This window comes from Hordeum vulgare, chromosome 7H (assembly GCF_904849725.1).
Source record: "Hordeum vulgare subsp. vulgare chromosome 7H, MorexV3_pseudomolecules_assembly, whole genome shotgun sequence".
NCBI lineage: Eukaryota > Viridiplantae > Streptophyta > Magnoliopsida > Poales > Poaceae > Hordeum > Hordeum vulgare.
This window is the reverse complement of record NC_058524.1, coordinates 443086173-443158261: the sequence shown is the minus strand read 5'-3', so window position 1 is coordinate 443158261 and position 72089 is coordinate 443086173. Positions and strand designations below refer to the sequence as shown.

The 72089-nt window shown below is 44.5% G+C and overlaps 2 protein-coding genes across 3 annotated transcripts; one reads left to right on the top strand and one right to left on the bottom strand.

The window, feature by feature from the left end:
- Positions 1–38786: 38786 nt before the first annotated feature.
- Positions 38787–42239, top strand: LOC123412510 (tubby-like F-box protein 12). Of its 2 annotated transcripts, none has more exons than XM_045105464.1 (5): positions 38787–39303; positions 40045–40494; positions 40846–40933; positions 41036–41168; positions 41251–42239. In XM_045105464.1, the coding sequence occupies exons 2-5, from the start codon at positions 40126–40128 to the stop codon at positions 42035–42037; spliced, it is 1377 nt and encodes a 458-aa protein (XP_044961399.1). In that variant the 5' UTR covers positions 38787–39303; positions 40045–40125; the 3' UTR covers positions 42038–42239. The 2 variants fall into 2 exon arrangements, with proteins under 2 accessions (XP_044961399.1, XP_044961400.1); XM_045105465.1 differs by lacking the exon at positions 38787–39303 and adding an exon at positions 39738–39919.
- Positions 42240–42520: 281 nt separating this feature from the next.
- LOC123412511 (protein S-acyltransferase 8-like) lies at positions 42521–46573 on the bottom strand. Its single transcript, XM_045105466.1, has 5 exons — positions 46187–46573; positions 45334–45519; positions 43922–44203; positions 43567–43797; positions 42521–43241 (listed from the first exon to the last, which is right to left on the bottom strand). Exons 1-5 carry the CDS (start codon positions 46229–46231, stop codon positions 42765–42767), a joined length of 1221 nt encoding a protein of 406 aa, XP_044961401.1. The 5' UTR covers positions 46232–46573; the 3' UTR covers positions 42521–42764.
- Between the last annotated feature and the right edge of the window lie 25516 nt (positions 46574–72089).

The window sequence follows — 72089 nt, the reverse complement described above, 5'->3', positions numbered from 1 at the left end:
CCATCTTGTCTCAATTTTCTACAAGCGCGTTTTGCGCTTGTCCTTTGTTTCCTTTCCATAGTCACTTTCATCAGGAGTGCAATATTCATCATAGATGTCTTCATGAATCTCAAAAGCAATATTCAGTTATGCCCTCTTTCCACCCTTCTGTTTCTTCTCATCAGCCATTTTCTTCACTTGAGAAATATGTAATTTTGAGGATTCTGATGAGGTATGCAAATTTTCTTTAAGAAACGCTGCAAATGAGTTAAGTTGATGAGAACCTAGAGATTCGTCAGCAGACATTTTGTACCTATGAACTAAGTATAAGCGAAGAATTTGAAGAGGTCATATGCGTTCTCACAAGATTTTCAAAAATGACTCAAATTGAGGAAAATGACCAATATTGTTTTTTGAGGAATTTTGCTAAGTGTACTTGACTTGGGTTCCAGAGTTGTGCAGATCCGAAAATTCACACATTTGAGGAATCTCTTGAGGAATTGAGTGACTTAGTGAAAAATTTCAAGTGTTCTTAGGCATGGACGTGTTCATTGATGAATTTGCAGAGGAATAGCACTTTTCAAAGATTTAATGGAAACATAAGGATCTATAGGGGCAGTAAAATTAGATTTTAATTACCCTGTATGAAGAACACGAAGAACATGACGAACTATAGATGGTGAAAAGAGAAGCTCGTCAGTTCAGATCTTCAGCGCCCTACCTCGGCAGCTGAAGACAACAACGGCAGCGGCGGGGGAAGAAGACCCGCGGCCGGCGTGAGTACGACGACGATGAGGTCGATGTAGTGAAGCTTTTCCTCACCGACGGCGATCATTTCCAGCGGCAGTGCTAAGTCTAGCTTCGAGCGGAAAGAAGTGGGAATGAGAGGAAGAAATGACCTTGGGGTGAGAGTGGGGTATTTATAGCCCAAGCGAGAAACGGTTCGGCCCGAAACTTTCGGACAAGAATGCACTTGGACCTTCCCCTCTACTCGACAGGTGGCACACATGTATTAAGTGGTGGAGTTAGCGGAGATTGTGCTTATCCAATCGTGGGTAGTGGGTGCAGTTTGAGCGGTAATGGCTGGAAATTTTTTGAAATAGATTTTTGAGGACTTTGATTGTAAATTCTTCAGCTGACAAAGATTCAGTGAAGACTTACAACGAGTTCCAAACAGAACGCATATGAAGAATTTGAGAACAAACTAGGTTGAGCTTAGCATAGAGGGGATCGGGTCCGATCACATTCACTTAGAAGAAAAACACTGCATGAAGATTTAGCTATAAGTGAATGTTGTTGAGGACTTTGAAAGCTCTTAACTTAGTATATAGTCAATGAAGAACACATTTGAGAAGTTTGAAGAATTTAAACTTTTGAGGAATTTGCAATCTTGAGGATTTTGAAAACCCAAAGACTTTGAAGGTTTGAAGAATTTGCAAAAATCTCAACTTTGAAGAATTTCAACCTGAATAATTTCAAATAGGGTTGGTGGCGTGACCCACAGTATAAGAATGATGATTTCACGCACTGCGTACAATTATCATGGGGTCCCAAGAAACAAATTCTTCATTAATTTCTTCACACTTAGAGTGATATTCTTCATTGATTGAAGAAGAACTTTAGTTTGTGTGTTGCACATCTGAGTCATCAATTTTGCATAAGGGTTAGGATCTGTGTCCTTTCGTAGAACATTCGAAGATTCTAAGATATTTAGCTCACAGCGCAACTTGCGAAATCTCTTTTCATCCAAGGGCTGAGTGAAAATATCCGCTAGGCGGCCTTCAGTCTTCACGTGGTAGATGACGATGTTTCCCTTGAGTACATGATCATGAAGAAAATGATGACGGATCTAGATGTGCTTGGTCTTTGACTGTTGGACTAGGTTATATGCAATCTTGATTGCACTCTCGTAGTCGCAGTAGAGTGGCACATTCTTCATGTTGATCTCGTAGTCCTTGAGGGTTTGCTTCATCCAAAGTAGTTGAGCACAACAAGAACCAGCAGCAATGTACTCAACTTCTGCAGTAGAAAGTTACACGCAATTCTGCTTCTTTGAGCACCAACAGACTAAGGATTGTCCGAGGAAATGGCAGGTCCCTGATGTTTACTTGCAATCCACATAGTCGCGAGCATAGTCAGAATCAGAATATCCAACGAGGTGAAGATTTGAGCCCTTGGGGTACCATAATCCAAGCGTTGGTGTGTGAGCTAGATATCGAAGAATACGTTTCACAACATTATGGTGTGATTCCTTCGATGTTACATGGAAACGGGCACACATGCAAACACTAAGCATAATGTCTGACCTAGATGCACATAGGTACAATAGAGAGCCAATCATAGAGTGATATACCTGTTGATCAAAATCTTTACCATTATCATCAGTGCAGAGGTGGCCGTTGGTAGGCATGGGAATTTTGACGCCTTTGCATCCATGCATGCCGGATTTCTTCAGGATATCCTTGAGGTATTTCTATTGAGAAATGAAGATGTCGTTACGTTGTTGACGAATTTGAAGCCTTAGGAATAATTCCAGCTCCCCCATCATGGACATTTGATATTCTTTGCCCATCATGTAGGCAAATTCGTCACTGTAATGTTTGTCAATACAACCAAAGATGATATCATCCACATATATTTGGCATACAAATAGTTCATTATCATAGGATTTTTTGAAAAGAGTAGGGTCGAGTGAACTGGGTTTGAAGCCTTTCTTCACTAGGAATTCCTTCAATGTATCATACCACGCCCGAGGAGCTTGCTTGAGGCCATAGAGTGCTTTGTTGAGTCTGAATACATTGTCAGGATGCTTCGGGTCTTCAAAACCTGGTGGCTGAGCTACATATACTTCTTCCTCAAGCTTACCATTGAGGAATGAACTTTTCACATCCAATTGATATAGTGTAATATTGTGATGATTAGCATAAGCAAGCAATATGTGAATAGCTTCAAGTCTAGCAACAAGTGCAAAAGTTTCATCAAAGTCAATTCCTTCAACCTGTGTGTAGCCTTGGGTTGCAAGTCGTGCATTTTCCCTCACTACCTGACCATCCTCATCTTGCTTGTTTTGGTAGAGCCACCTGGTACCAATGACATTGTGCTTGCGAGGATCATGTTGTTTGACGAGTTCCCACACGTTGTTAAGCTTGAATTGATGAAGTTCATCTTCCATAGCTTGAATGCACTCAGGTTCCATGAAGGCTTCATCAACTTTTGAGGGTTCTCTGATAGACACAAAGGAAGAATGCCCACAAAATTTAATAAAGTGTGAAGCTTTTGAGCGAGTGAGGGGACCTAGCGCATTGATGTCATCGAGGATTTTGTCAATTTCCACTTCATTTGCAATCCTTGGATGCGCTGGTTGAAGACTTTGGTTGGGTTGAGGAATTTGATCTGGATCAATTTCCTCAGGTGCACCAGCTTGAATTTCTTCATTGTTTGGGGCGACTTCTTCAACAGGAGGTTGTTCCTCAATAGGAATGATATCTTCAGTAACCTTGAGCTTAATAGCTTCCTTGGGAGGAAATTTGTCTGGCACAGGAGGCACGTGCTCTCTTTGTGAGCCATTAGTTTCATCGAACCGCACATCTACAGTTTCAACAATCTTGTTGTGGTAGTTGTTGAAAACTCTGTAGGTGTGCGATTCCTTTGTGTAACCAAGCATAAAACCCTCATGTGCTTTCGGTGCAAACTTTGAACTGTGGTGAGGATCTCTAATCCAACATCTTGCACCAAAGACTTTGAAATAACTTACATTGAGTTTCTTGTCAGTGAGGAGTTTATATGAAGTCTTCTTGAGGAATTTGTGAAGATATACCCTATCGATGATGTGGCGGGCAGTATTGGTTGCCTTAGGCGAGAAACGACAACGAGTCTGATATTCTTCAAGCATAGTTCGTGCCATCTCAACCAGAGTCCTCTTCTTGTGTTCGACAACGCCATTCTGTTGAGGAGTATGAGGACCATAAAATTCATGAATAATACCAAGTTCATTAATATAGTTATCAAGACAATTGTTCTTGAATTTTGTCCCATTGACTCTCCTGATGTGCTTGATCTTGACGCCGAAGTTCATCTAGGCTCGTGAGGAAAATCGTTTGAAGATTTCCTGCACTTCAGTTTTGTAAAGAATTATATGCACCCAAGTATAACGAGAATAGTCATCAACAATGACACAACCATATATAGATGTTGCATTAGTTAGAGTAGCATAATGAGTAGCTCCAATAAGATCCATGTGAAGCAATTCAAAAGGACAAGTAGTGGTCATGATAGTCTTCGAGGTGTGCTTGGATGTGGTCATCTTTCCAGACACACAAGCCCACAGAGATGATCCTTGAGGAATTTGACGCTTTCGATGCCAATGACATGCTTCTTCTTTGCCAGCATGTGCAAATTCCTCATGCCTGCATGACCAAGTCATCGATGCCATAGCCAGCCCTCTGAGGCTTTTGCTAGAAGACACGTGGCTGGCTGAGGACCTGTAGACAAATCAACAATGTACAAGTCTCCTCTCCTAAAGCCTTCAAAGACTTTGGATTTTTCAGATTCCATGATGAGTACGCGTCGATATTGTCCAAAGATGACAATCATATCAAGATCACAAAGCATTGACACTGACATGAGGTTAAACCCAAGGGATTCGACAAGCATGACTTTGTCCATGTGTCGGTCCTTGGAAATAGCCACCTCACCAAGTCCCAATACCTTGTTTTTACCTTTGTCTACGTAGGTGATATGCTTAGTGGTGATGGAGTCACTGGTATATTCATCACTAAACTCTTGTCACCACTCATGTGATTAGTACACCCACTGTCAAGTATCCACTCTCTGATTTTGGGTTTGTCATCCTGTAGATGAATTAGTACTGCTTACCATCTCATATGCTTCAGAGTGAAGAATATGATATCAAAATCATCAGACTTGAACTTCATCACATAAAGTGTATTTAAGACATAATTAGGACGTATGAAATGATAACCATTTCATCATGATTAGCTTGCGTCCTTTCAAGTAATTTCCTCATGCCTCCAGCAAATTCTTCAGATGATGACTTTCATCTGGAGACCTGACATGCATAAGTGATTAGTTCAATTTCTTCACCACCCACATCTGGAGGGGTGGCAAAGAGTTCATCATCCTGCGAGCACCATAAGAGAATTGAAGCACTGAGGCTAATCCACTTCATTTCACATGAGGGGGTTAGAGTAATCAAATGAATAGGTAGATAAAAAATTTGCGGATTTATAAATAGAGTTATTTCAGGAATAGTGCACATATTCATGTCCCTTGTAGTTTCCATGCATATCAGAAGCATTAGTGCGAGTACAACCATAGTTTTGAGCATATGAGGTATTTGTTACTTGTGAAGACTTTGGTCCACTTGAGGAATTTGATGTCGGGTTCCTGTTCTTCACTGGTGGTGTCACGAGGACATTCTCCTCAAGACTTTCCGAGCTACTTTTGGGAACCCAGATTTTCCTCAAGGGTGGTCCATTCATGCAGTTAGTTCCAGCATATCTGGCAAATATTTCACGAGCCCGATTTTTGAACAATTTATAGTTTGAGTCAAATGACTCATCAGAGGAATATGAAGTTTCACATGCAAAGCGTGTTAGAGTAGATGGAGCAACACGAAATCCTTTTGCAGCTACCCATGAGGTTCTGGGATACTGCTCAGGTTTCCAGTATGACACATCAACATTAAATTTCCTCTCAAATGCAATACCCTCTTTCCTAGGGTTTCCATTTAGAATCTGCTTTTTGAGCACATCACAAAGGGTTTGATGCCCTTCGAGACTTTTGTATATGCCTAGCACATACAATTCCTTCAACCCTGCATTTTTGTCAGTGACACTTGTTGTTGGGGATATTACCTATGGGTAACCCGCCCTTAATGGGCCGGGTCACCAAAGGGGCGACTCACCATTGGCTGCGCGTCCCGTGGCCCAAGAACTGAAGGGCGGTTCAGAAGATCGTGCGGATGATGGAATATCAAGGAAGCTCCTGATCCTGGAGAACACGGGACTTAGATATAAGGAAAGCTACGAAGACTAGAATGGCAGAACTTTGTATGCCCAAGGGCCTCGACCTGTATATAAAGGCGAGTCCCAGGGAGAGGTCAGGCGGGTTAGAGAGAACCGAGAGCTAGGTCAGGCGAGTTGCGCCCTCCTTGTAATCGAAACCACCATTAATCCACACAAAGCACGACGTAGGCTTTTACCTCCTCATGAGGGGCCGAACCTGGGTAAATCTGAGTCTCACTTTCGCTCACCCCCTTCGAGTCGCCACCAAGGTGCAATGGCTCCATCTCTAAGTCCTTTCACGAGGACATCTGCCGTGACAAAACCACGACAGGTGGCGCCCACCGTGGGGCTAGCACACGGTGGAGTTGAGTTCTCGAAGGGAACCCTACCAGGGTTAGAAAGCTATGCGGTCGGCATCATGACTAAGAGCCGCCGCGGGAAGTACTACATCGAGAACTTGCTATGGGAGCCGGAGGCTGATTCCGTCGAATCTGGCTACCGAGTCCCCTTCGGCAAGATCAACATCTTCATCGGCATGATCGGGACACCCGTGCCTGAACCGGACATCTCCACCGACATCGTCGAGCCGGCCAGGTACGTCCTCCCCGTTACACGGCGGGACAAGAGTCGCCATGTCTTCGTCAGTTTTACGCAGGGAGACGACGCGCAAGGTGAAGTGGCAGGTTAGGAGATCTCCCCTGTCAATTCTGATGGCGAGTCATCCATGGGCGAGACGGAATCGATCCACCCTCTTAAGGAAGGACAGCTCGGGGGGCTGTCGTTAGCGATGGATCCAGAGGTCTTCGAGAGGTCTCACCGGCAAATCGCCATCTACATGGCGGGGTCAGCACAGCCTCAGCAGAATCCGACTGGCAATAACGAGACCGAGGGAACATCCAAACCCCCCAGCACAAACCATGACGGAGCTGGCGGCAGAGATCGCTAGCCTCATGGCAACCACGATCACGTCTGAAAATCAAGAGTCTGTCAATGCAGAGCTAACTAAGCTGCGGGAGGCAATGGCCAAGGCCCAGCAGGACATGGAAGCAGAGACCACCAGGATTGAGACACAGCGAGCCGCAGTGGCAGTGGAGACGGAGCGATTGAATACTCAGGGCTGGCGGCTCGAGAGACAACAGCGCGCGTCCGAAGTCGTTCACCAAAGGAGACACAATGGGCGCATCCCGGCCGACTTACACCCAACTCGCCTTTTCGACACTGCGTGCACCCACGGGGCGGGTCCAGATCGGCCTTTACAAACCATCCCGAGGGGAGGAGCGGCTCCGCCGCCCAATCCACCGCCGCCTCAGCCAATGGATACCCATGCGACTCGATTCCAGACTCCGCGGGGTCACTTCTCAAATCCCGTTGACAATGTGCTGGCAGCGACCCGCCACCTAGAGTCTCTTTCGATCTACGGAAACACCCTGGCCGAGATAGAAGCCAGAAACGCCATCGAGATGCTAAAAATGGCCGTGGTTCAGCACACGCGGTATGCCCGTAGCCTTGATCGGCTCCACTCCACGCCTCAGGCAAGTCACACCAGAAGTCGCCATGAGGACTTCCCCGTAGTAACCAGCGGGCCGCGGCGACTCCCCCAACACGATCCGCTCGGGATGCCCGACACACGAGCCCGGGATATTGTGGATGCAGCACGAGCCGCACGGCACATGGAGCCAACGGCCGCGACGGGTCAGGCTTACCCGGCTTACATACCTTCACCGTCCGCGCCCCTGGACGGCGGGGCCAAACACATTGGGGTATCGTGCCTCGCGCCGGCTTTGTGCAACGAGTGCATGCCGAAGGACTTCAAAGGGCCCAGGAAGGTTCCCAACTACTCGCCGGATCTCGAACCCGGGTCATGGATCAAGAGCTATGAACTCACGATGGATATGCTTGACATAAGCGAGGCGGTCTGCGCTAAATACTTCACTATGATGCTTGAAGGGACGGCACACACGTGGCTGAAAAACCTGCCGCCCAACTCCATCAACACTTGGGCAGAGCTGAAGGAGCGCTTCATCAAGAACTTCAGAGGGACCTGCAAGTGCCCAATGACTATCGTCAACTTACAGCACTGCATCCAGCAGCCGGATGAGTCGGCCCACCATTGGACCCGGCGGGTTGCGGAAGTTCTTCACTCATCAGAAGGCATTTCAGCGGCTCAGGCGGTGTTGATCCTGGAGAATAATTGCCATTACGAGCCTCTAGTACTGAAGCTAGGGAGACTTAAACGAAAGGTACAGGACATGGGCGAGCTAATGGACGCCCTTACCAGGTACGCTGAATCGGACGACACCAAGGATCCTGGAGAGGGCAACGACAAAACTGGTGCCACCAGGAAGGGCGAGTTACATAAGGGCCAATCCTAGTTTCAGAACCGAGGCAATAACCACCACGGCGGGCACGGCAAGAAGCGGCAACAGGAGGGTCCTACGGAATTTGTTGCTAATACTAATACCGGCAACGCAAACCCACGTCGGAAGAAGCGGGGCTTTAGTGGGAAGAAACCACGTAACTACCACGAAATGCTTAAAGGCCCGTGCCCGCAGCACACCACGGTCGAAGGACCGGCGACTCACTCGTGGGAAGATTGCTACGTGATGCAAGAATTTCGGGTCGAGGCGCTCAAAAGAAGTCAAGGCGGCAAGCAGGGCCAGCGGCAAGAGCAACCCGGCGCATTCGGGTCACGCCAGGTCACGTTCGGAGGTTTCCCTAACCAAGGACCATAGGGCGGGTCGCAGCACAATGCTGGCCAATACCCAATTCATAACCAGCAGTACCACCCATCGGGAATGTTCCAACAACCCCCCCCCCTGCAAGGAGACCCCCAGCGGCAGGAGGATCGGGGCGGGTTCCAAAATAACCCCAAACAGTTGAACAGCGGACAGTACCACGTGTTCACCACCAACACCTGTAAACGGGATCATAAGGTGAAGCATAGAACTTTCGTAGCTGAACCGGCGCTCCCCCGATACCTCCACTAGTCAGAACAACCCATAACATGGAGCTGGGAAGACCATCCACCCCGAGTCAACAACCCAGGTGCCTTAGCCCTGGTCGTGGCTCCAAAGTCGGGGGATACACCCTCTCCAAGGTCCTCATGGACGGGGGCAGCAGCATCAACATCCTGTATTTCGACACTTTCCGGCGGATGAACCTCTTGGAGAAGGACCTGATGCCATCATCCACGGTCTTCCACGGCATTTTCCCCGGTAAGTCGGCGTACCCGATTGGGCGGGTTAAGCATAATGTGGCTTTTGGCACGGAGTCGAACTACAGGAGCGAGTCGCTCCTGTTCGAGGTGGTCAAAATCAAGAGCCCCTATCATGCATTGTTTGGACGGCCGGCGTACGCCAAGTTCATGGCCCGCCCATGCTATGTTTATCTCAAGCTCAAGATGCCTGGACCCAAGGGTCCCATTACCGTCCACGGCGACAGGAAGATAGCCCAAGAGTGTGAAGAAGGAGATGCGGCTTATGCCGAGTCGGCTTGCGCGGCCGAGGAGCTCAAATTTCACCAATCCCATGTTGACTCGATGGACATGAAGTCGCTCAAAAGGCGGACTATCAATTCTGAGCCGCCTCTCAAGTTTAAACCAACGGACGACACCAAGGTTATCGACTTTACGCCAGGCGACTCCACCAAGCAGTTCACTATTGGGGCGGGTCTCGACCCCAAATAGGAAAGCGCGCTCATCGAATTCATCCGTAAGAATCGGGACATCTTTGCATGGAAACCTTCCGACATGTTGGGTGTACCGAGAGAGTTCCCTGAGCACCATCTTAATACTGACCCTAAAGTTAAGCCAGTGCGGCAGTACCTTCGCAGGTTTAATGAAGAACGCCGTAAGGCGGTTGGAGAAGAAGTAGCCCGGCTCCTTGCCGCTGGGTTCATCATCGAGGTTTTTCACCCAGAATGGCTGGCTAACCCGGTCCTGGTGCTCAAGAAGAACGGCACTTTCCGCATGTGCATTGACTACACTGACCTTAACAGAGCCTGCGCGAAGGATCCGTTCGCCCTTCCCCGCATTAATCAAATTATTGATTCGACGGCGGGTTGTGAACGTCTGTGTTTTTTGGACGCTTATTCGGGATACCACCAGATAACGATGGCGGTGGCGGATCAGGAGAAGACATCCTTCATAACCCCATTTGGAGCTTTTTGTTACGTGTCCATGCCGTTTGGGCTCAAGAGTGCGGGGGCGACTTACCAGCGCTGCATCCAAAACTGCTTACACAGCCAGATAGGTCATAACATCTACGCTTATGTGGATGACATCGTGGTCAGATCTCACCGCAAGGAGTCGCTCTTGGAGGACCTCAAAGAAACCTTCGACAACCTGCGTGTTTACCAGATGAGGCTTAACCCCACCAAGTGTGTTTTTGGTGTCCCTGCTGGGAAGTTATTGGGTTTCTTGGTATCATAACGTGGCATCGAGGCCAACCCGGACAAGATTGAGGCAATTACTTCACTTGGGAAACCAGCCAACGTTAACCAGGTGCAGTGCATGGCGGGTCGAATCGCGGCATTGAGGCATTTCATAAGTCGTCTTGGGGAGAAGGCAATCCCTCTCTACCAGCTCCTCAAGAAAACCGATCATTTCGTATGGACAGACGAGGCCAACGAAGCCATCGAAGCCTTGAAGCGACAATTAGCTAACCCGCCAGTGTTGGCGGCTCCGGCAGACAAGGAACCTATGCTCCTATACATTGCAGCCAATTCCAAAGCAGTCAGCGTGGCAGTAGTTGTCGAGCGAAAGGAAGAAGGAAAGGAATACCCCGTCCAGCGACCGGTGTATTTCATCAGCGAGGTCCCCACCCTCTCCAAGCAACGCTACCCACATTGGAAAAAGTTGGTTTTTGGGGTGTTCATGGCGAGTCGAAAGCTGAAACATTACTTCCAGGAACACCCAATCACGATCGTTAGCTCCGCCCCCCTCGGCGCCATCATACAGAACCGAGAGGCTACTGGACAGATTGCCAAGTGGGCCATCGAGCTTGGGCCCCATCAGGTACGATATACGCCTTGGACAGCCATCAAATCTCAAGCGCTCGTGGACTTCATCAATGATTGGACCGAGTTACAAATCCCTGAGGAAAGACCAGATCTTACATATTGGACCATCTATTTCGATGGGTCCAGACAGTTGCAAGGCTCGGGGGCTGGTGTGGTGATAACTTCGCCTCAAGGTGACAAATTTTGCTATGTCCTTCGCCTCATGTTACCATGTACCAATAATGCAGCAGAATACGAAGCTTTGCTCCATGGCTTGCGACTCGCCAAGGAGATGAACCTCACGCGAGTGAGATGTTTGGGTGATTCAGATATGGTGGCGCAGCAGGTTTCTGGCACCTGGGATTCACGAGACCCTCTGATGGCGGCTTACGTACGAGTTGTGTCAGATGTGGCGGGTCACTTGAATGGCTATCAAGTGGATCACATCGACCGACGGCTTAACGAAGCAGCGGACGCTCTTTCCCTCCTTGGTTCACAGCGTAAGCTGGTTCCTCCCAATGTCTTTTTGGATATATTACATAACCCTTCAGTGAAACTGCCTTCGGAGGAAGATCTAGCGGTACTAGACCCCGAGTCTCAACTCGTGGCGGCTCTCCATGCTACTCCAGACTGGGCGATTCCCTACATGGCGTACCTCACCAGAGGCGAGTTACCAGCCGACGAGTTGTTAGCTCACCAAATCGTCCGTCGGTGCAAATCCATGGTCTACACAATGGCGAGTTACACAAACGAAGCACCTCAGGGGTATTTCAAAGATGTGTTTCTTTTGAGGAAGGATGAATGATTCTCAATGAGATTCATGCGGGCGACTGTGGTCATCATGCTGGGTCCCGATCCTTGGTCTCTAAAGCCTTCATACATGCATTTTATTGGTTGATGGCTCACGCAGACGCAGAGGAGATCATTCCCCGATGTGATGGCTGCCAAAAGTTTGGACGCCAGATGCATGTACCGGCTCAGGAATTGCGGATGATACCAATCACTTGGCCATTCGCAGTCTGGGGGCTTGATATGGTCGGTCCCTTCAAAATGTCTTCCACCAAAAAGACTCATCTATTGGTGGAGGTTGACAAATTTACCAAGTGGGTGGAGGCAAAACCTGTTAGCAGTTGTGATGCGGATACGGTCGTCAAATTCTTGAAGAAGCTGATTTTCACGTTCGGATATCCTCATAGTATCATTACTGACAATGGTACGAACCTATCCAAAGGCGCAATGCAAGAGTTCTGTTCACGAGAGCATATCCGACTTGATGTTTCCGCGGTTGCACATCCCCAGTCCAATGGACAAGCAGAGAGGGCGAATCAGGAAATATTGTGGGGGATTAAGCCTCGGCTCATGGTACCTTTGTAACGCACACCAGGATGTTGGGTTGAGGAGTTGCCATCAGTATTGTGGAGTATCAGGACGACTCCAAACCGCTCAACGGGTTTTACTCCTTTCTTTCTGGTCTACGGGGCAGAAGCGGTGTTACCAAGTGACATCAAACATGATTCCCCATGAGTTGTCGCCTACGTGGAGCAGGACAACGAGTTGGCGCGACAAGACTCGCTGGACGCCTTGGAGGAGAAACGTGACTTGGTCGCGTCACGGTCGGCGATTTACCAACAGGACTTGCGTCGTTACCATAGTCGTCGGGTCAAGAGCCGAGCTTTCCAAGAAGGCGACTTAGTGCTTCATTTGATTCAAGATCATACTGGTATGCACAAGCTATCACCTCCATGGGAGGGACCGTTTGTCGTCAGCAAGAATCTTCGGAACGGTTCATACTATTTGGTGGATCTTCGCCCGGATCGGCCAACTACAGAGGTTGAGACAACTCGCCCCTAGAACATAGCCCATTTGTGGCCTTACTACACTTAGAGCCGTGAGCTCCCTCTTTTTTCTTTATCAGTTTTCAGCAAATTGTAATCCATGAATTATGAAAGCAATAAAGCCGGCACCCACGAATTTCGAGGTCCTTTGCCGTTTCGGCTTTTGAAAGCATGAGTCTTTATTGTTATATAAGTCGCCCAAACATAGACGCTATCAAAGTCAAAGAGCGTAAGTCGCCATGCTGCACTTGCTTCAAAACTGGGCTTTGATAAACGCCAAAGAGGACCAACGTTGCCACGTCGCACGGTCCAAACATAGGCGCCTTATATGGTTTTGAGAATTAAGTCGGCTTACTTGGGGGCTACTAGTCCCCAAGTCGATTTGCAGTAAGAGCGTATACGCTTCTGTAATCGTATGCCTGGTTTCTTCCTAAACCATAGGTCACTTGGGGACTTCCACTCATTGAGTCCAGCCTAAATACCCTCTTGGCTAGCGAAAAATTACCGCATTACAAATGGTTATACTGGACTGTGTGTTGAACAAGTCGCCACATGGACCTATGTACTCAAGGCGAGTCAATCCGTTATCTGGACCCTGAACTCGCCTTGGTTAAAACATAAAAGGTACCGGCGAGAGTCACACATGAAAAATAGAGAAACCATTGGTTCATTGAACCTGCTTCACAGAAGCTTGACTCGCGCTTGATCAGCCGGTCTAAAACAACAAGGCTTTTTGACAAAAGCTTCCTAAGGGTAACACTAGAGTTTTGCAAACTCATCTTATCCTATCGAAACTCACTGAGTCGATAATTTTTTTACTTTAAGCCAGTTTTGATTATAACTCGCCCCGGCTCATATTTCTTGCCATGATCCAGGGGGCTGGTTTATTCCTGGACATGCACTTGCTGAATCGGCTGCTGTTTTTCCTAACATACGAGGAAAATTTTTGAGACATCCCTTGGTTTATCAAAAAAGTTGCAGGCGAGTCATGCATAAGATTCAAGGACTACAAGTGGTTCCATCCAAAAACAATACGACATGTTTGGTGTTACACACACACTAGCAAGACTATTACATGGCTCGCATGGCCAGAATGGGTGTCATCCCCCAGTAAAGGAAGGATCCATGGGCGAATCAGGCCGCCGCCGAGTTGCCTTGTCTTGAACTCTCCCCGCCATCAATTCGTAAGTCGCCCAGCTTCCAGTTACACTTGGACAAGGCAATGAACTCGTCTTCATCATCAAGGAAGAGAGATAGGTCCAAGTCAAGATCAAAAGGATTCTTGGGACGACTAGGAACCAGGCTAGCAGTTTCATATGCAGGAGGCGTCACCTTCTTTTTGTTCGTCATAGGCGGCTTGGTACTTGTTCAGTTCCAAACTGGCTGCCAGTTGAGTCGCGTGATACGTCTCAAACGTATCTATAATTTTTGATGGTTTCACGCTGTTATCTTGCCTTCTTGGTATGTTTTATGTACCTTTTTATATTTTTTGGCGACTAACTTATTAATTCAGTGCCAAGTGCCAGTTCGTGTTTTTTCCGTGTTTTTGACTCTTTTCAAATCTGATTTTGGAATGGAGTCCAAACGGAATAAAAACCCCGAAATGATTTTTTCCCGAACGAAAGAAGACCAGGGAGCCTTTGGGCCAAGCCAGGTGGGCCCGAGGGAGCCCACAAGCTCCCACCACGCCACCAGGGGAGGCGGTGGTGGGCAAGCTTGTGGCCACCCTGGCCGCCCCCTGACCTAGATCTTGCGCCTATATATTCCCAAATATTCCGCAAAAAATCAGGGGAGCCTCGAAAATACTTTTCCGCCGCCGCAAGCTTCCGTTTCTGCGAGATCTCATATGGAGACCCTTCCCGCCACCCTGCCAGAGGGGACTTTGGAGGTGGAGGGCTTCTTCATCATCATCATCGCCCCTCCAATGACTTGTGAGTAGTTCACTTCAGACTTACGGGTCTGTAGTTAGTAGCTAGATGGCTTCTTCTCTCTCTTGGATCTTCAATACAAAGTTCTCCATGATCTTCATGGAGATCTATCCGATGTAATCTTCTTTGGCGGTGTGTTTGTTGAGATCCGATGAATTGTGGACTTGTGATCAGATTATCTATGATATATATTTGAGTCTTTGCTGATTTCTTATATGCATGATTTGATATCCTTGTAAGTCTCTCCGAGTCTTGGGTTTTGTTTGGCCAACTAGATCTATGATTCTTGCAATGGGAGAAGTGCTTGGTTTTGGGTTCTGCCATGTGGTGACCTTTCCAGTGACAGTAGGGGCAGCAAGGCACACATCAAGCAGTTGCCATCAAGGGTAAAAAGATGGGGGTTTCATCATTGGTTTGAGATTATCCATCTACATCATGTCATCTTGCTTAAGGCGTTACTCTCTTCTTATGGACTTAATACATTAGATGCATGCTGGATAGCGGTCGACGTGTGGAGTAATAGTAGCAGATGCAGAAAGTATCGGTCTACTTGTTTTGGACGTGACGCCTCTAGAAATAATCATTGCATAGATATCGTCACGACTCTGCATAGTTCTATCAATTGCTCGACAGTAATTTGTTCACCCACCTTCTACTTGCTTTTATGAGAGAAGCCACTAGTAAACACTACGGCCCCCGGGTCTATTCACATCCATCGTTTACATCTCCGCTTTTACTTTGCTTTGTTACTTTGTTGCTTTCGGTTCTCACTTGGGAAACAATCTATAAGGGATTGACAACCCCTTCATAGCGTTGGGTGCAAGCTTTTGTGTTTGTGCAGGATCTTGAGATACTCTTCCGCCGGATTGATACCTTGGTTCTCAAACTGAGGGAAATACTTACCATCGCTGTGCTACATCACCCTTTCCGCTTCGAGGGAACACCAATGCAAGGCTCCAAGGCCACGGGGGAAATCCTTTGCATACTTGCCTAGGAAGCCCCTTAAGGCATAGCCGTAGCTGAAGGATTCCTGGTGCCATCGACACAACTACTTCCTGGCGCCGTTGCAAGGGATACACAGCAGAACAATCAGAAGTATTTCCGGCACTGTTGCCGGGGATCTTTGTGAGGTAGCAGAAGTATTTCTGGCGTCGTTGTCGGGGAGGAGGATCGCTTGCCGAGGAGATCAAGACAAGAGTAATCTCCCGTCAACGCGCCTATTTCTGGCGCCGTTGCTGGGGAGGAGAAATCAAGATCTATCCAAGTAGGTCTCACAAACTCTTCTCTTGCATTTACTTTTGTTGCTAGTTGCCTCTCGTTTTCCTCTCCCCCACTTCACATTTGTCGTTTTCATTCGCCTTTCTCCTTCGCCGTTTTCTTTTGCCCTTGCCGGTTTCTTGCTTGCTTGTGTGCTTGTTTGTTTGTTGAAGACATCATGTCTGAAAGCACCAAACTTTGCGACTTCTCGAGCACTAATAATAATGATTTCATTAGTACTCTGATTGCTCCTACCACTAGTGCGGAATCGTATGAAATCAACGCAGCTTTGCTGAATCTTGTTATGAAAGAGCAATTCTTTGGCCCTAGTGAAGATACCGCATCCCATCTCAATACCTTCATTGAGCTTTGCGATATGCAAAAGAAAATAGATGTGGATAATGACATGATTAAGTTGAAACTTTTTCCTTTCTCGTTGCGAGATCGTGCAAAAACTTGGTTTTCTTCTTTGCCTAAAAATAGTATCGATTCTTCGGATAGGTGCAAAGATGCTTACATATCCAAGTATTTTCCGCCGGCTAAGATCATCTCCTTACGTAACAATATCATGAATTTCAAGCAACTTGATCATGAACACGTTGCACAATCTTGGGAGAGGATGAAGCTTATGATTAGAAATTGTCCTGCTCATGGCTTGAGTTTGTGGATGATTATACAAATATTTTACGCTGGCTTGGATTTCGCTTCTCGCAATATATTGGACTCCGCCTCAGGTGGAACGTTCAAGGAAATCACGTTAGGAGACGCTACAAAACTCCTAGACAATATCATGACCAACTACTCTCAGTGGCACACTGAAAGGTCGCCTGCTAGCAAAAAGGTGCACGCTATAGAAGAGATTAACTCGCTTAGTGCTAAGATGGACGATTTGATGAATTTGGTTGCTAGTAGAAACGCTACCGTAGATCCAAATGACATGCCACTATCTTCTTTGATTGAGAGTAGCACCGCTAGTTTGGACATGAATTTTGTTGGTAGGAACAATTTTGGCAACAACAATGCTTTTAGAGAAAACTATGTTCCTAGGCCTTTTCCTAGTAACTCCTCTAACAATTGTGGCAATTCCTACGGCAACACTTATGGAAATCATAACAAATTACCCTCTGATCTAGAGAGTAATATCAAAGAGTTCATCAACTCTCAAAAGATTTTCAATGCGTCCATAGAGGAAAAACTACTCAAAATAGACGATTTGGCTAAGAGCGTTGATAGGATGTCTTGTGATATTGATGCTTTGAAAGTTAGATGCGCTCCTCCCAAGATCAACTTGGATGAAACTTTGAAAGCTATGCGTATCTCCATGAATGAGAGCAAAGAAAGAACCGCCCAAATTCGTGCTAGACATGAATGGTTTAAAATGGTGCGTTCTAGTGATGCAAATCACGAAGATCTTAAAGTGCTTGGTGTGTCTCCTCTTGAATCTTTGTTTTCGCGTGTCAAACCTACTTATGGAGGGGCTGGATATGAATCCACTTTGGTTGAAAAACGCCCCGATAATTCGGAGTCCACCTATCTTAATGATAATGGTGTGGAGAGTGGAGTAGAAGAAGTCAAAATTTTGGGTAGTAATGAAACTCTCACCTTGGATTTCAAGGAATTCAATTATGATAATTGCTCCTTGTTTGAATGCATTTCTTTGATGCAATCCATTGCAAACTCTCCACATGCTTATAGCCAAAGCAAAGCCTTTACCGCGCATATCGTAGATGCTATGATGAAATCTCTTGAAGAGAAGCTCGAACTAGAAGTCTCGATACCTAGAAAACTTCATGATGAGTGGGAACCTACTATCAAAATCAAGATCAAAAACTATGAGTGCAATGCTTTGTGTGATTTGGGTGCTAGTGTTTCCGCGATTCCAAAGTCTTTATGTGATATTCTTGGTTTTCATGAGATTGAAGAGTGTTCTCTTAATTTGCATCTTGCGGATTCTACTGTCAAGAAACCCATGGGGAGGATCGATGATGTTCTTATTGTTGCAAATAAGAACTATGTACCCGTGGATTTCATTGTACTTGACATAGATTGCAATCCTTCATGTCCCATTATTCTTGGTAGACCTTTCCTAAGGACTATTGGTGCGATCATCGATATGAAGGAAGGGAATATTAGATTTCAATTTCCCTTAAAGAAGGACATGGAGCACTTTCCTAGAAAGAAAATAATATTACCTTATGAATCTATGACGAGGGCTACCTATGGTTTGAGCACCAAAGATGACTATACGTGATTCCATCACTTTCGCCTAGCTAAGGGCGTTAAACAAAAGCACTTGTTGGGAGGCAACCCAACGAATCTATCCTTTCTATTTGTGTTTTGTGTTTTCCACACTTTCATAATTCTGTTATGATTGTGTTTTTGTGTTTCTTTTTGCGTTTGTGCCAAGCAAAACCGTTATGATTAGTCTTGAGGATGATCGTTTGGTCATGCTGGGAAAGACAAAAACTTTCTGCTCACGAAAAGAATTTTTATTTTTTTCTGTAAGAGCTTTTGAGTTGATTCTTTTTGCTGCTGACTTCTACGCAAATTCTTCAGACTGTCGTAAGTTTTCAGAAGTGAAGTACCAGAGGTATACGAAACATACAGATTGCTACAGACTGGTCTGCTGTTAACAGATTCTGTTTTTGTTGTCTTGGTTGCTTATTTTGATGAAACTATGGATAGTATCGGGGGGTATTAGCCATGGAAGATTGAAAGTACAGTAACCCAACATAAGCACAAGTAGAATTTGAGTTTTCTACAGTACCTAAGGAAATGGTGGTTTGCTTTCTTGTACTAATGTTATCACGAGTTTCTGTTTAAGTTTCGTGTTGTGAAGTTTTCAAGTTTTGGGTGAAGTTCTTATGGACAAAAATATAAAGAGTGGCAAGAGCTCAAGCTTGCGGATGCCCAAGGCACCCCAAGATTCAAGGATGTCGTAAAAGCCTAAGCTTGGGGATGCCCCGGGAAGGCATCCCCTCTCTCGTCTTCAATCCATCGGTAACGTTACTTGGGGCTATATGTTTATTCACCACATGTTATGTGTTTTTGCTTGGAGCGTCTTGTATCGTAGGAGTCTTTTATTTTTGTTGTGTCACAATCATCCTTGCTGCACACCTAGAGAGAGATACATGCACACACCGTGATTTTGTCGTGCTTCACTTATATCTTTTGAGCCAGATACTTTTGCTCTATGTGCTTCACTTATATCTTTTAGAGCGCAGCAGTGCGTGGCTTGGTAGTTGATCTATGCTTTGAAATAGTCTCAAATGGGGTAGTTATCCAAAGGGATACGAAAACTTCCACCTTCATGTGCATTGAATAGTTAGAGAAGTTTGATTCATCTCAATAAGTTTTGAGTTGTGGTTATGGTAATATTGAAGTCATGCTAGTAAGGTGTTGTGGATCTAGAAATACTTGTGTTGAAGTTAGTGATTCCCGTAGCATGCACGTATGGTGAACCACTATGTGATGAAATCTGAGCATGATTAGTATATTGATTGTCATCCTTTGCGTGGCGGTCGGGATCGCGCGATGGTTTATACCTACCAACCCTTCCCCTAGGAGTATGCGTTGAATGCTTTGTTTCGATTACTAATAAAACTTTTGCAACAAGTATATCAGTTCTTCATGACTAATGTTGAGTCCATGGTTTAGATGCACTTTCACCTTCCACCATCACTATCTTCTTAGTGCCGCGCAACTTTCGCCGGTGCACAAAACCCACCATTAGCCTCCCTCAAAACAGCCACCACACCTACCTACTATGGCTTTTTCAAAGTCATTCCGAGATATATTGCCATGCAACTACCACCATGATATGTGCCACCACGTCTACATTGCCTTTGCGCGATCGTAAGATAGCTAGCATGATTTTTCCATTGATGTCTATGCCATGCTAGATCATTGCCACGGTACACTACCGAAGGCATTCCATACAGAGTCATAATTGCTCTAAGTTTTGAGTTGAAAGTGTGATGATCATCATTATTGGATCATTGTCCCATGTGAGGAAATAAAAGAGGCCAAAGAGCCCACCAAAATAAAAAAAATGAGAGAAAAAGAGAGAAGGGACAATGCTACCACTTTTTCCACACTTGTGCATTTTGAGCACCATGATCTTCATGATTGAGAGTCTCTTGTTTTTTCACCACCATATAGCTAGTGGGAATTCTCGTTATATAACTTGGCTTGTATATTCCAATGATAGGCTTCCTCAAAATTGCCTTAGGTCTTCGTGAGCAAACAAATTGGATGCACACCCACTAGTTTTCTTTAAGATCTTTCACATACTTGTAGCTCTAGTGCATCATTTGTATGGAAATCCCTACTCATTCACATTGATATCTATTGATGAGCATCTCCACAGCTCATTGATATGCCTAGTTAATGTGACTATCTTCTCCTTTTTTTGTCTTGCAACCTCCACCACATTCCACACCATCTATAGTGCTATAACCATGGCTCACGCTCATGTATTGCGTGAGAGTTGAAAATGTTTGAGAAAGTAAAGGTGTGAAACAATTACTTGGCCAATATCGGGGTTGTGCATGATTTAAATTCGTTGTGCAATGACGATAGAGCATAGCCAGACTATATGATTTTGTAGGGATAACTTTCTTTTGGCCTTGTTATTTTGAAAGTTCATGATTACCTTGCTAGTTTGCTTGAATTATTATTGTTTCCACGTCAATAGCAAACTATTGTTTTGAATCTAATGGATCTGAACATTCACGTCACATAAGAGGAATTACAAAGGACACCTATGCTAGGTAGCATGAAAGCATCAAAAATTCATTCTTATCACTTCCCTACTCGAGGACGAGCAGGAGTTAAGCTTGGGGATGCTTCATACGTCTCAAACGTATCTATAATTTTTGATGGTTTCACGCTGTTATCTTGCCTTCTTTGTATATTTTATGTACCTTTTTATATCTTTTTGGGACTAACTTATTAATTCAGTGCCAAGTGCCAGTTCCTGTTTTTTCCGTGTTTTTTACTCTTTTCAGATCTGATTTTGGAACAGAGTCCAAACGGAATAAAAACCCCGAAATGATTTTTCCCAAACGAAAGAAGACCGGGGAGCCTTTGGGCCAAGCCAGGTGGGCCCCAGGGAGCCCACAAGCTCCCACCATGCCACCAGGGGGGAGGCGGTGGTGGGCAAGCTTGTGGCCACCCTGGCCGCCCCCTGACCTAGATCTTGCGCCTATATATTCCCAAATATTCCGCAAAAAATCAGGGGAGCCTCGAAAATACTTTTCCGCCGCCGCAAGCTTCCGTTTCTGCGAGATCTCATATGGAGACCCTTCCCGACACCCTGCCGGAGGGGACTTTGGAAGTGGAGGGCTTCTTCATCATCATCATCGCCCCTCCAATGACTTGTGAGTAGTTCACTTCAGACCTACGGGTTCGTAGTTAGTAGCTAGATGGCTTCTTCTCTCTCTTGGATCTTCAATACAAAGTTCTCCATGATCTTCATGGAGATCTATCCGATGTAATCTTCTTTGGCGGTGTGTTTGTTGAGATCCGATGAATTGTGGACTTGTGATCAGATTATCTATGATATATATTTGAGTCTTTGCTGATTTCTTATATGCATGATTTGATATCCTTGTAAGTCTCTCCGAGTCTTGGGTTTTGTTTGGCCAACTAGATCTATGATTCTTGCAATGGGAGAAGTGCTTGGTTTTGGGTTCTGCCATGTGGTGACCTTTCCAGTGACAGTAGGGGCAGCAAGGCACACATCAAGCAGTTGCCATCAAGGGTAAAAAGATGGGGGTTTCATCATTGGTTTGAGATTATCCATCTACATCATGTCATCTTGCTTAAGGCGTTACTCTCTTCTTATGGACTTAATACATTAGATGCATGCTGGATAGCGGTCGACGTGTGGAGTAATAGTAGTAGATGCAGAAAGTATCGGTCTACTTGTTTTGGACGTGACGCCTCTAGAAATAATCATTGCATAGATATCGTCACGACTCTGCATAGTTCTATCAATTGCTCGACAGTAATTTGTTCACCCACCTTCTACTTGCTTTTATGAGAGAAGCCACTAGTAAACACTACGGCCCCCGGGTCTATTCACATCCATCGTTTACATCTCCTCTTTTACTTTGCTTTGTTACTTTGTTGCTTTCGGTTCTCACTTGGCAAACAATCTATAAGGGATTGACAACCCCTTCATAGCGTTGGGTGCAAGCTTTTGTGTTTGTGCAGGATCTTGAGATACTCTTCCGCCGGATTGATACCTTGGTTCTCAAACTGAGGGAAATACTTACCATCACTGTGCTACATCACCCTTTCTGCTTCGAGGGAACACCAACGCAAGGATCCAAGGCCACAGGGGAAATCCTTTGCATACTAGCCTAGGAAGTCCCTTAAGGCGTAGCCGTAGCTGAAGGATTCCTGGTGCCATCGACACAACTACTTCCTGGCGCCGTTGCAAGGGATACACAGTAGAACAATCAGAAGTACTTCCGGTACTGTTGCCGGGGATGTTTTTGAGGTAGCATCGCCGCATAGCGAGATTCTATGATGGGTCGGTGATAGTCCACCTTGGTGAATTCTGACCCGTCATCTTTCAGCTCGGGGTAGCCGGCGACTATTTCTTCGGTTTTGAGATCCGGGGCGTAAGCTAAGCACCGACTCAGAGTGTTCAACACTCCCTTTCGGGTGGCTGGTCTTTTTAACTCCTTTATTTGAGGAGTCAGCTAGACAAGAATCCAAGCATCTGCTTGATGGTCATTACTCGTCCCTTGTTGCCCATCACTGCCTTGATCGATAGCACGCCCCCGGTGTATAGCTGCTCAACAAAGGTATATATGGCTTTTAATTTAAGCAGGTAGTCGTCCGGAAGATTGGCGGCTCGCGCACCTTCAAAGGGTACATCAATATTCGATAGTTTTTTGATACCAGATTAGTTAGTCAAACAAGTTAAAGGATAAAGCTTACCAAACATGGCGACTGTCATATTGGCCACATGCTTTTTTAAGCCGTTTAGTTCTTGCTGGGCGGCTTCCAATTTCTCCTCCGCCTGCTCAGCACGCTTCAGGATGGCGGCTTGATCGGCCTTGGCTTTCTTCTCAAAAAAATTCTGGTCAGCCTTCATCTTCTCTAGATCAGCCTGCAGTAAGCGGAATTTCATCTCCAACTCGGAGTGGGCATCCTGTTGTTCAGCCAGGTTTTTCTTTAAGTCGGCTACCGCCGACTCAGTCTGTGCCATAGACTCCTGAACATCAAATTTGGGGAGACAAGTCTCCGAATTATTGCAAGCAATACTCCTGATACTTTGGGGCTAATGTATGATTTTTATCAAAATCATACCATATGCAAGACCCGGCTCATCTTCCAAAATATGACCCGGCCCTTGGGGGCTACAGGTTGAAGTTTTTTCTAAATACAAGACCCGGCTCATCTTCCAAAAGATGACCCGGCCATTGGAGGCTACAAGTTGAAGTTTTTTCTAAATACAAGACCCGGCTCATCTTCCAAAAGATGACCCGGACCTTGGGGGCTACAGGTTGAAGTTTTTTCTAAATACAAGACCCGGCTCATCTTCCAAAAAGATGACCCGGCCCTTGGGGGCTACAGGTTGAAGTTTTTTCTAATACAAGACCCGGCTCATCTTCCTACAGATGACCCGGCCCTTGGGGGCTACAGTTTGGAGATTTTTTCTACTACAAAGACCCAACTCATCTTTCAAAAGATGAGTCGGCCCTTGGAAGGCTAATGGGTGCAGGAAAATACATTAAAATTCCTCGTGTTTGGTCCTCATAAGGCGGAGCAAGCTTTTGTTTAGTTCAAAATCCCTCTCCAGATGACTTGTGAAGCCGGAGCAAAGCTGGTCGAATTCCAGCTTCTCATATTGGGGGAGCTTGAGGGGTTATGTGTCTTCATCACGGGAAAGGCGAGTTGCCTTGGAAGTATATTTGGAAAGCACGGCAGTTGGGGGAGTGGAGTAGCCAACGCCAGTGACCATGACGTCTGGATCGTCAGTCGCCTTGAGAGGGCTTGGCGGGTTACTCTGACCAACGGTCTCCTTCAAAATGACGGGCGAGTCATCCCGGGTATCGGGAATATCGCCCGCAGGAACATCACAAGCCGTCGTTTGCTCCTCATCAGTCTCAGGAACAGAGGTGCTCGTGCCTAAGGCATCAGATGTTCGGAAAACAGAAGGAGAGTCGCCGATTTTTCTTCTGTTCACTTGTGCCCTGCGACAAAAGCACCAAGATTAAAAGCACATATCATTGTTTAGAAAAAATTGGGTTAACAAAGAAGACTAGCCCTTGCACACGAATCATCGGCGGGAAAGCAGATATTGTCGAGTCGCCAGATGTGGGAGGAGAAGTCTGACAGAACAAAGACTTGAAATTCACAAAGTGTCGACTCATATTTCACACCACAAAGGGTATAATAAAACAAGAATGTACCTCGCTGGTGCATTTCCGACCGGTTGTCTTCTCAGGCAGTCCGGTGATCAAGTCGTCAGAGCGACTACGGGTCTTGCGCGAGGGGGTAAATCTTGCTTTCTACAAAAGGAAATCAGGGTCCATATAAGCATGCGAGTGAGACATGGGCACTTTTCTGCAAATCTGCCTGGCTGGTCTAGGGGAAGGAGAATGTGACTCGGAAGAAATGTAAATTACCTTGACTGCATCATTCTTGCTCTCATCATCGTCACCCTACACATAAGGATGTATGGTGTAAACTTAAGTCGGAACACATAGATAAGGAGCAAGGGGAAAACCTTACCTATGAATGTGCCTCGTCTGCGTGTGAGTCGCCAACAAAATATGAATCTTTTGTGGTGGCTTTCTTTTTGCTCACCGTCTTCTTCTTTTTTGGTGGCACCTTGGTGGACTTCGGGGCGGCCGCTTTGGGGCCCCTCCGCCAAAACACATCGGTTTTCTGATGGATGGAGGCAAATCTTAAGCCATGAACGTTGTTAAGCATAAATAAGACAAAGGGCGGCTTGGAGTCTTACTGGTGGCACCAGGTTGGCGCGGTAGAAGGCTTTAAGACCAATCTTGGCGCATTCTTCCACAGACTCGCCGGTCAGTTTCTTGATGACTCCAACAATTTCGTTCTCTGAGAGTCTATGACGACTGACGCACTGTGGATGGTCTAATGTGCCGTCGTAATCATACATCAGCCCGTCACGGCGGCTCAGGGGAAGGATGTTCCATTCTATCCAGCATCGGAATAGGTCGATCCCGATGAGCCCGTTGTTGTTCAGAGACTTCAACTCGGAGAAGATTGGGATAAACTCCAACTCTTCTTCTTTTGTGAGCTTATCAGGAAATTTGAAGTCCATGGGCAGGCGGTCTTCTCTGAAGCCCAGGAGAGGGTTCTCGCCTGGTGGAGAAGTGTCTCGGCGGTAGAAACATGACTCGGCCCAGCCTTTGGGATCGCTGGGCAAAAGAACTGTCGGGAATCCACGTTCACGGCGTCTTTGGATGTTAACCCCTCCGAGCTCGTGGTTGGGACCGTTGGGAAACTCGGTATGGCGGTTTAGATGGAAAAAGTTCCAAAATAAGGGGTCATGGGTTCTCCCTACAAAAATACTTTGGAGAAGACCTGGAATTGGCATAAGTTGCTGATGGAGTTGGGTCCGAGATCTTGAGGATGGACGTTGAGGAAATGCAGGACGTCCCGGAAAAACTTTGACCCGGGCGGCTTAAAACCGCGCTCAAGGTAATCGGTGAAGATTACTACTTCCCCTGGAGCGGGGTTGGGGTCAGCTCGCCCAGGGTGGTTCTCCAACCGATGGTTTCCTTGCTATCAAGGAGACCCACCTTCACAAATTTCTCAACCGTGGCATCGTTGACTTTGGTTGGTAACGAGTCACACTTCGTAATGGCCATGACTACAAAAAAAAGGGGAACGAGGCGACTCAGTAAAAGATAGGAGATGTTCTAACCCGCCGGTGTGGGCCTACGGTGTTCACAAAATATTTGATAACCCGCCAAAAGGTTGACGTGCACCGTAGCCCGTTATTTGGGCGATCTACGGGTATATCTTCAAAGGTGTTCTAACTCGCCCTTCAGACTGGAAGAGATATGAAGGCTGAAGCTAAACGGCGACTCTCAGAAATGTTCTCTTCCTTAGAGATATTCTCAACAGGTGAACAAACATGTTTCTACAGATGGGCAGTAAACTGTGGATCTACAGACGGATTGAAATAGAAAGATATTGCCTGAAATAATGGTGATGAACTATGCACATAACGCAGCTACAACGTTGGTCAACAGTATGTAGGTTTAAACTGGCTAAAGGACATGATTAAATGGCCAAAGTCTGCCACTACCTAAGGTCAATCACGAGAGCATGGAACGGATCTAAAGCAGTTAAGGGTGTTCATCGCATTATGAAGCTAGCTCGCAAGAGGCTACGGTCATGGTGTTCTCGGCCTAACCCTAAGTGGGGGAAGGTGTGTACCTGTGAACAGGAGATCGCCGCCGGGGGCGAATGCTCGGTGCTTCGTGCTTCTTGGCGCCCGGAAGGTCGCGGTCGATGGAGAAGCTCCGGGAGCCGGAGACGACGTCGGGGCGCTGGTGCTTGGAGACGACGCCGGGGTACTGGCGCTCGGAGATGAAGTGCACGGGGAAGACGAAGACGAGATGGAGGTTGGTGATGGGGTTCCTCCCCCCCCCCCATTTCCCTTGTTATTTAAAGGGAAAGAACGGAAATCGAGGTTGTCGAGGCGGAAATCGAGGCGACAAGTCAGAGATGACGATGATGGCGCCTAGATTTTCGGGGTAAGCAATTATGAACAAAAGATCCGTTGACGGTTACGGTGTTAAGAGCTCTGGGACTAAGGGGACGAGGTGACGCCGTTCAGTATTACATGGCGACTCATATCAAGTACGATGGATGGCGACTTAACATTCGTCGAAGGTCGGAAATGAGGAGAGTCGCCCGAATAGATAGGAGTTTATTGACATGAATGAATTCGGGGCAATCTGGGGCCTAATGTTGAGGATATTACCTATGGGTAACCCGCCCTTAATGGGTCAGGTCACCAAAGGGGCGACTCACCATTGGTTGCGCGTCCCGTGGCCCAGGAACTGAAGGGCGGTTCAGAAGATCGTGCAGATGATGGAATATCAAGGAAGCTCCTGATCGTGGAGAACACGACGACTTAGAGATAAGAAAGCTCCGAAGAGTAGAATGGCAGGACTTTGTAAGCCCTAGGGCCTCAACCTGTATATAAAGGCAAGTCCCAGGGAGAGGTCAAGCGGGTTAGAGAGAACCGAGAGCTAGGTCAGGCGAGTTACACCCTCCTTGTAATCGAAACCATCATTAATCCACACAAAACAGGACGTAGGCTTTTACCTCCTCACGAGGGGCCGAACCTGGGTAAATCTGAGTCTCGCTTTCGCTCACCCCCTTCGAGTCGCCACCAAGGTGCGATGGCTCCATCTCTAAGTCCTTTCACGAGGACATCTACCGTGACAAAATCACGACACTTGTGGTTTCCTCACGTGAGTAATTTTTGACCACAAATACAGTCGAAGAACTTGTGGCAATAGAAGCATTTGAAGTTTCAGGTGAAGAATTAGCAGATTCGCGTTCGATGCATTTGAAGCATGTTGGAATGAATTCTTCATGAGCGATGCTCATCTGTTGACCAAGCAAAGAATCATTTTCAATTCGAAATTGTCATGAGGCATTCTTAGTTTCTCAAGATATTTCTTTCTTTGAAGAAATTCATAAGATAGCTTCTCATGATCAGGCAAGAGTGTGCCATGACATTCTCGAAGACTATCAAACCTAGAGTGAAGACTTTGAACATCATTAGTAAGGGTTTGAGTCCGATTCATTTCCTCACTCAACAGGCCATCGCTTTTGTCTAGCAGTTTCTGAAGCTTTCCAATAGCGGTTTGTTGCTCAGTGGCAATATTAGCAAGCTTATAGTAACTGGGTTTTTATAGTCGTCAGGTTAATAGTCACTAGAGTAAGAATAGGAAGTGTGGATGGGTACCTTTGAACCTTTTCCCATGAAGCAATAGGTGGGAGCAAAGTCATCGTCACAGTCATCACTGTTTTTGATGTTGTCATTTTCTTCAAGATCGAAGGTGGACTTGCTGACGAATGTGGTAGCAAGGGCTAGGCTTGCCACACCAGACTCTGACTCCTCTTCAGAACTTCCTCTTCATTACATTCTTCAGATTCTTCCTCAGAATCCATTTCTTTGAAAATAAGTGTACGAGCCTTTCTGAAGCTAGTCTTCTTGTGCGATGAGGACTTTGAAGATTTCTTCTTTTTATTTGAGTCATCAGAACTGTCATCCTTATACTTCTTCTTCTTTGATTCCTTCACCCAGCAAGGACAATCAGCAATATAGTGACCAGATTTCTTACATTTATGGCATGTCCTTTTCTTGTAGTCCTCAGATGAAGATTATGATTTCCTCATATCTCTCCTTGAAGACTTCCTGAACTGGCCTCATCTTGAGAACTTCTAGAATTTCCTCACGAGCATATCAAGTTCTTAACCAAGTTCTTCAGGATCACCAAGACTGCAATCAGAGTCTTCTTCTTCAGATGAGGAAACAACCTTTTCCTTCAGCGCACGAGGTCTTGCATAGCTTGGTCCATAAAGGTCTCTCTTCTCAGCTTGTTGAAATTCGTGAGTATTGAGTCTCTCAAGTATATCAGCAGGATCAAGTAGCTTATAGTCTCTTCGTTCTTGAATCATCAGTACCCGTGTATCGAATGAAGAATCAAGAGATCATAGCAGTTTCTTCACCACTTCATGGTCGGTGATGTGTCTAGCTCCAAGGGCCTGAAGCTCATTGGAAATGTCACTGAGGCGATCGAAGGTTTCTTGATAGCTTTCGTTATCAAGTCTCTTGAAGCGGTTGAAGAGATTGCAAAGAACATAAACACGAGAGTCACGTTGCGTAGATACTCCTTCATTGACTTTGGACAACCTTTCCCAGATAAGCTTTGCATAGCCCAAATCACTCACTCTACCATACTGACCTTTGCTCAGATGGCCATAGATGATATTCTTCGCTTGAGACTCAAGTTGCTTGAATCTCTTCACATCGGAGGCAGTGATAGTTGTAGTGACAGATGGATCGCCATTTTTCACAACATACCAGAGATCATTGTCAATTGCTTCAAGGTGCATGCACATCTTATTCTTCCAGTAGGGGAAGTCCTTTGCTTCAAAGGTAGGACAACCCGCGGTAACCTTGATCTTACCTGCGGTTGATATAACTAAAACTCCATGTGGTTAAACCAAAATCACACAGAACAAGGAAGAACCTTGCTCTGATACCAATTGAAAGTGTGTTATATCGACTAGAGGGGGCTGAGTAGGCTATTTTTACAAATTCATCACTGAGAAAATTCCTAGTAAGGAAAGTTCGTAATCATGAACTGAGTGTAGTGGAATAAGTACTCAAACAGATGTGCAAAAACAGTGATAGCTTAGTCGGCATAGTAAAATGAAATGTTGAGGTTGCACAGGTAGCGTGATCATGATAAGCAGGTGATGAATAAGTAAAGTGAATAATTTGAGGTGAGGAATTTAAGAAAGTCTTCAGTCAAATTCTTCAAACAGTAAAGATCAAAGTCGTCAACATACAATTGAGGAAATGAAAGGGTTGCGGAATTAGAACCCGGTGCTCGATGAAGACAATGATTTGATGACCCAATTCCAACTGTTGTGAGAGTCATACGTCTGGTTTGGAGCGGCTTGGTATTTAAACCTAAGGACACATAGTGCCAAGACACTAAGTCCTTACCATATTCTCCTTGAGCTAAGGACACACAGTCCTCGCCCAACACTCGTGGTAAGTCTTCAGGGCAGACTTCCAAACCCTCACAAACTTGGTCACTGAGCAATCCAAAATTCACTACTGGATGCTCTAGACCATGACGCCTAACCGTCTCGAGGATGCACAATCCTCAAAGGTAACAAGCGTCGGTTCCACACAGGAACAATCTCTTCAGTGATGCTCAATCACTTTGGGTTTTGCGTTTTGCTTTGGGTGTTTGGGGTTTTTCCTCACCGATAAATTTCTCTCTAAGTCTTCAAGGATTGGGTTGATCTCCAATGACAAGTGTTGGTTTCTCTCGCGGAGCATCCAAGCAACTAGTGGTTATGGGGGCGGCTATTTATAGTCAGGGAGCAATGCTGACATGAATTGACATAAATGACCTAATGATATGACCGTTAGGTGGATAAGGTTGGGGAAACCTGGCATGTAGCACAGCCTCGGTCGGAATGTTTCAGCTATGAAAGTCTTCATGTCACTCATGTTCCTCACAGGTAGGTGATTCGCACCGATGAAGACCTAACTCCTTAGTTAGAGAAAATTCCTCAGAGACCAGAAGATCTTCGTCTCTATCACTGAAGAATTTGACTAAGCCGTTGAAGATTTCCAAAGGCTTCATCCAAAGGGTTTGAATGTGTAGGCTTTGAGATGAGCATTACTAGGAAACTTTTCCTTCGTTTTACCTCGACCCCCTTAATAGTACGGTGGTCCTATGACACAGAATATAGAAAATGCAACAATGAAAATGAAAGTCTTCATGCTTCAAAGTCTTCACCTTGATTTCTTCACGGACACACCAATTTCCTCACTTTCAAAGTCTTCACAGGAAATACCAAAGTCTTCAGCCGAGGGCATACATTTTTAGGGGTCGATATTCTTTGAATAACTCAAACTCCTCGGCGACTTATAAAGCCTGTGTACACTCACAAACATATTATTCTCTTAACTTATAAGTCTTCAATACAGCAAAATCACTAAGGGGCACTAGATGCACTTACATTAACTAAACTCATTATCTTGAACAATAGTCTAAGTAATCTTTGCAAAGTTATGTTGTAGATCAATGACTCGCGCAGTAGAACCCCTGAATTTCAATGTGTTCCTAGAGAAAGCCAAGTTGAAAGATTATGGAAGTAACTTTGTAGACTCGGCCCGTAATCTGAGGATTGTCCTCACATTTTCCCAAAAGGCTTATGTCCTTGATGCACCACTTGGTGAGGCACCCCCTCCAGTGTTGTCTGAAGACGTTGTGAACGTCTAGCAGGCGCATTCTAATGACTACTCAATAGTTTAGTGTGCAATCTTGTATGGATTAGAACTAGGAATTCAAAGATGTTTTGAATGTCATGGAGCATATGAGATGTTCTAGGAGTTGAAGTTTAATTTTGAAAAGAATTCCCAGATCGAGAGGTATGAAACCTTCGATAAGTTATATGCTTGCAAGATGGAGGAGAACAGGTCTATCAGTGAGCACATACTCAAAATGTCTGGGTATTCCAACCGTCTGGCTAAGTTGGGAATTGTTCTCCCTCTAGAGGCGCTCACTGACAGAGTTCTTCAATCACTCCCACCAAGCTACAAAATCTTTGTGATGAACTATAATATGCAAGGGATGAATAAATCGGTCGTCGAGCTGTTTGCGATGCTGAAAGTCGCTCGGTCTAAAATTCAGAAGGAACATCAAGTGTTGATGGTCAATAAAACCACTAGTTTCAAGAAAAATGGAGGGCAAGAAGGGTAACTCCAAGAAGAGTGGAAAAGCAGTTGACCCTCCCATAAAGAAACCCAAGGTTGGACCCCAAGCGAGAAACTAAGTGCTTCATTGCATGGGGACTGGCCACTGGAAGCTGAATTGCCCCAAGTATCTGGCCGGCAAGAAGTCGGCCAACACCAAACAAGGTATATATGATATACATATTATTGTTGTGTACCTTACCAACTCTCATTGTAGTGCATGGGTCTTTGATACTGGTTCGGTTGCTCACATTTGCAACTCAAACAGGAACTATAGAATAGATGGAGGTTGGCAAAGGACGAAGTGGCGATGCGTGTGGGAAATGGATCAAAGGTTGATGTGATCGTTGTCAGCATGCGCTCTTCGATTACCATCGGGATTAGTGATGAACCTAAATAATTACTATTTAGTGCTTGCGTTGAGCACGAACATTATATCTAGATTTTTTAATGCGAGAGGGTTACTCATTTAAATCAGAAAAAAATGGTTGTTCTATTTATATGAGTAATATCTTTTATGGTCATGCACCCAATGTGAGGGGTTTATTCTTATTGAATCTCAATAGTGATAACACACAACAAGCACTACAAAGTCTATCTTTGTCAAACATAACATGTTTAACACCAAGTATATGATCACCTTTGATGAGTTTGTCAATATTACGCATACCAACATGTCCTAGCCTTCTATGCCATAACCAAGCTTTAGAAGATTTTGCAATAAGACAAGTACGAGATTTGGATCTTTCAGTGAAATCCACAATGTATAGATCACCTCTACGGAAACCAGTAAAGACCATGTTATGATTGTCTTGACGAAACACTTGGCAATCTACTTTAGTAAATAGACATTGAAACCAAAGTCAGCTAGTCTAGCTATGGAAAGAAGATTGTAGCCAAGGGATTGAACAAGCATGACATTTTGAATAGAACTATCAGGAGATATGGCCACCTTACCAAGACCGAGTACCTTACCATTGGAGTTGTCTCCAAAAGTCACATACCTCCGTGGTCCATGGTTTTGGTGTGCTCTCTTGAAACATGTCTCTATATCAGATCATGTGATCGTTGAAACTACTATCGAGAATGCACTCTTTCCCTCCGGACATGTAGTCTTTTAAGTTTTCCATGAGACTTGGGCTCTTCATCGTCTTCTCACATTCTATGTCAAACTTATTATCTTCATCATAGTAGCAATGTTCCACATCATCATCGTCAAGGGAAATATCCTCGTCATAAAGATCAAGAGATTTGTTAGAATTGCAACCATGAGAATGTTCAAGTTTATGAATGTGAATGGATTCAACAATGATGTTATTGATGGTAATGACATCTACTTTATCATGCATGAGGTCACGAAGCTCAAACAAGCATTTATCAAAGTTTGGGTCATTAGACTTCATTTTGTGAAAGATAACAGTTTTATGGAGAATGACATCAAGGTTTTTCAAGGAGTAGTTTGGAAATCTTTTCTCCAGGTCATTCTATAATGTATAACCACACTCAAAGTTTTTCATTTGATCAAACACAATTCTTGGCAATCCTCTAATGATAATATTAATAGTTCTAAGATTATAAAGCATATCAGTTTATTCTTCGTGTGAAGTATGTAAGAGATCAATGGGAGGCACATAAGGCTTTTCAACATACTTTATCAAATGGAATTCATTGAATAGATCAAGCATCTCATTTTTCCATTGACTATAGTACTCCTCATCGAGGATAGGCACTATACAACTAAGACTCCCCATACTAGACACATCCATGTTCCTCCAATGGTGGTTAAACCAAGGCAATGGAGACCAAAGCTCTAATACCAATTGTGGGATCACTAGAAGGGACGTCTAGAGGTGGGGGTGAATAAACTAGTTGACAAATAAAAAAACATAACCTTTTCCCAATTTTATTGGTTGGCAAGTTTTTGCAATTATAGCAAGTCTAGCACACCCTACACATGCAAGTCATCTAGTATAGCAGAGTAAAGACATGCACATGAAAGTAAGGAGTAGAGATAGTAAGATCAAACGCAAAGATGACACTGAGATTTTTGGCGTGGTTCCGATAGATTGTGATATCGTACATCCACATTAATGGAGACTTCAACCCACGAAGGGTAATGACCGCGAGAGTCCACGGAGGGCTCCACCCACAAAGGGTCTAGGAAGAAGCAACCTTGTCTATTCCATCATGGCTTACGTTCATGGAGGACTAGCCTTACTCAGGGTAGATCTTCACGAAGTAGGCATTCTCCTTGCCCGTACAAACTTCTTGGTTCAACTCCACAACACGAAGTAGGAGGCACTCAAGTGACACCTAACCAATCTAGGAGACACCACTCTCCAAAAGGTAATAGTTGTGATAGTATGACGAACTCCTTGCTCTTGTGCTTCAAAAGATAGTCTCCTCAACACTCAATCACTCTCTCATAGATTTGGCTTGGGTAGAAGAGATTGATTGGGTGGAAAGCAACCTTGGGAGGCTAGAAATCAAGATTCATATGGTAGTAATGGAATATCTTGATCTCAACACATGAGTAGGTGGCTCTCTCTCGGAAAAATGGATATGACAAGTGTTGGTTTGTTCTGAGTGCTTCCTCTACGAATGAGAGGTGGTGGAGGGGTATATATCGGCTTCTCCAAAAATCCAACCGTTACAATATTATTGCCTAACTCAATGCAATCGAAGCAAAAAAAACTCGGTTGCACCGACTAGTGAAAAATGTGACAAATTTTGGCGTTTCGGTGAGACCGATATTGAAATCTTAGTCAGTCCGATTTTGGTTCACCTACGCAGATGGCAAACTCGATGACACCGATTTGCTAAAATCAGAAATTATGGTTTTAATCAAATAGATAATAATAGGTTTTCCACTGTTTTTAATTGCACCGAAAATCGACTTGGTAGTACCGAGATGTTCAGGGTTTGGTTGTGGATTTGTCTAGGGTAAACTCGGTGGGGGCGAATGAAATTTGTTGGTGGCACCGATTTTGGATATTTGGTTTTGGACATAGTATTTTTGTGGGAGTGGATGAGCATTTTTGGTGGCTACCTCTAAGCACTTGAGCAACAAGATCATCATAGATACCTCATCCCTTTTAATAGTATTGGCTTTCTTAGGACTCAAGTGTGATTTTTCACAAAATGTAAAATGTAGAGTCTTGAGGCTTGAATCTTGGCCAACTCTATTCCTTCCCTTCTTGTTCTTTTCTTCGGGATTCTCCTCACAATCCTTAGCCAATCCTCTCTATGGACTATATGTGAAATAAACTAGGTAAAGCTATTAGTCCAAGAAACAATGTATGTTGTCATTCATCATCCAATCTTAGATCAAACTCTCGGCAGACATCCCGTAGATCATTGTAATCCTCTGCACGAGATATCCCCTCATCATGATTAACCAGAAGAAGCAGTACGCGGGGTATTACTCTTCAAATGACCGAACCTGGATAAACTATGTGTGCAGACCCCGTCTCGGTACTTTCGGTCTCGTCATGAACCCTAAAGAAGGATCTGACGGTATTTTGCTCCGTCACCCGTGCCTGAACTCTACATCTGTGTCACCTCCATCATTCCAGCCGGGATCCACCCTGTTTCTCCTCTGTCGCTGATCAACCCCTATCCTCCGACCACCCCACCAGGTAACATTCACTAGTGATATACTCACCATGCCTGACAAATGTTCAATGAATTGCCACAGCGAAAAAAGTTTTCCTTCTTTTTTCTAGCAACGAATTCCAATTTTGAGTACATATACGAGCACTATGTTGAGTCGTCTGATGGCTCGTCCGACGAGGAGGACTACACGGATGAGACGACGATGATGCGGGCGGTCCTTGAAAACACGGAGCGTGTGAAGAAGCATGTTCTTAATTTCAAGGTATCAACCAAGGGTCATCGAGTGCTCAACCACAAAAGGGAACGTGGCCATTTGACACTTATGGTCTACTACTTTGCCCTGGATGCACTCTTCGTTGACCATTTTCGTCGGTGTTTTTGGATGCACGAGACTGTTTTCGACCTTTTATACCACGGTGCCCGATCTTATGATGACTAAGAAGGGCGTTGTGGAAAAAATGGCTCATTTTGTTACCGGAAGTGTATGACCACGCTGTGGATACTTGCATATGGCACGGCTGCTGATTCATGGGGTGAGTACCTACGGATGTGTGAGAGCACATGCGGAGATGTCATGGTCAGGTTTGCAACTGCTGTGGTAGAGGTGTTTGCACCTCAATACTTAAGAGAACCAAGTGTGACATATACCGAGAGTCTCTTGGCAATCTTAGAAGCAAGAGGATGGCCAGGCTTGCTTTGATATCTTGACTGTGTACAATAAAAATGGAAGAACCGCCCAATGGATTTACAAGGTCAATATCAGAGTCATGTTAAGAAACCCACCATGGTTTTTGAAGTGGTTGCATTACATGCCCTTTGAATTTGACATGTTTTTTTACATGCTCAACATATGCGGCCTTCTCAATAACATCAATGTGTTGTACCGATCACCGTTATTTGCAACGATGAGCGTATCTATACATATAGCATTGGATGGCGGCTTCATATCCGTATCCGCCGGCTGATCTTTTATATCCACTCCTATTCATAAACGGATGCGGATGAAAATTTGGAAATAGCGTTGGACCCCATGCGAGATGGAAGTCACTACAGTATAGCGTGTTCTGTTTTCTCGGATGACGTCGGCGAATGGACGTCCCCACCGGCATATAGGATGAGTATTTTTGAACTAGCCAACGAAGACCAATGTGGTGTCGACATTGCTAAAAAAAATCTTGACTCACATCACATGTCTTGACAGTGCAACGTACGTGGCTTAGAAAAGAGAGATTTAGTTATGCACGTCGCCGACAAGCAGTAGTAGTTTGTTTGTGTGGCACACGAGTATGCTTCTGCTCCATATGCATCGTCCTTACGTATACAGAATACTACCAACATAGCATTGACAAAATGTCATAGCTGCAGCAAAGAGCCAAGGGTCATGTGTGGACAATCCATGTTACGGCATCTCTAAAGTCAATCTGAAGTGCACGAAACCGGTGCCCAAATTAATTATCAATATTTTATGGAAGAATACTACAGGCATATTTTATGATAAGTGTTGCTAAGCGTCTGCCGAATGATGTTTAAAAAACATCCGTCATCTTAATAGTCATAGGATAGTTTACATTAACTTTTGCAACCAGGCTTGTGTTGCGTTCGGGGCGTTGCAAGACGAGCCTTGTTGCGCTCCTGTTGAACCGTTTTTTTTTTTAAAACAAGGTCTATGTTTCAGAAGTTGTGAAAATTTCTATAAAATTTTATTTACAACGAAGTTTGTTATAGAATATTTTCTGCAACAGAGATCGCGTTGCAAAAAATCTATCGATCGGATGTAGATATTATTGCAGATTTTTTTTTGCAACAAAGCTAATGTTACAGTTTTTTTAACAAAATAGTTTTGAAACGTGACTAATGTTGCAGAAAATTTTCTTGCAACAAGGAGGGTGTTGCAAGAAAATAACAATTGCCGTTCACCGAGAGCTCCGTCGAACGGTGCAGAGGGAGGAGAGGCGCCGCCATCCCCATCGGCGACAAGCATTGGACCTTCGACCAGGTTGCCTCGTCGCTCCTTCGCTCCGACGAGGTGGACGCACCGCGCATGGATGAGACATGCTGAAGGCTCTTCCCTGCCAGTACCTGGCCGACATCAATGTACGCCGCTTGGACCTGACCACTCTGGTCACCCCGCCATGATCGTGAAGGCCATCGCCAACGAAGTTATCTTCTAGTTCGGTCTGCAAAATACGATTTGTCATGCTTTGCTTTTTGAACAGGTGGCCAGTTGCAGGAATATGAGTAGGTAGAGAACACATTAGTGACGAGAGCTCTAAAGAGATAAGGATTAAGGAGAGATGGGATGTGTATGAGCCTAATCAAAACGCGTGGCGAGCATAGCATTCGCCGGACGTATCAAAAAAGATCGATCGGTTGAACATGAGTTTTTTTCCATATTTATGAAAGAAACTTTCGATCTACATAATCTGTACCGTAATCATGGTATGGAGAACATAAAAAATAACAAAAAACTACATACATATTCCCTCGGAAAAAGAAACGAGGACTAAAATTACTAAAATTGATACTCACTTTGTTTCTATTACTTCAATATTAGGCTTCTTTAAAGTTTAACTTTATATATTTTCAACAAATTTATAAAAAAATATACTCCCTTCGTTCCTAAATATTAGAGGACTACATACGAAGCAAAAATAAGTGAATCTATATCCTAGTGTATGTCTATATACATTTGTATGTAGTTTTACATTAAAACCTTTAAAAAGACTTATATTTAGAAACAGATGAATCATTAACATATAGACCACCAAGTCAATATGATTTAATTCATCATTGAATATATTTTCACATCATACAAATTTATTAATGTAATGTTCATATTGCTTTTTATAAACTTGATCAAACTTTATAAAATTAGACTTTGGTCAAAGATAATATGCAAAGTAAACAAAAACAAAGGGAATAAACTTGAACATATTTCCTTCATCTCAAAATAAATGTCTCCACTTTATACTAACTCTAGTTTAAAATTAAACACTCATCTTAAAACAGAAGGAATAGTAGTTAAGGCCCATTAACAGATGGCCTATCTAGAATGTACATGGTGCTCACATATGCAGACGGACACCAATCAGTAGTCTACCCTTATACTCCCTCCGTTCCTAAATATAAGTTTTTTAAGAGATTCCACTAAGAGTCTACATACGAAGCAAAATGAGTGAATCTATACTCTAAAGTATGTCTATATACATCTGTATGTAGTCTACCAGTGTAATCTCTAGAAAGACTTATATTTAGAAACGGAGGGAGTATTATTTAAACACTCTAGTCTTATTTGAAACATCTTACTGTACCATAGTTCCAGCAGGGAGTGTGAAAGTAAGCAGAAGAGGATACCGTTGAATTGGCTTCTCGCTCTAGAGTCTCGACTAATCTGGCACTGGGGTAGACTTTCTTCAATCTTATTTGTGATTTTTTTTTTCATTTTATGTTTGCAGAAAGGATCAGAATTACATATGAGAAAGTATTAAAATATTTAAAACATCTTATGTTTGGGCAAGTCCAGTAAACTTATGTACGGTAAAAGATCCATCCGTATAATTTAGCAGTCAGCAGACGCGCACATTTGTATAAGGCAGTATACTCCACGTCCCGTACTACTAGTACAAGAGTACACGACGGACGGTCGGCCGGCCGGGCAATGCGGTGGTTGGTGAGGCGGCCATGTCTCATGTGCAACAAAACCCTTTTCCAAATCAAAGAAAGAGGAATTCTCTCACGATCCGCCGGTCTTCCTCCTCCCCGAAACCAAGTCCCATTTCCCCATCTCATCAATAAATCCCCTCGCCCCGCCTCCCGGACCTCCGGCCTCGCCTCCGCCGCAGATCGGCCGATACACCGGACCGGGCTCTTCCTCCGCCCGTCCCCGCGCCGTTCCACCTTTTCCTGCGCGTCTTTTGGAGCAAAGCTCGCGCCGGAAAGCTTTTTTTTTTTCTCCGGAGGAAAAGGTCGCGCGCTCACGGGTGGAAAGGAAGCTCGGCGGTTTTGCTCCTCTGTCCATCTTCTCTGGCTTTGGGGGCTTTGGGGAAGGCGGAGAGATCGCTCGCTGCTGGCCTCGCCCGCAAAAAGCTCGGGATCTCCTCTCCGCGTAAGGGGAAGAATCTCTTTCAAGTTTGGGGCCGGTAAGATGGCCGCTCCTTCACTTCCTCCTCCTGCATCCACCAGCGCATCCATTTCTGGCATCTGATTCTTGCAGCAGACTTTATATATCTAGCACATATTTCCAGCGCTCTGATTGCTTCATTCCATGATTACTTTCTTCTGTTTAGCTTTGTTTACGCGTAGAGGAAATATAATAGATTCACTTTCCCTTCTTGTATTTCACAAACATAGAATAGAAGCACAATAGTACTAGTACGTAAGTATCTCCCAAGTAACTTCATGCAGATCTTGTACCTGCCACAGTAGCCAAGAGATAGTACTATGCAACTGCACTGCAGGTCATACAGGATAAAAGGAAGGATAAAAATGTAAACTTTCTTCCTCTGAGGACAGTGGGTCAAAGTTGTGGTGCCATGCCTGCCGTGTGACATGATTAGGTTTAATATACCAGTAAAATGGCGCCTTCTGTTAGCCTTTCACCATCAGAGGGCTTTGTTTTTTCCCCTCCCGTGGCATCACCAATCGCCATCAGAGAGTTAGCTGTCTGTGTAGCCAATTTCCCCTCATCTTTATCATGTATTGAGTGCGCGACTAGAACCGGTAGCCCACTGACTCGAGACTATTCAAACCAGAATGGTACTATTAATCTCTAGTCCGCGATCCGTTAGTCTATGCGCGCCGATTGCTTCTCCTAGTGGATGATTATTTTACAGCACCACTACACGCTAATCTTCCTATTCACTTTCCTTGTGTATATGCAGTGCCGGGAAGCTCATTCAGAAGGCCTTGAGGTCTAGGACATCGGTGAAGCTCTGGTTGTCATAGCAGAGTTTCTGGCAGATATGTCTTTCCGCAGCATAGTCCGCGATGTTAGAGAGAGCTTCGGAAGCTTATCAAGGCGGGGCTTTGAGGTGAGGATTTCAGGCCTCCCTGGTCTTTCCGGCCATCATCACCGGGGGAAGTCTTTCGGGCCACCGGGTGAGCTGCACGGCGGAGCTGTGGTGGCTGACCAGAATGGCTGGGTTGGTCTTCCTCCTGAATTACTTCGTGATGTGATGAAAAGGCTGGAGGAAGGCGAGAGCACTTGGCCCTCCCGCAAAGATGTTGTGGCTTGTGCGGCTGTCTGCAGTGCGTGGAGAGAGATCTGTAAAGATATAGTTCAGAGCCCGGAGTTCTGTGGGAAACTCACTTTTCCGGTGTCGCTTAAACAGGTAAACATCCAACTGAATCTGTGATGAGTTGCTGTACCTATTGTTCATGATGGGTAGCTTGTATTTTTTTCTTTCTCATGATACGGCCTAAATAAAAAATTGAAACTGGGAAACGGTGGTCGCCTCAATCTTAAGAAATCAACATAATAGTAGTTGGTATGCTTACCTAGTACGGAGTAATTTGTAGCAGTTTTATCATAGGGAATTGAAATGTAAGATATGCCTGCTTAGAAAAGTTTGCCTACTGAAAAGTAGCAGATATAGGCCTCTGAAGTGAGAAAGACATGCCTACATGGTAGTACATATGAAAGTTTGCACCTGTCTGACTCTGATTTGATATTTTATCTACAGCCAGGACCTCGAGATGGATTAATCCAGTGCTTTATTAGAAGGGACAAATCAACACTAACCTATTATCTCTACCTGTGCCTTAGCCCTGGTAAGCATACGTGCTGCTTCTCATTAATCACACCGAAATATTCCTCCGTTCATTGTCAATGTTGCTAGATGCTGTGCTGATTATATGTTTCGTAACATGCAGCTGTGCTTAGTGAGAACGGGAAGTTCCTGCTAGCAGCTAAGAGGAATCGCCGGACAACATACACCGAATACATAATTTCTGTGGATTCTAAAAACATCTCACGGTCAAGCGACGGCTATGTTGGAAAAATGAGGTGAAGTACCTTCCTTCACAACATTCTTAGTTTCTTACTATCTAATCTTCGACGATTTAGATCTGACATTATGCACCAACAGGTCGAATTTCCTTGGCACTAAGTTCATCGTCTATGACACTCAGCCACCATACAATGCCGGGAGCCTCATCCCATGCCAGCGCGGCAGCCGTCGCATCTCTTCCAGGAGGGTCTCCCCGAAGGTGCCAACGGGTAGCTACCCCATCGCCCACGTGAACTATGAGCTCAACATGCTGGGCACCAGAGGGCCGAGGCGTATGCAGTGCACGATGCACTCCATCCCGGCCTCTGCGGTTGACCCGGAAGGCGTGGTGCCTGGGCAACCCCAGCAGCTGCTCCCTGGTCCATTCGACGAGTCCTTCCGTAGCACGAACGCCTCCTCCAGGTTCTCCATTGCAGACTTCAGCAGCTCTCGCTTCTCAAGCTCCCGATTCTCAGACGTAAGTGGAGGGTTGCGGCGAGACGAGGAAGATGGGGAGGCCAAGGAGAGGCCCTTGGTCCTCCGCAACAAGGTGCCGAGATGGCACGAACAGCTGCAGTGCTGGTGCCTCAACTTCCGAGGCCGGGTGACGGTGGCCTCCGTGAAGAACTTCCAGCTGACAGCAGCCATGCCACAGGTGACGGCCGCTGCTGTGCTGCCGTCGGAACCTTCGCAGCCGCCCCAGCAACAGCAGCTCCAGCCTTCGAGTTCCTCATCGTCTTCGATGTCCGATCACGAGAAGGTGATCCTGCAGTTCGGTAAGGTTACCAAGGACATGTTCACCATGGACTATCGGTACCCGCTCTCGGCGTTCCAGGCGTTCGCCATCTGCTTGACCAGCTTTGACACCAAGCTGGCCTGTGAATGAATAGACCAGTAGCACAAGTATTTATGTGTCATATCAACATCTATTTTTTTATGTTTCTGTTGTTGATTTACTTATTTATTCCTTGAGTGTCAAGAATGGCAAAAAGTCTAAAGGTTTGGTCGTTGCTACGTTTTTTATGCCTCTGAACCTCTCTGTACATTGTAACAGCAAAAGATATAAACATCTTTGAATGATGCGTGCATTTTTCTCTCCTGGCCAATGGCTTGTACTCACATGAAGTCACCTGTGACAAATCATGCTGCAAAACAGTCGATAGGGATTAAAATTTTGCATGTCGAACCCAACAAATGGCTTCCTGAGATCATCAGATGGCATGACAATATGTTCCTGAAGAAGCATTTAGACAGGAGAAATAATTATACAGTTCAATGGTCTACAGCTATGGAAATTATGTACAATTAACAAACCCACAGTCTGACTATCTTCAGATACTCTTCCTGGAATCTTGCAAACAAAAGAAAATTCCTACAATCTCTTAAAACCTTCATAAAATGCATAACTGATATGTTTACAGAAAGAGACCTATCACCAATCAATCAACATTCCCCAAATCCTACAAAAGGAAGGCAGCAGAGAGCATATGCCAAATTCGTCCCGAGTTTCAACATCCCGCGAGTTTCAACATCCCGCCGCCCTCACTGACAAGCAACTTGTTGGTTTGCGCCCTGAAAACTATTTCTCACTGCAACGACACGCTCATATACAATCAACGGAGTTCATTGGGGCGCTGCTTCTGCTCAGGAGACGAGAGATGTGCAGCGTTGGTCACTGAAAAGAAGTCCAGATCCCTAGTTTGATCGGAGCTCTCAGTAATGGTTCTGGTAATAACCGGGATATCAGTGTCTGAATCACTTCTGCGATATCTTGCACCATTGCTTGCAGAGCCCAACTCTTCGTCACTCAGTTCATCTGACCGGCGCCGTGCGGTCTTCAGGATGTCGAGGCCCATCTCAAGGTCATCCTCCACTTTGGCTCGTGGACGGTGGGGTGTCTCATCTTCCGGCACACTGGAACGGCTGATTCGTGGCAGGGACGCAAGGTGTTCCTCTTGAACGATGGCTCGCAGGTTGATCCTAGAAGGCTTCCTTTTCGTACACAGGACCTCGAAGCAATTGTGTATGCAACCAAGGTCGAACGCATTGGGTTGGTTGCTGTACTTGTACTTGAGATTCTCATATGTTGTCTTGAGGAAAAGGAAGTGGAAATTTAATCAAGTTTAATAAAGTTGTTATTGAAATAAACATAAAGTTCTTATTATTGCTACAAGGATGTACTACTCAGCAACGCATAAAAATATTTAATATGGAAAAATCATCAAATGAGATTTCAAGTGATCGCTACATTTCAGATTAGTCAGTGTAAGCATTATATCTTATCCTTATGTGAGAGTAGATAGCCCACTCATGAACATAGGAACTTTCTACATTGTACGTCAAGGCAGTCCATATACCAATGTTTTCGTGTGAGGGTATGCCTTAACATTGACTTCATGGGTTTAGGGGACTAACCTTATTTGTTGCAATGAGGTAAGAGTGGAATCCGGTGAGACCACCAACGAACCAGAAACATATGAAACAGTATGCCATGACTGCCACTGACGCTGGAGATGCTTTAATTGCCTCCACCACTGAACGGTGATCCTTCATGAGAAGACTGATGTACAATGCAGACATTGTAAATACATAGAAACACAGGACTGCTGCCGAACAAACAAACCAGAAGAAGTAGCGGTAATTGCGCTGCAAAGGTGAACATAAATGCAGATAAGCTGAGATTGTTTTGACAGTAAGGGCTGTCAGGTAGTCAAAGGTTAAATAACTAGTTTGATTCTTTGAGAAGGATAAATAAATCAGCATAACAAACCTGTCCAATACATTGACCAACCCAAGGGCAATGGTGATCAAATCGCTCGACACAATTATCACATTTGGAACAGTGGGAGCAACGAGGAGGCCGATATAGCATGCAAGTTTCACAATATTTTACTCTCACAGGCACACCATTGACCATGATCTCTTTTATCCGAGGGAACTGGAGAGTATGAGGAGCTGAAGAATCATGAGAAAACTCCTCCGCAGGTGGATTTGAATTCCTTGGTACAATACCTGGATCTTGAGATGAGGTCAAGAACAGCAGTAACAGTACCTAACAATCAGATTTTGCAGAGAGGATACTATAATTTGGCGGTTGTTTATAAAGTAGCATGAAGTAAAATTCACAAAATAACTTCTACTCTCGAGAGAACATAACTCATTGAGAACGGTGTCATAAACAGACAAATTAGTTTGCAAGAGCAGAATGTAGATAAAACTACTAGTGAATAGACCAAACCAACAATGAAATTGAAGCGTGCGTTTTCCAAGTCAAGGCATAAATATAGAACCATGCATGAAGCATGTGTAGGTGAAAAAGGAAGATCAATGGATCACAAAAATGCTTTGACCAGTAGATCTAAGTACAGTGTTTTATTGGCTGATGAGAGAAATTACAGTTTCACATATAGCATTATGCAGTTACAAACAAAATTCAAATGATGTATCACCTATACCAAGGTTGATCTACACAACTTGGTAACTAAGCCAAAAAGTATCATCCAAGGTTCCCCTGATAAGAGAAACTAGGTTCTTAGCAACAACTATATCCACATCACAAAGTCTTAAATGCGATCATGCACAAAAGATAGTGATGGCTTAGTGCACTTTAACCATTAACTGCTGCTGTATGATCATAATGGTCTCGGACTAACTGCTAACCACAAAACTACACCTTGCGAAACATGTTGACATGCAAGTGTGCTTAGCTTTTATTAGTTACATGATATCTTGCATCTTTCAAATCACTTAGGCTGCCCGTAATGGGAGTATCATAGGTAGTATCATGCATGCCAACTAGACAATTTTGATGAGGTGACATAGAATTAAATGAAGAAAGAGAGGGTTGAGTATCATATCATGATACCGTATCAATATTAAATAATGTGCTACTATGTGTCTTGCATGACAATAAATGAACTACCCTATGATACTAACATATGATACTATGCATTACGGATGTGGTATCATAGACTAGTATCATATGCATGATACTAGTATATGATAGTACACATTACAACCAGCCTTATACGTTGAAGCTCTCAGAAAATATGTCGCCATTCAGGACTTTTCTCCAACTGAACGAAGCAAACATATGATCTGTGGTGAACACAAATCCTATCATCATATCCAAAACCCTCAGCATACAACTCTTTGGTACATAGGCAAAGAATGCTTACTCACATGAATTGTCAGGACCACGGTAACAACCAGAATTGCATACCCAGCATTATATGCAGGAAAGATGTGTATGAGATTTTTGCCCACAAAGATGCAGAAGACAACAACAGGGGCCGTGATCAGCGAGAAAGATAGCAGAGTAGCCTTGGCATCGGGTCCAAAGATCAGTCTTCCACCACACCAGATTATCTGAAGAAAATGAGATACATCATCACTGAAACATTTGATAGCCGCACAGAAGCTGCTGATACAAAATACCACAACTTGAGCAGAGTGAAGATGTCAACAAAGTTTCTCTCATACAACCCCCCCTCCCCCTTTTGCCCCTATAAATTGCCCTTCCCTTTCTTTAAACCCTTGAACTGATGGACTTGTGCATAATTCATAATTTTCTAAGCAAACTGAGCCCTGGTTGGATTAGCAGCAACAGGGTCTGCACAAAGACAAGAGCCTGGACCTCCCAATTGGATTATCTTATTGGGGACATTCACAATGGCAGCCAAGCTCCCAATCGATCCACAATAGTTTATTCACCCGTCTCGTCAGCAGTGCAGTTTAATATACAAATCGCCCGCAAATCAATCAACTAACCAGCAAACCATATAAAGATACGGGCCTTATCCAGGAGCAGTTACGGCCATCCCCACTGTGCCCGTCTTCTTCCTCAACAAACAGGTTAGAAAGAAGATGACAAATCAGAAGAAAGAGTAGTCAGAGATGACACTGCGGCGGCGGCCAGCACCAATCGATCCAGAGCACAGTTTTTTCTGAATCCAGCTATCCAAGAAGGAAGAGGAGGGGCCGGGGGGAGGGAGATGATGATGATGATGGAGGGAGTAATCCAAATCTCACGTACGTTGTTGCCTCTCCAGACTTGGTAGACCCGCAGCTGCTTGGCCATGGCCGCGCCGCCCGCCGCCGCCGCCGCCGCCACCACCACACCGAAACAAGAAGGGCAGAAATGAAATCCACCAGTCGCAGTCGCAGCCGCAGCCGCAACCAGCCCTTATACTCCTCCGTCCTCTCTCCACTGGGAGGAACTCTCTCCCTCTCTTGTTGATGATTTGGTCTAGAGAGGGAGAGGGGACAGGGCCACGGCCAGGGGGGCACGGAAGCGAGATGCCATCAATCGCCGCTGGCGCTGGGTCTTCTTCCTCGGTGTGACAGAGATGAGACGAGATATCTGGCTGGCAAAACTAAAAAGATTTGATTTTTCTGATGGGCTATATGCCCATGGGTCTAGACGAGGGGAGGAGGTAACGTCGTCAAGCCGGAGTACCAAAGAATCTGTTCTTTCTTCCCTGGGACACTTTTCTCTCTTCTCAGTCTCTCTTTTTCTTTCTGAATAATTTTATTTTTTTGCGGATTTTTTCTTTCTGATAATACACAGTGTAATAAATACCATAAAATATTTTCTTCTGTTCATAATACCGAATGGTATTATTACAGTCTAAATATTCGATCGATCATCCGGTGCTGGAGTAAAATGGCAATTTATCAAGCCCCCCAAAATAGCAATTCATGTGATCGATGGTAACATTGCAGTGGGGATCCGGCATAGCATAAGGTTCACATTTCAGATCCCTTGATTAAGATCCATGTGTCACCTATTCATGATGATCTCTGGATTAAGATCCATAACTTATTTATATAGATGGAAATAGGATCCTCTTAACTGACGAACGTTCGCGAGCCTCTGTAAATTAATATAAAAACACTTAAATCACTATTTTAGTGATCTAAACGTTTTTATATTATAGTTTACGAAGAGAGTACTTCTTTTGTAAACTAATAATATAAGATTATTTAAATCATTGTTATTAGTGATCTAAACGTTTCTATGTTTACTGAGAGAGTATATTGGAACGTCAAACGGCGAGATGTTCCATCTATCTGGTAAAATGCTTATTCACCTCCACAGTTTACATTGCCTTTAGAAATTTTTCCCATGCGTGGGTCAGAAAAGATACATTGTTCATTGACGCTGGAAACAACATGAGCAAAAGTAATTTTTTTAATATCAAAACTTCAGCTACACGTTCACGATGTCTATAAAGTTATTCTTACCACCTGGGAGGGAATATATGCTCTCAATTTGATGCTATTCTCTCCCTACCTACTGATTGAGAATAATCTGCTCATGTGCGTGAAGTTCGTCTCACGCCATATCAGTAACCACGAGAACCCATCGGCAAAAAAAAAACCCGAGAACTTGGGGTTTCCTGAAGGATAAAGTGGACACGTTTTTATTTTTCAAACGAGGCAAAATACTTATCATTTCATTGCTTAAGGAAGATTGTTTTAGATAGAGGCCGCAAGCAGCAAACGAAAAGAAAGATTACTTTCGCGCCCCCCCCCCCCCCCCCCCCCCCCCGTCAAGACCCAAAGCGACGCCTCGCACAACACTTAACCTACCTCTTGCGCTCCCGCGGGCGGCAGAGGAGGCTTCCAGCCGCCTTCCGTCCCCAACCCCTCTCCTCCTCCTCTTCCCCCGTTGTCGCCCGGGTGTGCCGGCGGGTGAAGTCTTCCTGGCGTGGGCGGCGGCAGCGAACCTTCTCCTCCTCGCCTGGTGAGGTCGTTGCGGGGCAATCTGGCTCGGCCAGGGCGCGGTGTTGTGCGGGGCACGACGGTGAAAAGCGGCGGCGTTGGAGGCCATGGCGGTGGCGTGGAGGGCTGTGTGCAAGCGGGGGCGCGAGGCTTCGTGCGGCGGTGGCGTGAAGGGATGTGTGCAGGCGGGCGCGCGAGGCTAGTGCTGGCGGGGAGTTCCGGCCTCCCCATCCCAGATCTGGATCGGTCAGGTGTGGGGGTGTCCCTGATACGTCCATTTTGCATCATGCTTTCATGTTGATATTTATTGTTTTGGGAGCTGTTATTTCACTTCACGGTACAATACTTATGCCTTTTCTCTCTTATTTTGCAAGGTTTACATGAAGAGGGAGAATGCCGACAGCTGGAATTCTGGCCTGAAAAAGGAGCAAGTTTGAGATGTCTATTCTGCGCAACTCCAAAAGCCGTGAAAATCAATGTGGATTTTTTTGGGAATATATAAAAAATACTGGGCCGAAGAAGTGCCAGAGGGGCACCAGCAGGTGGCCACAAGCCTGCTAGGCGCGACCACCCCCATGGTCGCGCCTAGGGGGCTTGTGGGCTCCCTACTGGCCCACTCGCCCCCTCTTCTGCTATATGAAGGGTTTCGTTCCGAAAAAATCAGGAGGAGGCTTTTCGGAGGATTCGCCGCCACCACGAGGCGGAACTTGAGCAGAACCAATCTAGAGCTCCGGCAGGACGATCCTGCCGGGGAAACTTCCCTCCCGGAGGAGGAAATCGTCGCCATCATCATCACCAACACTCCTTTCATCAGAGGGGACTCATCACCATCAACATCTTCATCAGCACCATCTCATCTCCAAACCCTAGTTCATCACTTGTAACCAATCTCCGTCTCACGACTCCGATTGATACTTGTAAGGTTGCTAATAGTGTTAATTACTCTTTGTAGTTGATGCTAGTTGGATTACTTGGTGGAAGAGTTTATGTTCAGATCCTTGATGCTACTCGTTACCTCTCTGGTCATGAATATGATTATGCTTTGTGCGTAGTTACTTTTGTTCCTGAGGACATGGGATAAGTCATGCTAATAGTAGTCATGTGAATTTGGTATTCGTTCGATATTTTGATGTGTTGTATGTTGTTTTTCCTCTAGTGGTGTTATGTGAACGTCGACTACATAACACTTCACCATTATTTGGGCCTAGAGGAAGGCATTGGGAAGTAGTAAGTAGATGATGGGTTGCTAGAGTGACAGAAGCTTAAACCCTAGTTTATGGTTGCTTCGTAAGGGGCTGATTTGGATCCACTAGTTTAATGTTATGGTTAGACTTTGTCTTAATTCTTCTTTCGTAGTTGCGGATGCTTGCGAGAGGGGTTAATCATAAGTGGGATGCTTGTCGAAGTAAGGGCAGTACCAAGCGCCGGTCCACCCACATATCAAACTATCAAAGTAACGAACGCGAATCATACGAACATGATGAAAACTAGCATGACAGAAATCCCCGTGTGTCCTCGGGAGCGTTTTTCCTCCTATAAGACTTTGTCCAGGCTTGTCCCTTGCTACAAAAGGGATTGGGCCACTTTGCTGCACCGTTGTTACTTTTGTTACTTGTTGCTTGCTACGAATCATCTCACCACACAACTACTTGTTACCGATAATTTCAGTGCCTGCAGATATTACCTTGTTGAAAACCACTTGTCAGATCCTTCTGCTCCTCGTTGGGTTCGACACTCTTACTTATCGAAAGGACTACAATAGATCGCCTATACTTATGGGTCATTAAGACTCTTTTCTGGCGCCGTTGCCGGGGAGTGAAGCGCCTTTGGTAAGTGGAACTTGGTAAGAAAACATTCATATAGTGTGCTGAAATTTATTGTCACTTGTCACTATGGAAACTAATCCTTTGAGGGTCTTGTTCGGGGTATCTTCACCTCGAACGGAAGCACAAAGAGTTGCTCCTCAACCGGCTGCACCTACTGAAAATATTTGCTATGAATTTCCTTCGGGTATGCTTGAGAAACTGCTAGCTAATCCTTTTACAGGAGATGGAACATCACATCCAGACTTGCATCTAATCTATGTAGATGAAGTTTGTGGTTTATTTAAGCTTGCAGGTTTGCCCGAGGATGAGGTCAAGAAGAAGGTCTTTCCCTTATCTTTGAGGGATAAGGCGTTGACATGGTATAGGCTATGTGATGATACTGGATCATGGAACTACAATCGGTTGAAATTGGAATTTCATCAAAAGTTTTATCCTATGCATCTAGTACATCGTGATCGGAATTATATTTATAATTTTTGGCCTCGTGACAGAGAAAGCATCACTCAAGCTTGGGGGAGGCTTAAATCAATGTTATATTCATGCCCCAACCATGAGATCTCGAGAGAAATTTTCATTCAAAACTTCTATGCTCGGCTTTCTCATGATGATCGCACCATGTTTGACACTTCTTGTACCGGTTCTTTTATGAAGAGAGATATTGACTTTAAATGGAATTCATTGGAGAGAATTAAACGCAACTCTGAAGATTGGGAGCTTGAAGAAGGTAAGGAGTGAGGTATGAATTTCAAGTTTGATTGCGTTAAATCCTTTGTTGAAACAAATACTTTTTGTGACTTTAGCGCTAAGTATGGACTTGACTCTGAGATAGTAGCTTCATTATGTGAATCATTTGCTTCTCATATTGATCTCCCCAAAGAGAAGTGGTTTAAATATCATCCTCCCTTAGAAGTCAATGTAGTTAAACCCAATCCAGTCGAAGAGAAAGTCATTGCCTATAATGATCCTATTGTTCCCAGTGCTTACATTGAGAAATCACCTTTCCCTGTTAGGATAAAGGATCAGTCTAAAGCTTCAACTATGACACGTAGAGGCTACATTAGAACACCTACACCCCCTGAGCAAATTAGAGTTGAACCTAGCATTGCTATTATCAAAGATCTCGTGTCTGATGATGTTGAGGGACATAATATTCACTTCTCTGAAGATGCTGCTAGAATTGCTAAACCTCACGCTAGAGATAAACATAGGCCTATTGTTGGCACGCTTGTTGTTCTGTTAAGATAAGAGATCATTGCTATCATGGTTTATGTGACGTGGGTGCTAGTGTTAGTGCAATACCTCAGTCCTTATATGATGAAATTAAAGACGAGATTGCACGTGTTGAGATAAAACCTATTGATGTCACTATTCAGCTTGCCAATAGAGATACTATCTGCCATGTGGGAATTGTTAGGGATGTTGAAGTCTTGTGTGGTAAAACAAAGTATCCTGCTGATTTCCTTGTTCTTGCTACCACTCAAGATAGCTTTTGTCCCATCATATTTGGTAGACCTTTTCTCAATACCGTCAATGCTCATATTAACTGTGAGAAGCAAACTGTCACTGTTGGCTTTGAAGGTGTGTCACATGAGTTCGATTTGTCCAAGTTTGGTAGACAACCTCATGAAAAAGAGTTGCCCAGTAAGGATGAAACTATTGCCTTGGCTTCTATTGCCGTTCCTCCTACTGATCCCTTAGAGCAATATTTGCTTGAGCATGAAAATGATATGCATATGGATGAAAGGGATGAGATAGATAGGGCTGTCTTGGAACAATATCCTATCCTTAAGAATAATTTGCCTATTGAACTGCTTGGGGATCCACCCCCACCAAAGGGTGATCCTGTGTTCGAGCTTAAACAGTTGCCTGATACTCTTAACTATGCTTATCTTGATGAAAAAGAGATATATCTTGTTATTATTAGTGCTAGCCTCTCAGAGCATGAAGAAAATAAGTTACTAAAAACTCTGAGAAAGCACCGTGCTGCTATTGGATATACTCTTGATGATCTTAAGGGAATTAGTCCCACTCTATGCCAGCACAAGATTAAAACTGATCCTGATTCCAAACCAGTTGCTGATCATCAAAGGAGATTAAATCCTAAGATGAAAGAAGTAGTGAGAAAAGAAATACTAAAGCTCGTGGAAGCAAGTATTATCTATCCTGTTGCTCATAGTGATTGGGTGAGTCCGGTGCATTGCGTCCCTAAGAAGGGAGGCATTACCGTTGTCCCTAATGATAAGGATGAATTGATCCCACAGAGGATTATTACTGGCTATAGGATGGTGATCGATTTTAGGAAATTGAATAAAGCCACTAGGAAAGATCATTACCCTTTGCCTTTTATCGACCAAATGCTAGAAAGACTGTTTAAACACACACACTTCTGCTTTCTAGACGGTTATTCTGGTTTCTCCCAAATACCAGTTGCACAATCTGATCAGGAGAAAACCACTTTCACCTGCCCTTTCGGTACCTTTGCTTATAGACGTATGCCTTTTGGCTTATGTAATGCACCTGCCACCTTTCAAAGATGTATGATGGCTATATTCTCTGACTTTTGTGTAAAGATTGTTGAGGTTTTCATTGATGACTTCTCCGTTTACGGGTCTTCCTTTGATGATTGCCTCAGCAACCTTGATCGAGTCTTGCAGAGATGTAAAGACACCAATCTTGTCTTGAATTGGGATAAGTGCCACTTTAGGGTTAATGAAGGCATCGTCTTAGGACATAAAATTTCTGGAATAGGTATTGAAGTCGATAAGGCTAAGGTTGATGCCATCGAGAAAATGCCATACCCCACAGATATCAAAGGTATAAGAAGTTTCCTTGGTCATGCTGGTTTCTATAGGAGGTTCATTAAAGACTTCTCTAAGATTTCTAGGCCTCTTACCAATCTCTTGCAAAAGGATATTCCTTTTGTTTTTGACGATGATTGTGAGGAAGCCTTCGAAATACTTAAGAAGGCTTTGATAACTGCACCTATTGTTCAACCACCTGATTGGAACTTACCTTTTGAAATCATGTGTGATGCTAGTGATTATGTTGTTGGTGCTGTCCTAGGGCAAAGAGTTGGTAAGAAGTTGAATGTTATTCACTATGCTAGTAAAACCCGAGACAGTGCCCAAAGAAACTATGCTACTACGGAAAAGGAATTTTTAGCAGTCGTGTTCGCATGTGAAAAGTTCAGGTCTTACATAGTTGATTCCAAAGTCACTATTCACACTGATCACGCTACTATTAAGTACCTCATGGAGAAGAAGGACGCTAAACCTAGACTTATCAGATGGGTTCTCTTGTTACAATAATTTGATTTGCGCGTTGTCGACAGGAAGGGTGCTGATAACCCCGTAGCAGATAACTTGTCTAGGTTGGAGAATGTTCTTGATGACCCACAACCTATTGATGATAGCTTTCCTGATGAGGAATTGAATGTCATCAATGCTTCACGTAGTGCACCGTGGTATGCTGATTATGCAAACTATATCGTTGCCAAATATATACCACCTAGTTTCACATACCAGCAAAAGAAGAAATTCTTCTTTGACTTGAGACATTACTTTTGGGATGATCCTCACCTTTATAAGGAAGGAGTAGATGGTGTTATTAGACGTTGTGTAACTGAACATGAACATGGACAGATCCTACAGAAGTGTCACTCCGAGGCCTACGGAGGACACCATGCGGGAGATAGAACTGCACACAAGGTATTGCAATCAAGTTTCTATTGGCCCACTGTAGTGCCCCAGATGTAACCTTGCCTTATTTGGAACCTATCTCATGTGGGTCCACCTTGTCAGTGAGTTGATGTATCCAATTGTGCCATGACCTCTTGTGGTGTCCCTTGTTTATTTTTTCCTTCCTTCCCATGCATGCATGCATAGCATATCATTGCATGCCCTTGTCTTATGTTGTTGCCATATGATCTTAGCATTTCATGCGGTGGTGGTGATCTTGTGGTTGCACCTTGTGATGCCTTGTGATGATGTGCATGTGATGTAAAGCTTATGTGGGGTGTGCATGTGGTAGTAAATGCTTAGGTTTCAAAACCATCTCCACCCCTCCTCTCTATTTCTCCTAAGTCAAGATACACTCCCTCCTTCCCTGTTTTAAAAATGTCTAATGTTTAGGGATTAATGTGAGTGTGTAGTTGTGCTAGCTTGGTGATTTTTAAGAGTGTTTTAAGCAGGTGCAATGATAACAAAACAGAGACATTAATTCTGTTTTGTGAAATATTATTTGCTCCTAAAAATCTTGATCTTATTTTATTTAAATAGGTCATATTTTTATATGACCAGGGGGTATTTCCTTTTGAATTATCCTAGTAGTTTTGTCTGGTATTTTTCCCCTTTCTGTGTTGTTTTCTAATTAGAACCCCCCCAGCGAGTTAGTTCTCTCCTCCTGGCGTAGCATGGGCCTTCCCCCTGCGGTGGCCCATGTTCCTCTCTGTCCAGCGAGAGCCCAGGCGCGCGCGACCTCCCTTCTCCTTTCCCTGACGCCGTCCCCTTTTCTTCCTCCTTTCCGTCAGCTCGCTGAGAGACAGAGGGTTGACGCCGTGAGCTTGGACGTCGAGGTCCCCCCATATAAGCTGGGCGTCCGAGCCCCGCCTCAGCCTAGGATTCCCCTCCTTCCCTATCCTGCCGCCGCCACCTCTCTTCTCCCCCTCCATCTCTCTTCTTCCTCCTTTCCTGGTAAGTTTTTGTAGGGTAGCAAAGAGAACAGAGAGCTCCACGCCGCGTCTATCCCCGCGTGCACCGTCGAGCGGCAAGGCCACCATGTCCGGGAGCTTGGGGAGGGTGCCCGTGCTCCATTCCCGCCGTCGTTGAGGTCGGGGAGCAACCACACCGACGGGCAGGAGCTTGTCTTCGGCGCGAACCCGACAAACTCCTTCCTCTACGTCGGATCTGCAACAGGCCTTCGTCAGCGCGTCCTCGTCGACTCCAGGCGGCTCCTCCTTCCCGATCGGCGCCCCCTCTTCCTGCCCTAGGTGACGATCGCTCCTACTCCCTTCCCCTCGGTTGGATCTGCCGGAGTAGCCGCCGTGCTCCTCTGTTCAGGGGAGAGAACGGCAGGAGCTTGCTGTGTTGTGTGTGTAGGAGTAGGGCGCTCGGTGTGAGTAGATGCAGAGTAGATGTAGGTGCGTCTTCCCTTCTCCCGCGGGCGTGGTAGAGGCCGTGGTAGAGGAGACCATCTCCGGTGATCTCTCTATCACCAGCTCGCAGGTGCAGGCCAGACAGTAGGATCGAGGTAGTATACGTTGCGTTAGATCACTACTCTGTCAGACATTGTAACATAGCCCGGTGGTTGATGTGTGTGTGTGTGTCTTCGTCAGGTGCAGGGATCGAATCCCAGTAGGAGCACCCCCCCCTTTTTGTTTTCCTTTTCCTGTTTCGACAGTAGGGTAGCGCAGTAAGTAGATCCTCTGCATCGAACCTCCACTGTCGAGTAACTTGGCCCTAGCAGAGTGGTAAGGCTAGGCTTGTTGCATGAGTGGGTTCTGGGATCGAATCCCAGGGTGCCCTCCTTTTGTTTTTCTCTTTTTGCTGCAATTTTACTTCCTTTTTGCTGTTGCCGTTCTTGTGACAAAAGCATAGGTGGCAATGGCATTCTTTTAATTTTTCCTTTGCTGTTATATTTGTGTTAGTTGTTGTGGTCTGTGGAAGTGCTTGTGAGATGTGCATGTGTGTGTGTGGGCATACACATGGGGTTAGTTGCACTAGATTGTGTGTATGATGGTGCTGCTTATTAGTTGATCCTAGGGATATGATAGCCAGTGTAGATATAGCATGTGTAGGTACTTCTTTGTTGTAGATGCTAGCAATTGATGTTTGTACTAGGTTGTGTGTGTGCATAAGTATAGTAGACCTTGTTCTAGTTGGTTGCTATGATAACATGTGTAAGTGTGTGGTGTTGATCTTGAGTATGTCGTGCTTGTGGGTGATGTGGACTAGGTGTGTGTGTGGGTAGCATCCCACCTTGGCAAGCAAGGCTTGCACCTCCACATGTCCATATGTGAGGGGGCATGGTTTGTTGTTTGTGTGGATAGCTTGGTAGTAGTGGTTATGAAGTTGATGTGCATGAAACAAACATGGGGTTCAAACCCCCATGTCACTTTATCATTGTGCACATGATCTCAACCTTTGTAGTTGTCGATAGAGTGGAACTACATGAAATGATGCCCTATTCACTAGGCATGATTTGAAGTAGTTTCCTCTTCCTTAATATGTGGTCAATTGTTCCAAGTAAGTGCCCACATATTATATATGATTTTGGGGTAGAATCTCCCAAGGAATCCAGTGGTGAAGTTAGTTTTGCCATTGGGATACTTTATGGAGTTGACATAATCAGATTTGTTGCAGGTTTGCTCTTTGTTTCCATGGAATAGGTGGAGTCCAAGGGCATGAGTTTTTGTGTGATAGTAGTAGGGGTTTTTCTCTACACCATAGTGGTGTCATTTATCACTTGATGTTATTTGTGTGCAAACTATGCCTAGACAAAGTGGGCATGTGGCTGAAAAGTCCAGCTTAGTGAAATCTGGATTTTCACTAAGTCTGAGAATCTGGAAACATTTTCTTCTCCTATAGATGAGGTTGTTCTGGTCATTTATTTGAGAACTAGCCTTAGTTCAGTGCTAGGATTTTGGACCTGATATGTTTGTGAAGCTCCCTGTAAAATTTCATATCATTTAGAGTCCAGTAGGTTGTGTTTTGATTGCTGTAAAAAAGCTTCAGAACAAAGACAGAAATTCAGGTGCAGGAATTTTCACTAAGTCCCTGAGATCTGATGGTTTTGGGAAAGTTTGTGGCCTTGTATCTTCTAGAGTTTAATTCCTTTTGCTGTGATTCTTGCTGGTGCTTGTAGTGTTCTTGGTTGGCTACAGCCACATATGTTACTTGTCATATTTACAGGGCTGTAGCTAAGTTGCATGTAGCTCACAAAGAGCTAAGATGCAGATTGGGGCAGATTGAGTTGTATAGTCATTTTGATCATTGTGTGTGCTTAGTTGATGTTGTGGTGTTCTTCCTTGATCCAATCCATTCATGTTGGGTTGTTACATGTCTTGGCAACCTGGGAATACCAGATTTGTGCCAATTGTGGGTGTGGTGTTGATTCTTCCACGTAGAGCTTCATATCTTGTTTCGTTGATTCCCGTTGATCCGTAGCTCCATTTGCAATGTTGTTTATATGGTTTTGCATCGTTTTCACGAGCCGCATCTGTTCATGCCATCCTCAGGCATGTGAAAATAGCTTAGTGTACAGTTCTGTCCAGAAACTTGTAGTAGTTTCTTTTGCTTGTGCTAGTGATAGAAATAGCGGTGCATGCTCATTTTTCATCTTTTGCATCATGTGATTGTTGCATCTTGTGGTGCTGCTGTTCATTGGTTGTTATTCTTATGTTGGGTAGCACCGGGATCAGAGAACGAATACGTGGAGTCAGGAGAGTACGTGCAGGACGAACCAGAACCATTCCAAGCTGAGGATATCACAGGCAGGATGATATGACCTTGATTCCATCTCTAGACTTGTTATGCTAGTTTCGTTTCCATGCCATATTGCTCGATTACTACCACTGAATTAAATTTTCCTCTTGATATGCCATGAGCCCAAACACTGTTCCCCTTCCTAGCAAAACTTGTATGGCTAAGTAGGCTTTGCTCAACTACTAATGTTAGCGTTGCTAGATGCAGGTGCTTTGACTCATGTGATAACATGAGCTTGATATCATTATCTTAAATTCGGTTATTTAATTAATGCACCTATATACTTGGTAAATGACGGGAGGCCTAGCCTTTTGCCGGGTGCTTTGTTCCGTTATTGCCGCCTTAGTTACCGGTTACCGGTGTTTGATTCCATAATGATTGCTCCTAACACGTTCGGGGTTGTTATGGGGACCCCCTCGATAAATCGTGTAGTGCTAAGGCTTGTCCGGTAGGACCCAACATTGGTGTTAATTTTCTAATCACTTAATAATAATCTGCATAGGGAGTAGCTACCCCGAGGACTTTAATCAACAACCCGGGCCAGTGCTCCTCATGAGTGTTGGTCCAACCCAGAGCAGCTTATTACGCTTCCCGGGGCAACTCGGTGTTTTGGCGTGGTAACCATCGTTCATCCGGCGTGTCCTGAGACTGAGATACGTGGCTCTTATCAGGGTCGTCGACACGTCGGGAGGTCCTGCTAGCCTTGTCTTACCTTAGCGGTATATCTTGCGTATAGGAATCCCAGTGAAGCTTTGGTTTCCCCCAGAGTTGAGGTTTTCCTCTAAGGAATCCGACGAGATCACGAGATTCGTGATAGAGGATGCCTTTGCGGCCTGTGTTCGTTTGTGATGGACTAGTTGGAGCACCCCTGCAGGGTTTAATCTTTCGGAAAGCCGTGCCCGCGGTTATGTGGCAACTTGGAATATTTTGTTAACATCCGGTATTAGAAAACTTTAACACAAGCTAATAAAATTGCCAACTGTGTGTGTAACCGTGACTGTCCCCTCGAAAATCTCTCTTCGACCGGGAACAAGGTGGGGTTATGAATGCCGTAGGTAGGTGTTCAGGATCACTTAGTGATCAAGTAATCCCGACCGCTAGTGTAGACCACCTTCACAATTACTTTGCGTAAGTTAGCCACTAAAACAAGCTTAGGATGCTGCAGCCAAATACACTTCGCCCTTATCCTACCTAATAACATGGCTAGTTCTGGCACCAAGGTCTTAGATTGCTGAGTCTCCGTGGCTCACGGATTCCTCCGAAACTCCCAACAGGTGCAGGTACCCCAGAGACAGATGATCCCGATGGCACGCAGCTGGCATGGCAGTACGATGAGGAGACAGACCGCCTCTACGTGAACTATCCAGAGGATTGAGGCGTGGTCGTGATCGTGGGCCCGCAGGCAGGGTAGCTTAGCATTTTCATGTTTTGTAGTCCGTAGCGGAACTACCTTGATTGTATCTGTGATGTACTCTGAGTTATTAATGAGAAGACAGTTGAATACCGAATTGTCTACTTTTATTATTATTTGTGCTGTGTTATCTGCTTGCGAAACGCTTAGATGCGCTTCTTTCCTATTCGACGGCCTCGACCCCCAGATTGGAAATGACCGCATCTTGGTCGTTACACCCACTCTCTTCAAGGATGCCCGTAAGTTTGTCTTGTCTTGTGACGAATGTCAAAGAGTAGGTAATATCGGTAAACGTCAGGAAATGCCTATGAACTATTCACTTGTCATTGAACCATTTGATGTTTGGGGCTTTGATTATATGGGACCTTTTCCAAAATCCAACGGGTATACACACATCTTAGTTGTTGTTGATTACGTCACTAAGTGGGTAGAAGCTATCCCCACTAGTAGTGTTGATCACAACACATCTATTAGGATGCTTAAAGAAGTTATCTTCCCTAAATTTGGAGTCCCTAGATATCTAATGACCGACGGTGGCTCACATTTCATTCATGGTGCTTTCTGTAAAACGCTTGCTAAGTACGATGTCAACCATAGAATTGCGTCCCCCTATCACCCTTAGTCCAGTGGTCAAGTAGAGCTAAGCAATAGAGAAATTAAACAAATTCTGCAAAATACTGTCAACATGTCTAGAAAGAATTGGTCTAAGAAGCTCGATGATGCACTGTGTGCTTATAGAACTACCTATAAGAATCCCATGGGCATGTGTCCGTACAAAATGGTGTACGGTAAAGCATGTCATTTACCTCTTGAACTAGAGCATAAAGCTTATTGGGCAATCAAAGAGCTCAACTTTGATTTCAAACTTGCTGGTGAGAAGAGGTTATTTGATATTAGCTCGCTTGATGAATGGAGAACTCAGGCATATGAGAATGCCAAGTTGTTCAAAGAAAAGGTTAAGAGGTGGGATGATAAGAGGATACAAAAGCGTGAGTTCAATGTAGGTGATTATGTCTTGCTATATAATTCTCGTTTAAGATTTTTTGCAGGCAAGCTTCTCTCTAAATGGGAAGGTCCCTATATTGTTGAGGAAGTATATCGTTCCCGTGCTATTAAGATCAACAACACGGAAGGTAATTGTCCGAGAGTTGTAAATGGGCAGAGAATCAAGCATTATATCTCAGGTACTCCCATAAATGTTGAAAGCAATATCATCAATACCATAACTCCGGAAGAATACCTAAGGGATATTTATGAGCCTGTTTCAGACTCCGAAAATGAAGAGGTATATGATTCGGTAAGAAAACACACTCCAAAACTTTTCCAGTAGGAATTTTTCTCTGTTTTGGTATTTATGAAAAAGTAGAAAAATTGGAAGTAGTCCGGAAAGCGCGTGAGGAGGCGACAAGCCTGCCAGGCGCGGGCCCACCCCCGGCCACGCCTAGGGGGCTTGTGGCCACCTCGTGTGCCTCCCGGACTCCGTTTTCATGCGGAGTACTCCTTCTGGTCTGGAAAAAATCATTATATATTCTCCCGTAAGGTCCGACCCTCGTATCACGCAGATTTCCTCTGTTTTCGTTTCGAGCCTATTTTCTGCCGCAGATTTAGAGCAAGATGTCGTCCTAGGAATCTGTGGGGGAGAACAATCTCCCTCAAGTCTATGGAGAAGTAAATGCTGATATGAAAAGAATGGAGGCCAAGGAAAGGCTACCTAAAGAAACCAAGGGCAAAACTAAGGAGAAGAATCAGGCGTGGGATGAAGCACACTCTCTGTTCCACAAGGAAGAAGTTGAAGAAGTGGATTTACTCCAACCCTACCTCCACCTATTGTCTCCATCCTTGATTGAACTCTTGAGGTTTTGTGAAACAACTCGCGCTCGCAATACTGATCTCTTGATAACCCACAAGTATAGGGGATCGCAACAGTTTTCGAGGGTAGAGTATTCAACCCAAATTTGTTGGTTCGCCAAAGGGGAAGCAAAAGAATATTCTCAAGTATTAGCATCTGAGTTTGTCAGATTCAACCACACCTGAAAGATTAGTGTGTGCAAGCAAAGTGTCAGTATCAAAGTGGTATGATAGCAACGGTGCCAGAAACGATCTGTTGACGGCAGACTATTCCTAACTGTTGTATCAATGGCGGCAGTACGTTGCACGTGGGCGAGTAACTATTCTTCCCCGACAACAGTGCCGGAAAATATGTTGCAACAAGTAAGAGCGAAGTAGCAAGGAACAGCAGTAGCAGCAGCAGCAGCAGTAGAGTAACAGCAGTAGCAACAGTAGTAGCAAAGTGGCCCAATCCCTTTTGTAGCAAGGGACAAGCCTAGACAAAGTAACGTAGCAAGGACCATTAGTAGAAGACTCGTAGGCAGTGGATCGGTGATGGATGAGTATGACAGATGTGATTCATCATGTAACAGCTATAACACGGAGAGATATGTAACTAGCTCCCGTTCGTCAATCTAATGTAGGCATGTATTCCGTATGTAGTCATACGTGCTTAGGGAAAAGAACTTGCATGACATCTATTGTCCCTCCCTCCCGTGGCAGCGGGGTCCTAATGGAAACTACGGGATATTAAGGTTCTCCTTTTAATAAAGAACCGTACCAACGCATTAACACTTGGTGAATACATGAACTCCTCATACTATGGTCATCTCCGGGAGTGGTTCCGGCTATTGTCACTCCGGGGTTGCCCGATCATAACACATAGTAGGTGACTACAACTTGCAAGATAGGATCTAAAACACACATATATTGGCGACAACATAATAGGTTCAGATCTGAAATCATGGCACTCGGGCCCTAGTGACAAGCATTAAGCATAGCCAAGTGGTAACAACATCAATCTAGAACATAGTGGATACTAGGGATCAATCCCCGTCAAAACTAACTCGATTACATGATAGATCTCACCCAACTCATCACCGTCCAGCAAGCCTACGATGAGATTACTCATGAACGATGAAGAGCATCATGGAATTGTCGATGGAGGAAGGTTGATGATGATGATGGCGACGATTTCCCCTCTCCGAAGCCCCGAACGGTTTCCAGATCTGCCCTCGAGATGAAGAACAGGAGGTGGCGGCGCCTCCGTATCGTAAAACTCGATGAAACCTTCTCTCTGATTTTTTTCCGGGTGAGACGGAAGATATAGAGCTGAGTTTGGAGGCGGTGGTGCCACGTGGGCCCCATAAGCCCTCACGGCGCGGCCTAGGGGGGTGGCCGCGGCTTGTGGGCTTGTGGCCCACTGGCACGCCCCCTCCATTGGATCTTTGCGCACGTATTTTTCTTTTATTCCTGAAAAAATATCCGTAAATTTTCAGGACATTCCGAGAACTTCTATTTCTGCACAAAAACAACACCATGGCAATTCGGCTGAAAACAACGTCAGTCCAGGTTAGTTCCGTTCAAATCATGCAAATTAGAGTCCAAAACAAGGGCAAAAGAGTTCGGAAAAGTAGATACGACGGAGACGTATCAACTCCCCCAAGCTTAAAGCCTTGCTTGTCCTCAAGCAATTCAGTTGACAAACTGAAAGAGACAAAAGAAAAACTTTGACGAACTCTGTTTGATCTTGTTGTTGCAATTAGGTCTAACTCATAACCAGAATTTCAGCAAGATCACAAACAAACCACATAAGCAAATGACATCTAGGTCTCACGGTAAACTCATATCAATGGCGTAATCAACTATGATCTCTAAGTTGTCATTGCAAACATGTTTCTCTCACAACAAAGCTGAATCAGGCATGATGAGCTAGTCATATTTACAAAAACAAAATAGATCGAGTTCATACCAGCTTTTCCAGGCTCAGTCACTTCATCATATATCGTCATTATTGCCTTTCACTTGCACGACCGAACGATGTGAACAATAATAAGCGTGCTCGTGCATAGGACTAAAGCTGGAATCTGCATGCAAACACAAAGGAGAAGACAAAGTAATATGTCTCTTTGAAAGCTAAACTGGTATGCATGCAAGAGGCACTAAACATTGTAACCATGATCTTCTACCTTGACCCAAAGAAAAAGAAAACTATTTACACGGGAAAGCTCCCAACAAGCAAAAGAAGAAAAATAAAATCTTTTTGGGTTTTTCTCAAACTAGACAGACACAGGAAAAGAAAACGAGAAAAAGAAAATAAACTAGCATGGATGATACAGTGTCAAAGTGTGAACACCGGCTAACAAAGTGAAAGCATAAGCAAAAATGTAAAGTCGGTGAGAACACGTACACCCCCAAGCTTAGGCTTTTGGCCAAAGTTGGTCTACTCCCAAGGAGGGAAATAACCAGCTCCGGGGTACTCCGGAGTGGACTGAGGATGCCACTGCTGTGTGAGCTCCTCTGGCTCCCACTGATAAACTGGCGTCTGGTACTCGACTGGCGGCTCGGGCACGGGCACCTATGGTTGGGCTAAGCCCCAATATGCATAGATGTCTGAGGGAATAATTATGTACTTGCCTGCATGAAGATTGAACAAAGAAGGAGCAGGCAAAGTAATAGTCTCACGAGTACCCTGACTAAATACCAGGTTATAAATCATCCTTCTATTTATATCTCTATCAAGAAAGTCATGGCGAACCATGCTATCATAATCTAGATATCTCTCGGGAAGAGGAATCTCTTCTTCCTCCTCTAGTCTAATAGGTATCTCAAAGTGTATAGCAAGACGAGTAGCTTAGATACCTCCATAGACAACACCTTTAGAATGGTTCAGGTTCAACCGTTGAGCTACTATAGCGCAAGCTATAAGTTTTATCATTATAAAGGGCTTCGCGCAAGACCGCAAGGTCTGGGGAACTAAGTGACCCAGCCTTCCCACGGCCAATCAAACATTTTCCCACAAATAGTGAGAAGTACCGAAGCACGGGAAAATGAATGCTAGCAGCTCTAGCGCAAGACACTCCTCTCTCCTCTCCTACATCAATTGTATCGATGAAAGCTTCCAAGTCCCGTGGACGAGGTTCATGAATATCCCCAACAAAAGGCAATTTGCAAACATTGCAAAAATCCTAGAGTGGCATGTGCTTGGGGATATCATAAAGTTTAAACTCAACCATAGGAGGATTCTTCCTCCTATAAAAGTTAAAGCTTTGTACAAAGATATTAGTGAGGAGGAGGTATTGCAGACACTTATCTTCAACAAAGGCGGTGAGGCCTGCGTTTTCCACCAAGTGATTAAAGTCCTCATAAATTCCAGCGGCGCGTAAGAACACGTCGCTTGGCCACTCGCACGCTCGAACTTCTGCGACTCGAGGGACTAGATACTTGGGCTTCTTCTCACTCCCATCATCCTTGGGGTCACGGCTTGACGAGCCTCTTAAGAACCTCCTCATCCTTTCCCTTTTCTATCTCTGAAAATTTCTAGTGATTCTAAGGAAGAGTGAACAAGGCTCAACTAAACTCGTAGCAACTACTCCCACAAGTGCCTAGAGACCATATTACGCGTCAAAACTACTTGGGACCAGCTAGAATCAACATGCAAAGCTCAAGAACATGGTCACCAAGGCAACAAAAATACGCAGAGTATAAGGCACTAGAGCAAAAACTAATTGGACCAATGGAGGAGTCACTTACCAAGGAGCAATTTCCCCAAAACAGTTCGGAGAATGGTGATTTGAGCAAAGAGATCGAAAATCCCAGCAAGAGGAGCAAGAACACGGGTTTGAGCTGCGAAACGATTTTTTTGGAGGTAGGAGAACCACATGAGAGCAAGAATGAGTGGAGGGGGTGCCTCTGGGCCCCACAAGCCTGGGTGGCGCGACCAGGGGCGTGCCCGCGCCGTTAGGGGTTGTGGCCCACTCGTACAGCCCCCACACAAGCTCTTTGTCTCAAAATTTTTCAAAAAATCCAGAAAAAACCATACTTGATTTTTAGGACGTTCGGAGAACTTTTATTTTCGGGGTATTTTTCTACCGGATGCTAAGACAGAAAATAGGGAAAACTAAACTAAATCTATCATTTTTATTCTAAGCAACCGAAGGTGAAAACTTGGAACAGAGGTTTGTGACTCCTTGATTCATCCATCTCATGGTCATCGAAAGAAAATCGGCCAATGAGGTTGATCAAGTCTCCTCGACAAACCTTTTCGAATCGCAAAAGAGAACGGAGAATTTTCGATTAGTCACTAGGTCACCTCAATGGGGATGTGTATTTCCCAACAAGCAAATCATACTTCATCTTGACACGAGGAATAGGGCGTTCAAAGCTCCCAATAAGAATCGATGAAGTTTTTTCGATAGCATTGAGGTAATGTACTCGATATTGTTTCTTCGGAAAGTGCACCGTATGCTCATTACCGTTGACATGGAAAGTGACATTGCCTTTGTTGCAATCTATAACAGCCCCTGCGGTGTTTAAAAAGGGTCTTCCGAGGATGACAGCCATGGCATCGTCCTCGGGAATATCCAAGATAACAAAGTCTGTTAAGATAGTGGTGTTAGCAAGCACAACAGGCACATCCTCGCAAATGCCGATAGGGAAAGCAGTTGATTTGTCGGCCATTTGCAGAGATATTTCAGTGGGTGTCAACATATCTAGTTCAAGTCTACGATAAAGAGAGAGAGGCATAACCCTAACACCGGCTCCAAGGTCGCATAAAGCAGTTCTAATATAGTTGCCTTTAATGGAGCAAGGTATAGTGGGCACACCGGGATCACCTAGTTTCTTGGGAGTTCCACCATTGAAGGTATAATTAGCGAGCATGGTGGAAATCTCAACCTCAGGTATCCTCCTCTTATTAGTCACAATATATTTCATGTACTTAGCATACGGAGACATTTTGAGCATATCTGTCAAAGGCATTTGCAGAAAGACATGTCTGATCATTTCAACGAATCGCTCAAAATCCTCATCATCCTTTTTCTTGGATGGTTTGGGAGGAAAGGGCATGGGTTTCTGAACACATGGTTCCCTTTCTTTACCATGCTTCCTAGCAGTGAAGTCATTCTTATCGTATCTCTTAGTCTTAGGCTGTGGGTTATCAAGATCAACACTAGGTTCAATCTCCACATCCTTATCATTTCTAGGTTGAGCATCATCATGAACATCACTATTGATATTATCATTAGGCTCATGTTCATCACCAGATTGTGTTTCAGCATCAGATACAGAGGCATCATTTGGACTCTCAGGTGTAGCAGCAACAGGGTTGCTAGTGTGCAGGTTCCTATCATCTTTCTTCTTCTTTCTAGGATGACTAGGTGCATCGGTGCTAACTCCTTGAGAATCTTGTTCAATTCTCTTCGGATGACCTTTAAGATACAAAGGTTCCTGGGTCATTCTACCGCCTCTAGTGACGACTCTGACAGAATTGTCATTTAACTCATTGAGCAAGTCATTCTGAGCTTTAAGTACTTGTTCTACCTGAGTAGTAACCATAGAGGCATGTTTACTCAGAAGTTTAAGATCATTGACATTTCTGTCCATACAAGCACTTAAATGACTAAGCATACGAGCATTCTGTTCCAATTGTCTGCTAACATAATCATTGAAACTCTGTTGTTTGGCAACAAAGTTATCAAATGCATCCATGCATAGGCTAGCAGGTTTATCAAAAGGAATATCACTCTCATCAAACCTACGCAGAGAATTTACTTCTACTACTTGTATCGGGTTATCGAGACCATGGATCTCTTCGATAGGTGGTAGATTTTTGACATCTTCAGATTTAATGCCTTTTTCTCGCATAGATTTCTTGGCTTCTTGCATATCTTCGGGACTGAGGAATATAATACCTCTTTTCTTCGGAGTTGGCTTAGGAGGTGGTTCGGGAATAGTCCAAGCATTCTCATTGCACAAGATGTTATTCAATAGGATCTTAGCTTGTTCTACAGTTCGTTCCCTAAAAACACTACCGGCACAACTATCTAGACGGTCTTTGGAAGCATCGGTAAGTCCATTATAGAAGGTACCAAGTATTTCATTCTTCTCAAGAGGGTGATCAGGCAAAGCATTCAGTAGCTGGATGAGCCTCACCCAAGCTTGTGGGAGACTCTCTTCTTCAGCTTGAGCAAAGTTGTATATTTCCCGCAAGGGAACTTGCTTCTTATGGGCAGGGAAATATTTTTCACAGAAGTAGTAGACCATATCCTGGGGGCTACGCACACAACCAGGAGAAAGAGAAGTGAACCAGGTCTTAGCATCATCCTTTAGCGAGAAAGGAAACAACTTGAGGATATAGTAGTGGCGGATCTTTTCCTCACTAGTGAATAGGGTGGCTATATCGTGCAATTTGGTAAGATGGGCTACAACCGTTTCAGACTCATAACCGTGAAAAGGATCAGATTCGACCAGAGTGATTAACTCAGGGTCGACAGAGAATTCATAATCCTTATCGGTCACAAAGATAGGCGAAGTGGCAAACTTCGGGTCGTATTTCATCCTAGCGTTCAGAGATTTTTCTTTCCACTTGCGCAGTAAATTCTCAACATCATAGCTATCCTTACACGCAAGAAAATCCTCAGCTATCTCTCCCTCCATAACATAGCGCATATCAGGCATAACAGGCAATTCAGGCATATGAGAGCTAGTTCTAGCAGGTAAAATAGGAGGTTCTACTTCAATGGCATCAGCAGTTTCAGAAGTATCATCACATCTAGCAGCAACCCTAGCAATTTGTGCATCAAGGGCACCTAGTGGCAAAGCAGTATCAGACATAGTATCATCAGGCAAAGTATCAAGCATAGCATCATCAGGCATAGTATCAAGCATAGCATCATGAGGCATAGTATCAAGCATAGCATCATGGGCAGCAGAAGTAGCATGATCAAGCACAGGCGACATATCAAGATTTCTAGCAGGAGGTGAAGTCGCAAACTTACTCAAAACTGAAGGTGAATCAAGTACAAAGCTAGATGGCAGTTCCTTACCTCTCCTCGTAGTGGAAGGCAAGCTTTTAGTTCTTGGATCTTTCGGATTCCTCATAGTGATCAACAGACGTCAATCCCAAGCGACTCAGAGAATATAGCTGTGCTTCCCCGACAACGGCACTAGAAAAAGGCCTTTATAACCCACAAGTATAGGGGATTGCAACATTTTTTGAGGGTAGAGTATTCAACCCAAATTTGTTGGTTCGCCAAAGGGGAAGCGAAAGAATATTCTCAAGTATTAGCAGCTGAGTTTGTCAGATTCAACCACACCTGAAAGATTAGTGTGTGCAAGCAAAGTATCAGTAGCAAGTGGTATGATAGCAACGGTGCCAGAAACGATCTGTTGACGGCAGACTATTCCTAACTGTTGTATCAATGGCGGCAGTAAGTTGCACGTGGGCGAGTAACTATTCTTCCCCGACAATAGTGTCGGAAAATATCTTGCAACAAGTAACAGCGAAGTAGCAAGGAACAACAGTAGCAGCAGCAGAAGAGTAACAACAGTAGCAACAGTAGTAGCAAAGTGGCCCAATCCCTTTTGTAGCAAGGGACAAGCCTAGACAAAGTAACGTAGCAAGGACCAGTAGTAAAAGACTCGTAGGCAGTGGATCGGTGATGGATGAGTATGATGGATGTGATTGATCATGTAACAGCTATAACACGGAGAGATATGTAACTAGCTCCCGTTCGTCAATCTAATGTAGGCATGTATTCCGTATGTAGTCATACGTGCTTAGGGAAAAGAACTTGCATGACATCTATTGTCCATCCCTCCCGTGGTAGCGGGGTCCTAATGGAAACTACGGGATATTAAGGTTCTCCTTTCAATAAAGAACCGGACCAACGCATTAACACTCGGTGAATAAATGAACTCCTCATACTATGGTCATCTCCGGGAGTGGTTCCGGCTATTGTTACTCCGGGGTTGCCGGGTCATAACGCATAGTAGGTGACTACAACTTGCAAGGTAGGATCTAAAACACACATATATTGGCGACAACATAATAGGTTTAGATCTGAAATCATGGGCCCTAGTGACAAGCATTAAGCATAGCCAAGTAGTAGCAACATCAATGTAGAACATAGTGGATACTAGGGATCAATCCCCGTCAAAACTAACTCGATTACATGATAGATCTCATCCAACTCATCACCGTCTAGCAAGCCTACGATGAGATTACTCACGAATGATGAAGAGCATCATGGAATTGTCGATGGAGGAAGGTTGATGATGTCGATGGCGACGATTTCCCCTCTCCGGAGCCCCGAACGGACTCCAGATCTGCCCTCCAGATGAAGAACAGGAGGTGGCGGCGCCTCCGTATCGTAAAACGTGATGAAACCTTCTCTCGGATTTTTTTTCTAGGCGATACGGAAGATATAGGCGGTGGTGCCACGTGGGCCCCACAAGCCCTCACGGCGCAGCCTAGGGGGGTGGCCGTGGCCTGTGGGCTTGTGGCCCACTAGCACGCCCCCTCCGGTGGATCTTTGCGCATGTATTTTTCTTTTAATCTAGAAAAAATCTCCGTAAATTTTTAGGACATTCCGAGAACTTTTATTTCTTCACAAAAACAATATCATGGCAATTCTGCTAAAAACAGCGTGAGTCCGGGTTAGTTCCATTCAACTCATGCAAATTAGAGTCCAAAACAAGGGCAAAAGAGTTCGGAAAAGTAGATACGACGGAGTCGTATCATTATCTCACTCGTGAAGTTGTTTTGCTGGAGAAACATATCACAGATCTCCAAGGTATAAATCAAAGATTAATGGCCCCCTTGGAATCAAAGATTGCAACAACTCCACCACCATCACCTCCAAAGGAAGACAACTAAGCATGGGTATGGGCAATCCCCTTGGCTTGTGCCAAGCTTGGGGGAGTTGCCCCGGTATCGTATCACCATCACATCTTTTGCCTTTACCTTTGTTTTAGTTTGTTCCTTTTCAGTTTTCTTTTTCTCTAGTAGATTAAAAGTCTTAGTGTTTTAGTCTTGAGTTTTGCTTTGTGTCACCCCCCGATGTATTCGAGCTCATGAGCCATATAATAAAGAGTGTCTTAGTTGAGGGCTTTGCCTCTTGCCATGATCAAAAGAGTGAGAAAAGAACAAGATCATGAAAGATCATGTAATGATCTTATGGGAAGTGATGGCTTCACATATAAATAGAATGTTGATTGAAACTTGTTGAGGGTAGACAAACGTAGACCTTGGTCATTGTTGCAATTCATAGGAAGTGATAAAGAAGGAGAGGTTTACATATAAATACATCATATTTGACACCATCTATGATTGTGAACACTCACTGAATTATTGCATGCTTAGAAGTAGATGTTGGACAAGGAAGACAACATAATGAATTGTGTTTGCTTGGTTCCGAACAATGTTATATGGATAGAGATCCCTTAGCATGTGACGATTGCTTCCACCTCATATTAGCCAAAACTCCCGCACCAAGTAGAGATACTACTTGTGCATCCATAAACCTTCAACCCAGTTTTGCCATGAGAGTCCACCATACCTACCTATGGATTGAATAAGATCCCTCAAGTAAGTTGTTAACGGTGCAAGCAATAAAAATTGCTCCCTAATATGTATGATCTATTAGTGTGTGGAAAATAAGCTTTGTACGAACCTGTGATGAGGAAGACATAAAAGCGACAGACTGCATAGTAATGTTCTTTATCACAGGAGGCAATATAAAGTGACGTTCCTCCGCACTAAGAGGACACACATCCAAACCTCAAAAGCGCATGACAACCTCTGCTTCCCTTTACGAAGGGCCTATCTTGTACATTTACTTTTTGCCCTTGAAAGAGTCATGGTGATATTCACCAATTCCTTGTTTCGCCTTTATCTTGGCGAACGTCATATGCTAGGGAAAGATCCATATTCATATGTCAACTTGGAGGTAAGCATTCATGAATTATTATTGTTGACATTACCCTTGAGGTAAGCAGTTGGGAGGCAAAACTATAAGCCCCTATCTTTCTCTGTGTCCAGCTGAAAGTTTGATCTCATGAGTACCACGTGAGTTGTAGCACTTGTAGAGAATGAAAAGATGATTGAGTATGTGGTTTTGCTTTACAAGGTCTTATTTGACTCTTTCTGATGTTGTGATAAATTGCAATTGCTTCAATGACTAAAGGCTATGAGTTGCTAATTCTCGGTAAGGCTCTTGATCCATACTTTACTTTGTGAAGGAATTGTCACTTTAGCATGAGAGATTATATGTTGGTATTGTTGTTCTGATCATGATCATGATGCATGCATGTTTGTATCTTGTTTTGTGGACACCTCTCTCCCTAAACATGTGGGCATATTTATTGAGCTCGGCTTTCGCTTGAGGACAAGCGAGGTCTAAGCTTGGGGGAGTTGATACGTCCATTTTGCATCATGCTTTCATGTTGATATTTATTGCTTTTTGGGCTGTTATTTCACTTCACAGTACAATACTTATGCCTTTTCTCTCTTATTTTACAAGGTTTACATGAAGAGGGAGAATGCCGGCAGCTGGAATTCTGGCCTGAAAAAGGAGCAAATTTGAGATGCCTATTCTGCGCAACTCCAAAAGCCGTGAAAATCAGCGTGGATTGTTTTGGGAATATATAAAAAATACTGGGCCAAAGAAGTGTCACACGGGCGACAGCAGGTGGGCACAAGCCTGCTAGGCGCAACCACCCCCCTAGCCGTGCCTAAGGGGCTTGTGGGCTCCCTGCTGGCCCACTAGCCCCCCTCTTCTGCTATATGAAGGGTTTCGTTCCAAAAAAAATATCAGGAGGAGGCTTTTCGGAGGATTCGCCGCCGCCACGAGGCGGAACTTGAGCAGAACCAATCTAGAACTCCGGCAGGACGAGCCTATCAGGGAAACTTCCCTCCCGGAGGGGGAAATGATCGCCATCGTCATCACCAACACTCCTCTCATCGGAGGGGACTCATCACCATCAACATCTTCATAAGCACCATCTCATCTCCAAACCCTAGTTCATCACTTGTAACCAATCTCCATCTCGCGACTCCGATTGGTACTTGTAAGATTGCTAGTAGTGTTAATTACTCTTTGTAGTTGATGCTAGTTGGATTACTTGGTGGAAGAGTTTATGTTCATATCCTTGATGCTACTCATTACCTCTCTGGTCATGAATATGATTATTCTTTGTGAGTAGTTACTTTTGTTCCTGAGGATATGGGATAAGTCATGCTAATAGTAGTCATGTGAATTTGGTATTCGTTCGATATTTTGATGTGTTGTATGTTGTTTTTCCTCTAGTGGTGTTATGGGAACGTCGACTACATAACACTTCACCATTATTTGGGCCTAGAGGAAGGCATTGGGAAGTAGTAAGTAGATGATGGGTTTCTAGAGCGACAGAAGCTTAAACCCTAGTTTATGCGTTGCTTCGTAAGGGGCTGATTTGGATTCACTAGTTTAATGCTATGGTTAGACTTTGTCTTAATTCTTCTTTCGTAGTTGCGGATGCTTGCGAGAGGGGTTAATCATAAGTGACATGCTTGTCCAAGTAAGGGTAGTATCCAAGCGCCGGTCCACCCACATATCAAAATATCAAAGTAACGAACGCGAATCATATGAACATGATGAAAACTAGCATGACAGAAATTCCCGTGTG

Bases quoted from the DNA above. Each gene is read 5' to 3' on its own strand.
- LOC123412510 (XM_045105464.1), top strand. From the start codon at position 40,126: ATGTCTTTCCGCAGCATAGTCCGCGATGTTAGAGAGAGCTTCGGAAGC. The intron at 40,495-40,845 runs GTAAACATCCAA...TTTTATCTACAG, and splicing joins TTCCGGTGTCGCTTAAACAG to CCAGGACCTCGAGATGGATT. The intron at 41,169-41,250 runs GTGAAGTACCTT...ATGCACCAACAG, and splicing joins GGCTATGTTGGAAAAATGAG to GTCGAATTTCCTTGGCACTA.
- LOC123412511 (XM_045105466.1), bottom strand. From the start codon at position 46,231: ATGGCCAAGCAGCTGCGGGTCTACCAAGTCTGGAGAGGCAACAAC. The intron at 45,520-46,186 runs GTACGTGAGATT...CATTTTCTTCAG, and splicing joins AAGTCTGGAGAGGCAACAAC to ATAATCTGGTGTGGTGGAAG. The intron at 43,242-43,566 runs GTTAGTCCCCTA...CTTTTCCTCAAG, and splicing joins ACCTCATTGCAACAAATAAG to ACAACATATGAGAATCTCAA.